This window comes from Salmo salar, chromosome ssa14 (assembly GCF_905237065.1).
Source record: "Salmo salar chromosome ssa14, Ssal_v3.1, whole genome shotgun sequence".
NCBI lineage: Eukaryota > Metazoa > Chordata > Actinopteri > Salmoniformes > Salmonidae > Salmo > Salmo salar.
Window position 1 is genome coordinate 41414368 of NC_059455.1, and position 72089 is coordinate 41486456.

The window sequence follows — 72089 nt, forward strand, 5'->3', positions numbered from 1 at the left end:
TTTCCCTGTTTGTGGGTGTTTGAAGGATCTACATTTGTAAGTGCCATTGCATTGAGCACAGCCATTACACTTGTAGTTTCCATCCAGTAGGGGCGCAAATAGACGTTGTTCAGGGATATCTTGGGGTGGTAAATCAGAGTTTACCAGTTGATCTCTGAGGTTTCTGCCCCGCGAGAATACGACCAATTACGACAAAACACATTACCGAGACTATCATCGTATTTTAGAATGTGCCAATGTTTGTGAACGATTCCCTTAATTTGTTCAGAGCACTTTGAATAGCGGGTAGTTAGAACGCAAGAAAGCTTATTTTTGCGAGACTGACCTTGAAAAAGGTCATGTCTCGTTTTGTTTTGGATTTTCTCAATGGCAATATTAATCTGACCATTTTTGTACCACCTCTCCTTGAATTTTCTTTGCGTCTCAGCCATATTTCTGTCGAAATCTGATTGTTTTTTGCAAATTCTTTTGATTGGACAGAATTGGCTGTAGGGCAAACTGTTTTTCAAGGGAAGTGGGTGACAACTATCAGCCCTCAACAAACTGTTACGATCAGTAGGTTTCCTGTAAAGATCAGTGTATAGAACATTATTTTCACACAAGATCAGAAGATCAAGAAAACTGATTTGACGTGTATCAGATTGCATAGTAAATCTCAAATGTTCAGAACATCTCAAACATCTCAAATCTCAAATGTTCAGAAAATCTTTACAAAAGATCATACTGCTGGTGTCCTTTACAAAGCAGGGGAGCTGTTCTGAGATCATACTGCTGGTGTCCTTTACAAAGCAGGGGAGCTGTTCTGAGACCATAGTGCTGGTGTCCTTTACAAAGGAGGGGAGCTGTTCTGAGATTATACTGCTGGTGTCCTTTACAAAGGAGGGGAGCTGTTCTGAGATCATACTGCTGGTGTCCTTTACAAAGGAGGGGAGCTGTTCTGAGACCATACTGCTGGTGTCCTTTACAAAGGAGGGGAGCTGTTCTGAGATCATACTGCTGGAGTCCTTTACAAAGGAGGGGAGCTGTTCTGAGATCATACTGCTGGAGTCCTTTACAAAGGAGGGGAGCTGTTCTGAGATCATACTGCTGGTGTCCTTTACAAAGGAGGGGAGCTGTTCTGAGATCATACTGCTGGTGTCCTTTACAAAGGAGGGGAGCTGTTCTGAGACCATACTGCTGGAGTCCTTTACAAAGGAGGGGAGCTGTTCTGAGACCATACTGCTGGTGTCCTTTACAAAGGAGGGGAGCTGTTCTGAGATCATACTGCTGGAGTCCTTTACAAAGGAGGGGAGCTGTTCTGAGATCATACTGCTGGTGTCCTTTACAAAGGAGGGGAGCTGTTCTGAGATCATACTGCTGGTGTCCTTTACAAAGGAGGGGAGCTGTTCTGAGATCATACTGCTGGAGTCCTTTACAAAGGAGGGGAGCTGTTCTGAGATCATACTGCTGGAGTCCTTTACAAAGGAGGGGAGCTGTTCTGAGATCATACTGCTGGAGTCTTTTATAAAGGAGGGGAGCTGTTCTGAGATCATACTGCTGGTGTCCTTTACAAAGGAGGGGAGCTGTTCTGAGATCATACTGCTGGTGTCCTTTACAAAGGAGGGGAGCTGTTCTGAGATCATACTGCTGGAGTCCTTTATAAAGGAGGGGAGCTGTTCTGAGATCATACTGCTGGAGTCCTTTACAAAGGAGGGGAGCTGTTCTGAGATCATACTGCTGGAGTCCTTTACAAAGGAGGGGAGCTGTTCTGAGATCATACTGCTGGAGTCCTTTATAAAGGAGGGGAGCTGTTCTGAGATCATACTGCTGGTGTCCTTTACAAAGGAGGGGAGCTGTTCTGAGATCATACTGCTGGTGTCCTTTACAAAGGAGGGGAGCTGTTCTGAGAGTGTTCTAATAAAAAAGTCAACAAAAGTAGATATAGGGGCCGTTACTGCATCAATGCCCACTACAATAAGGACCGTTACTGCATCAATGCCCGCTACAATAAGGACTGTTACTGCATCAATGCCCTCTACAATAAGGACCGTTACTGCATCAATGCCCTCTACAATAGTGGCCGTTACTGCATCAACGCCCGCTACAATAAGGACCGTTACTGCATCAATGCCCACTACAATAGGGGCCGTTACTGCATCAATGCCCGCTACAATAAGGACCGTTACTGCATCAATGCCAAATACAATAGGGGCCGTTACTGCATCAATGCCCTCTACAATAAGGACCGTTACTGCATCAATGCCCTCTACAATAGTGGCCGTTACTGCATCAATGCCCACTACAATAGGGGCCGTTACTGCATCAATGCCCGCTACAATAAGGACCGTTACTGCATCAATGCCCGCTACAATAGGGGCCGTTACTTCATCAATGCCCACTACAATAGGGGCCGTTACTGCATCAATGCCCGCTACAATAGGGGCCGTTACTGCATCAATGCCCGCTACAATAAGGACCATTACTGCATCAATGCCCACTACAATAGGGGCCGTTACTGCATCAATGCCCGCTACAATAGGGGCCGTTACTGCATCAATGCCCACTACAATAAGGACCGTTACTGCATCAATGCTCGCTACAATAAGGACCGTTACTGCATCAATGCCCGCTACAATAGGGGCCGTTACTGCATCAATGCCCGATACAATAAGGACCGTTACTGCATCAATGCCCGCTACAATAGGGGCCGTTACTGCATCAATGCCCGCTACAATAAGGACCGTTACTGCATCAATGCCCGCTACAATAGGGGCCGTTACTGCATCAATGCCCGCTACAATAAGGACCGTTACTGCATCAATGCCCGCTACAATAAGGGCCGTTACTGCATCAATGCCCGCTACAATAGGGGCCGTTACTGCATCAATGCCCGCTACAATAAGGACCGTTACTGCATCAATGCCCGCTACAATAAGGGCCGTTACTGCATCAATGCCCGCTACAATAGGGGCCGTTACTGCATCAATGCCCACTACAATAAGGACCGTTACTGCATCAATGCCCTCTACAATAAGGAACGTTACTGCATCAATGCCCTCTACAATAAGGGCCGTTACTGCATCAATGCTCGCTACAATAAGGACCGTTACTGCATCAATGCCCGCTACAATAGGGGCCGTTACTGCATCAATGCCCGCTACAATAAGGACCGTTACTGCATCAATGCCCACTACAATAAGGGCCGTTACTGCATCAATGCCCACTACAAAAGGGGCCGTTACTGCATCAATGCCCGCTACAATAGGGGCCGTTACTGCATCAATGCCCTCTACAATAGGGGCCGGTTATCTGACCAGAACTTAAATACCCATCTAGGACAGTAAAGATAGTATTCTGAAATTGGGAAGTGGGGTCATTTCTGAGTTTCTTGTAAAAGGTGTTGTCAAGTCGTTGTCTATGACACTCATTTACATAAGCTGTCCTGTCCATGAGTACAACCGACCCACCCTTATCAGCAGGGCGGGTAAGGACTGACGTATCAGATTGTAAATCAAGCAAATCCTGTTTTTCCTCCTGAGGTAAATTATGAAAAGATTTGGGCTCCTGTTTGTTCTTAAGGAGATGAGCAACATCTTTTTCAACAAGTCTGCAATATGTTTCCATAGAGTGATTGCGATTGGCTGGAGGTATAAAATAACTCTTGCTTCTAAAAGGAGTCGGAGTTTGTGCAGGTGAGTAACCTACTGGTTCAATAGAAACATCAGGATTAGAGGAGATAAACTATTCCCTTAAACGGATGCTTCTAAAAAACTTAAACATGTTTACCTTAACATCAAAATCGTTACACTGTGTTGTAGGCACAAAAGATAACCCTTTATTAAGCAAAGAGACATGGGCAGGGCTCAGTATCTTGCTTGATAAATTAAAGAGACTCAGTCCCGTGGGTTCTGGGACCGTGTGAACGGTCTCCTCTGCCTCTGATAGTTGTTTCTTCTTACCCCGTCGGGTGCGGCATCTCGTCGATGTGCGTGACTGCGGCCACCTCCGCCCTTCCGTCGGCCCAGTCTCTCGTTGAGTAAAAAACTGCCACTGGAAGCCGATGAGGCGCTGGTTGTAAAGTGTTGGTCAGACGGCGGTGGATGGAAGTAAGCGTCATTCCTCCTGCGTCTGTCATGGAGAGGAGGAGCAGGACCTCCTCTGTCAGGGTTTCTCCAGAAGTAGACTTTATCCTCGTCATTTCCCCAAATTTGAAACCCTTACTCAAGATTTCAAAGACCTCTCTGATGAGGATAGGCTACCCGTCCTGTTGGGGGAGGACACAGAGAGCTGTGGGTTGGCAGCGCACTACATTGCTGCCTGCCATAAGATGCGGGACAGTGTCTGACAGACCAATCAACCTGGAAGAAAAAGAAACGCACACCTATTAAGGCGAGGTGCTGGCTAGCGGAGTAGAAAACTTGAAAATATAGGAGAGCCACACACTCTAGGAGCTCAGATGCAAAAATGTAATATCCAACGTTTCGACAGCCAAGCTGTCTTCATCAGGGTATGATCACAAACACTGCGAGATGACTCGTTTATATAGTGTCAAAAGACACACAGGTGTCTGTAATCATGGCTGGGTGTGGCCTGATATCATTGGTTAATTCTCAAATATTAAAATGACATACAAAGAACAGCATACAAAAAACGAATGGATAGCATACGATCATAGATTCATTTTAGACTACACAAGCTTACAAACAATTACAATAGCAAAGTCACAATAATCACAAGAACAGCTTCAGATCAAAGTCTATGTTGAGACCGAAGGGTGCAAGGGTCTTTAAGTTAAAGATCCAGGCAGCCTCTTGTTTTAACAATAAATTATCAAGGTCACCCCCTCTCCTAGGGAGAGTGACATGTTCGATGCCAATATAACGTAGAGATGAAATCGAGTGGTTTTCTTCCAGAAAGTGGGCCCCAACTGGGTAAGTCAGGTTTTATCACCTAATGGTGCTACGATGCTCTGAGATACGTACTTTTAATTCACGCTTTGTTTTACCCACATCGTTTTTACCACAAGGACAAGTTATAAGATAAATAACTGCCTTAGTGGAACACGTAATAACACCTTTGATTGGGATCTGTTTCCCTGTTTGTGGGTGTTTGAAGGATCTACATTTGTAAGTGCCATTGCATTGAGCACAGCCATTACACTTGTAGTTTCCATCCAGTAGGGGCGCAAATAGACGTTGTTCAGGGATATCTTGGGGTGGTAAATCAGAGTTTACCAGTTGATCTCTGAGGTTTCTGCCCCGCGAGAATACGACCAATTACGACAAAACACATTACCGAGACTATCATCGTATTTTAGAATGTGCCAATGTTTGTGAACGATTCCCTTAATTTGTTCAGAGCACTTTGAATAGCGGGTAGTTAGAACGCAAGAAAGCTTATTTTTGCGAGACTGACCTTGAAAAAGGTCATGTCTCGTTTTGTTTTGGATTTTCTCAATGGCAATATTAATCTGACCATTTTTGTACCACCTCTCCTTGAATTTTCTTTGCGTCTCAGCCATATTTCTGTCGAAATCTGATTGTTTTTTGCAAATTCTTTTGATTGGACAGAATTGGCTGTAGGGCAAACTGTTTTTCAAGGGAAGTGGGTGACAACTATCAGCCCTCAACAAACTGTTACGATCAGTAGGTTTCCTGTAAAGATCAGTGTATAGAACATTATTTTCACACAAGATCAGAAGATCAAGAAAACTGATTTGACGTGTATCAGATTGCATAGTAAATCTCAAATGTTCAGAACATCTCAAACATCTCAAATCTCAAATGTTCAGAACATCTTTACAAAAGATCATACTGCTGGTGTCCTTTACAAAGCAGGGGAGCTGTTCTGAGATCATACTGCTGGAGTCCTTTACAAAGGAGGGGAGCTGTTCTGAGACCATAGTGCTGGTGTCCTTTACAAAGGAGGGGAGCTGTTCTGAGACCATACTGCTGGTGTCCTTTACAAAGGAGGGGAGCTGTTCTGAGATTATACTGCTGGTGTCCTTTACAAAGGAGGGGAGCTGTTCTGAGATCATACTGCTGGAGTCCTTTACAAAGGAGGGGAGCTGTTCTGAGACCATACTGCTGGTGTCCTTTACAAAGGAGGGGAGCTGTTCTGAGATTATACTGCTGGTGTCCTTTACAAAGGAGGGGAGCTGTTCTGAGACCATACTGCTGGTGTCCTTTACAAAGGAGGGGAGCTGTTCTGAGATCATACTGCTGGAGTCCTTTACAAAGGAGGGGAGCTGTTCTGAGATCATACTGCTGGAGTCCTTTACAAAGGAGGGGAGCTGTTCTGAGATTATACTGCTGGTGTCCTTTACAAAGGAGGGGAGCTGTTCTGAGACCATACTGCTGGTGTCCTTTACAAAGGAGGGGAGCTGTTCTGAGATCATACTGCTGGAGTCCTTTACAAAGGAGGGGAGCTGTTCTGAGATCATACTGCTGGTGCCCTTTACAAAGGAGGGGAGCTGTTCTGAGATCATACTGCTGGTGTCCTTTACAAAGGAGGGGAGCTGTTCTGAGATTATACTGCTGGTGTCCTTTACAAAGGAGGGGAGCTGTTCTGAGACCATACTGCTGGTGTCCTTTACAAAGTAGGGGAGCTGTTCTGAGATCATACTGCTGGAGTCCTTTACAAAGGAGGGGAGCTGTTCTGAGATCATACTGCTGGAGTCCTTTACAAAGGAGGGGAGCTGTTCTGAGATCATACTGCTGGAGTCCTTTACAAAGGAGGGGAGCTGTTCTGAGATCATACTGCTGGTGTCCTTTACAAAGGAGGGGAGCTGTTCTGAGATCATACTGCTGGTGTCCTTTACAAAGGAGGGGAACTGTTCTGAGACCATACTGCTGGAGTCCTTTACAAAGGAGGGGAGCTGTTCTGAGACCATACTGCTGGTGTCCTTTACAAAGGAGGGGAGCTGTTCTGAGATCATACTGCTGGAGTCCTTTACAAAGGAGGGGAGCTGTTCTGAGATCATACTGCTGGTGTCCTTTACAAAGGAGGGGAGCTGTTCTGAGATCATACTGCTGGTGTCCTTTACAAAGGAGGGGAGCTGTTCTGAGATCATACTGCTGGAGTCCTTTACAAAGGAGGGGAGCTGTTCTGAGATCATACTGCTGGAGTCCTTTACAAAGGAGGGGAGCTGTTCTGAGATCATACTGCTGGAGTCCTTTATAAAGGAGGGGAGCTGTTCTGAGATCATACTGCTGGTGTCCTTTACAAAGGAGGGGAGCTGTTCTGAGATCATACTGCTGGTGTCCTTTACAAAGTAGGGGAGCTGTTCTGAGAGTGTTCTAATAAAAAAGTCAACAAAAGTAGATATAGGGGCCGTTACTGCATCAATGCCCACTACAATAAGGACCGTTACTGCATCAATGCCCGCTACAATAAGGACTGTTACTGCATCAATGCCCTCTACAATAAGGACCGTTACTGCATCAATGCCCTCTACAATAGTGGCCGTTACTGCATCAATGCCCGCTACAATAAGGACCGTTACTGCATCAATGCCCACTACAATAGGGGCCGTTACTGCATCAATGCCCGCTACAATAAGGACCGTTACTGCATCAATGCCAAATACAATAGGGGCCGTTACTGCATCAATGCCCTCTACAATAAGGACCGTTACTGCATCAATGCCCTCTACAATAGTGGCCGTTACTGCATCAATGCCCACTACAATAGGGGCCGTTACTGCATCAATGCCCGCTACAATAAGGACCGTTACTGCATCAATGCCCGCTACAATAGGGGCCGTTACTTCATCAATGCCCACTACAATAGGGGCCGTTACCGCATCAATGCCCGCTACAATAGGGGCCGTTACTGCATCAATGCCCGCTACAATAAGGACCATTACTGCATCAATGCCCACTACAATAGGGGCCGTTACTGCATCAATGCCCGCTACAATAGGGGCCGTTACTGCATCAATGCCCACTACAATAAGGACCGTTACTGCATCAATGCTCGCTACAATAAGGACCGTTACTGCATCAATGCCCGCTACAATAGGGGCCGTTACTGCATCAATGCCCGATACAATAAGGACCGTTACTGCATCAATGCCCGCTACAATAGGGGCCGTTACTGCATCAATGCCCGCTACAATAAGGACCGTTACTGCATCAATGCCCGCTACAATAGGGGCCGTTACTGCATCAATGCCCGCTACAATAAGGACCGTTACTGCATCAATGCCCGCTACAATAAGGGCCGTTACTGCATCAATGCCCGCTACAATAGGGGCCGTTACTGCATCAATGCCCGCTACAATAAGGACCGTTACTCCGTCAATGCCCGCTACAATAGGGGCCGTTACTGCATCAATGCCCACTACAATAAGGACCGTTACTGCATCAATGCCCTCTACAATAAGGAACGTTACTGCATCAATGCCCTCTACAAAAGGGGCCGTTACTGCATCAATGCCCGCTACAATAGGGGCCGTTACTGCATCAATGCCCTCTACAATAGGGGCCGGTTATCTGACCAGAACTTAAATACCCATCTAGGACAGTAAAGATAGTATTCTGAAATTGGGAAGTGGGGTCATTTCTGAGTTTCTTGTAAAAGGTGTTGTCAAGTCGTTGTCTATGACACTCATTTACATAAGCTGTCCTGTCCATGAGTACAACCGACCCACCCTTATCAGCAGGGCGGGTAAGGACTGACGTATCAGATTGTAAATCAAGCAAATCCTGTTTTTCCTCCTGAGGTAAATTATGAAAAGATTTGGGCTCCTGTTTGTTCTTAAGGAGATGAGCAACATCTTTTTCAACAAGTCTGCAATATGTTTCCATAGAGTGATTGCGATTGGCTGGAGGTATAAAATAACTCTTGCTTCTAAAAGGAGTCGGAGTTTGTGCAGGTGAGTAACCTACTGGTTCAATAGAAACATCAGGATTAGAGGAGATAAACTATTCCCTTAAACGGATGCTTCTAAAAAACTTAAACATGTTTACCTTAACATCAAAATCGTTACACTGTGTTGTAGGCACAAAAGATAACCCTTTATTAAGCAAAGAGACATGGGCAGGGCTCAGTATCTTGCTTGATAAATTAAAGAGACTCAGTCCCGTGGGTTCTGGGACCGTGTGAACGGTCTCCTCTGCCTCTGATAGTTGTTTCTTCTTACCCCGTCGGGTGCGGCATCTCGTCGATGTGCGTGACTGCGGCCACCTCCGCCCTTCCGTCGGCCCAGTCTCTCGTTGAGTAAAAAACTGCCACTGGAAGCCGATGAGGCGCTGGTTGTAAAGTGTTGGTCAGACGGCGGTGGATGGAAGTAAGCGTCATTCCTCCTGCGTCTGTCATGGAGAGGAGGAGCAGGACCTCCTCTGTCAGGGTTTCTCCAGAAGTAGACTTTATCCTCGTCATTTCCCCAAATTTGAAACCCTTACTCAAGGTTTCAAAGACCTCTCTGATGAGGATAGGCTACCCGTCCTGTTGGGGGAGGACACAGAGAGCTGTGGGTTGGCAGCGCACTACATTGCTGCCTGCCATAAGATGCGGGACAGTGTCTGACAGACCAATCAACCTGGAAGAAAAAGAAACGCACACCTATTAAGGCGAGGTGCTGGCTAGCGGAGTAGAAAACTTGAAAATATAGGAGAGCCACACACTCTAGGAGCTCAGATGCAAAAATGTAATATCCAACGTTTCGACAGCCAAGCTGTCTTCATCAGGGTATGATCACAAACACTGCGAGATGACTCGTTTATATAGTGTCAAAAGACACACAGGTGTCTGTAATCATGGCTGGGTGTGGCCTGATATCATTGGTTAATTCTCAAATATTAAAATGACATACAAAGAACAGCATACAAAAAACGAATGGATAGCATACGATCATAGATTCATTTTAGACTACACAAGCTTACAAACAATTACAATAGCAAAGTCACAATAATCACAAGAACAGCTTCAGATCAAAGTCTATGTTGAGACCGAAGGGTGCAAGGGTCTTTAAGTTAAAGATCCAGGCAGCCTCTTGTTTTAACAATAAATTATCAAGGTCACCCCCTCTCCTAGGGAGAGTGACATGTTCGATGCCAATATAACGTAGAGATGAAATCGAGTGGTTTTCTTCCAGAAAGTGGGCCCCAACTGGGTAAGTCAGGTTTTATCACCTAATGGTGCTACGATGCTCTGAGATACGTACTTTTAATTCACGCTTTGTTTTACCCACATCGTTTTTACCACAAGGACAAGTTATAAGATAAATAACTGCCTTAGTGGAACACGTAATAACACCTTTGATTGGGATCTGTTTCCCTGTTTGTGGGTGTTTGAAGGATCTACATTTGTAAGTGCCATTGCATTGAGCACAGCCATTACACTTGTAGTTTCCATCCAGTAGGGGCGCAAATAGACGTTGTTCAGGGATATCTTGGGGTGGTAAATCAGAGTTTACCAGTTGATCTCTGAGGTTTCTGCCCCGCGAGAATACGACCAATTACGACAAAACACATTACCGAGACTATCATCGTATTTTAGAATGTGCCAATGTTTGTGAACGATTCCCTTAATTTGTTCAGAGCACTTTGAATAGCGGGTAGTTAGAACGCAAGAAAGCTTATTTTTGCGAGACTGACCTTGAAAAAGGTCATGTCTCGTTTTGTTTTGGATTTTCTCAATGGCAATATTAATCTGACCATTTTTGTACCACCTCTCCTTGAATTTTCTTTGCGTCTCAGCCATATTTCTGTCGAAATCTGATTGTTTTTTGCAAATTCTTTTGATTGGACAGAATTGGCTGTAGGGCAAACTGTTTTTCAAGGGAAGTGGGTGACAACTATCAGCCCTCAACAAACTGTTACGATCAGTAGGTTTCCTGTAAAGATCAGTGTATAGAACATTATTTTCACACAAGATCAGAAGATCAAGAAAACTGATTTGACGTGTATCAGATTGCATAGTAAATCTCAAATGTTCAGAACATCTCAAACATCTCAAATCTCAAATGTTCAGAAAATCTTTACAAAAGATCATACTGCTGGTGTCCTTTACAAAGCAGGGGAGCTGTTCTGAGATCATACTGCTGGTGTCCTTTACAAAGCAGGGGAGCTGTTCTGAGACCATAGTGCTGGTGTCCTTTACAAAGGAGGGGAGCTGTTCTGAGATCATACTGCTGGTGTCCTTTACAAAGGAGGGGAGCTGTTCTGAGATTATACTGCTGGTGTCCTTTACAAAGGAGGGGAGCTGTTCTGAGATCATACTGCTGGATCATACTGAGTTAAGAAAAGATTAAAACGCCTGGAGCTGTTTTGCATCACCCCTCCATAGAACAAAAATATCATCAATATACCATTTCCAAATAATGATGTTAGGCAAGAAAACATTTTTGAGAGGATTGAAAATAGACTGTTTCTCCATGTAACCTACATACAAATGAGCATAGTTAGGAGCCATGGGGGATCCCATAGCAGTACCCTTCGTCTGAATAAAGAAATCATTTAGAAACATGAAGTAGTTGGGTGTGAGTACTATTTCAGCCAAAGTTATAATGCAGGCACTGGAAGGTAGTTCATAAGGGTTACGTTGCAGAAGAAAATGTTCCATAGCTTCAATACTGCCCTCATGTGGAATATTTGTGTATAACGACTCAACATCAAAAGTAACTAACAAAGTATTCTCAGGGAGACTATCAAGAGATTCAATGATAGAGATCATACTGCTGGTGTCCTTTACAAAGGAGGGCAGCTGTTCTGAGATCATACTGCTGGAGTCCTTTACAAAGGAGGGGAGCTGTTCTGAGACCATACTGCTGGTGTCCTTTACAAAGGAGGGGAGCTGTTCTGAGATTATACTGCTGGTGTCCTTTACAAAGGAGGGGAGCTGTTCTGAGACCATACTGCTGGTGTCCTTTACAAAAGAGGGGAGCTGTTCTGAGATCATACTGCTGGAGTCCTTTACAAAGGAGGGGAGCTGTTCTGAGATCATACTGCTGGTGTCCTTTACAAAGGAGGGGAGCTGTTCTGAGATTATACTGCTGGTGTCCTTTACAAAGGAGGGGAGCTGTTCTGAGACCATACTGCTGGTGTCCTTTACAAAGGAGGGGAGCTGTTCTGAGATCATACTGCTGGTGTCCTTTACAAAGGAGGGGAGCTGTTCTGAGATTATACTGCTGGTGTCCTTTACAAAGGAGGGGAGCTGTTCTGAGACCATACTGCTGGTGTCCTTTACAAAGGAGGGGAGCTGTTCTGAGATCATACTGCTGGAGTCCTTTACAAAGGAGGGGAGCTGTTCTGAGATCATACTGCTGGAGTCCTTTACAAAGGAGGGGAGCTGTTCTGAGATCATACTGCTGGTGTCCTTTACAAAGGAGGGGAGCTGTTCTGAGATCATACTGCTGGTGTCCTTTACAAAGGAGGGGAGCTGTTCTGAGATCATACTGCTGGAGTCCTTTACAAAGGAGGGGAGCTGTTCTGAGATCATACTGCTGGAGTCCTTTATAAAGGAGGGGAGCTGTTCTGAGATCATACTGCTGGTGTCCTTTACAAAGGAGGGGAGCTGTTCTGAGATCATACTGCTGGTGTCCTTTACAAAGGAGGGGAGCTGTTCTGAGATCATACTGCTGGAGTCCTTTATAAAGGAGGGGAGCTGTTCTGAGATCATACTGCTGGTGTCCTTTACAAAGGAGGGGAGCTGTTCTGAGATCATACTGCTGGTGTCCTTTACAAAGGAGGGGAGCTGTTCTGAGATCATACTGCTGGTGTCCTTTACAAAGGAGGGGAGCTGTTCTGAGAGTGTTCTAATAAAAAAGTCAACAAAAGTAGATATAGGGGCCGTTACTGCATCAATGCCCACTACAATAAGGACCGTTACTGCATCAATGCCCGCTACAATAAGGACTGTTACTGCATCAATGCCCTCTACAATAAGGACCGTTACTGCATCAATGCCCTCTACAATAGTGGCCGTTACTGCATCAATGCCCGCTACAATAAGGACCGTTACTGCATCAATGCCCACTACAATAGGGGCCGTTACTGCATCAATGCCCACTACAATAAGGACCGTTACTGCATCAATGCCCGCTACAATAGGGGCCGTTACTGCATCAATGCCCTCTACAATAAGGACCGTTACTGCATCAATGCCCTCTACAATAGTGGCCGTTACTGCATCAATGCCCACTACAATAGGGGCCGTTACTGCATCAATGCCCGCTACAATAAGGACCGTTACTGCATCAATGCCCGCTACAATAGGGGCCGTTACTTCATCAATGCCCACTACAATAGGGGCCGTTACTGCATCAATGCCCGCTACAATAGGGGCCGTTACTGCATCAATGCCCGCTACAATAAGGACCATTACTGCATCAATGCCCACTACAATAGGGGCCGTTACTGCATCAATGCCCGCTACAATAGGGGCCGTTACTGCATCAATGCCCACTACAATAAGGACCGTTACTGCATCAATGCTCGCTACAATAAGGACCGTTACTGCATCAATGCCCGCTACAATAGGGGCCGTTACTGCATCAATGCCCGATACAATAAGGACCGTTACTGCATCAATGCCCGCTACAATAGGGGCCGTTACTGCATCAATGCCCGCTACAATAAGGACCGTTACTGCATCAATGCCCGCTACAATAAGGGCCGTTACTGCATCAATGCCCGCTACAATAGGGGCCGTTACTGCATCAATGCCCGCTACAATAAGGACCGTTACTGCATCAATGCCCGCTACAATAGGGGCCGTTACTGCATCAATGCCCGCTACAATAAGGACCGTTACTGCATCAATGCCCGCTACAATAAGGGCCGTTACTGCATCAATGCCCGCTACAATAGGGGCCGTTACTGCATCAATGCCCGCTACAATAAGGACCGTTACTGCATCAATGCCCGCTACAATAGGGGCCGTTACTGCATCAATGCCCGCTACAATAAGGACCGTTACTGCATCAATGCCCGCTACAATAGGGGCCGTTACTGCATCAATGCCCACTACAATAAGGACCGTTACTGCATCAATGCCCACTACAATAAGGACCGTTACTGCATCAATGCCCTCTACAATAAGGACCGTTACTGCATCAATGCCCTCTACAATAAGGGCCGTTACTGCATCAATGCCCGCTACAATAAGGACCATTACTGCATCAATGCCCACTACAATAAGGGCCGTTACTGCATCAATGCCCACTACAAAAGGGGCCGTTACTGCATCAATGCCCGCTACAATAGGGGCCGTTACTGCATCAATGCCCACTACAATAAGGACCGTTACTGCATCAATGCCCACTACAATAAGGACCGTTACTGCATCAATGCCCTCTACAATAAGGACCGTTACTGCATCAATGCCCTCTACAATAAGGGCCGTTACTGCATCAATGCTCGCTACAATAAGGACCGTTACTGCATCAATGCCCGCTACAATAGGGGCCGTTACTGCATCAATGCCCGCTACAATAAGGACCGTAACTGCATCAATGCCCACTACAAAAGGGGCCGTTACTGCATCAATGCCCGCTACAATAGGGGCCGTTACTGCATCAATGCCCGCTACAATAAGGACCGTTACTCCGTCAATGCCCGCTACAATAGGGGCCGTTACTGCATCAATGCCCACTACAATAAGGACCGTTACTGCATCAATGCCCTCTACAATAAGGAACGTTACTGCATCAATGCCCTCTACAAAAGGGGCCGTTACTGCATCAATGCCCGCTACAATAGGGGCCGTTACTGCATCAATGCCCTCTACAATAGGGGCCGGTTATCTGACCAGAACTTAAATACCCATCTAGGACAGTAAAGATAGTATTCTGAAATTGGGAAGTGGGGTCATTTCTGAGTTTCTTGTAAAAGGTGTTGTCAAGTCGTTGTCTATGACACTCATTTACATAAGCTGTCCTGTCCATGAGTACAACCGACCCACCCTTATCAGCAGGGCGGGTAAGGACTGACGTATCAGATTGTAAATCAAGCAAATCCTGTTTTTCCTCCTGAGGTAAATTATGAAAAGATTTGGGCTCCTGTTTGTTCTTAAGGAGATGAGCAACATCTTTTTCAACAAGTCTGCAATATGTTTCCATAGAGTGATTGCGATTGGCTGGAGGTATAAAATAACTCTTGCTTCTAAAAGGAGTCGGAGTTTGTGCAGGTGAGTAACCTACTGGTTCAATAGAAACATCAGGATTAGAGGAGATAAACTATTCCCTTAAACGGATGCTTCTAAAAAACTTAAACATGTTTACCTTAACATCAAAATCGTTACACTGTGTTGTAGGCACAAAAGATAACCCTTTATTAAGCAAAGTGACATGGGCAGGGCTCAGTATCTTGCTTGATAAATTAAAGAGACTCAGTCCCGTGGGTTCTGGGACCATGTGAACGGTCTCCTCTGCCTCTGATAGTTGTTTCTTCTTACCCCGTCGGGTGCGGCATCTCGTCGATGTGCGTGCCTGCGGCCACCTCCGCCCTTCCGTCGGCCCAGTCTCTCGTTGAGTAAAAAACTGCCACTGGAAGCCGATGAGGCGCTGGTTGTAAAGTGTTGGTCAGACGGCGGTGGATGGAAGTAAGCGTCATTCCTCCTGCGTCTGTCATGGAGAGGAGGAGCAGGACCTCCTCTGTCAGGGTTTCTCCAGAAGTAGACTTTATCCTCGTCATTTCCCCAAATTTGAAACCCTTACTCAAGATTTCAAAGACCTCTCTGATGAGGATAGGCTACCCGTCCTGTTGGGGGAGGACACAGAGAGCTGTGGGTTGGCAGCGCACTACATTGCTGCCTGCCATAAGATGCGGGACAGTGTCTGACAGACCAATCAACCTGCCCATGTCCTCTACTGTATGCTTATTGTTATTATTCAATGCATGGTTATTTTGACCCTTGGTTATTGTTGTTACTGTTGTCCCAGTGACAATTTTGATTCTTATTATTTTCATATTGTAAATATCCCAAGTCAGCTTTGGCAATAGGTATATTGTTACGTCATGCCAATAAAGCAAATTGAATTGAATTGAAAATTGAATTGAATTGAATTGAGAGAGTGAAAGAGAGAGAGTGAAAGAGAGAGAGTGAAAGAGAGAGAGTGAAAATGAGAGAGAGAGAGAAAGAGGGAGAGAGGGAGAAAGAGAGAGCGGGAGAAATAATGAAAGAGAGAGAGAGTGAAAGAGAGATAGTGTGTGTGTGTGTGTGTGTGTGTGTGTGTGTGTGTGTGTGTGTGTGTGTGTGTGTGTGTGTGTGTGTGTGAGTGAGTGGGTTATGGCATATGGGTACCCTTCTCTCTCAGTCTGCTTTAGCTATTTTCTGAAAGGTATACCCAACATAATCAAAGTCAACACCCTCCATGTAGTTGTGATACTAATTTGTTACTGTTACGTGTTGATGCACTGAGGACTTCCTTCCTGCCTTATGTGCTAGGATTGTTTAGCCTGTTTCCCGGTCTGTTGAGGTTTCTTGTCACTGTCAAGCCCCAAAAAATTCCATGAAGAGTTGTCAAGAGAGCAGAAACAGTCTGGCTCTCAGGCTATAGGACAATGAGCTGATAAACAGAAGACATACAGTAATTGAGGTGTCACGAATCCCACCGAAGGTTGCTCCCCTGCCTGCTCGAGCGGCGCTCGGCGGTCGTCGTCGCCGGCCTACTAGCCACCGCTGATCCCTTTTTCCTTTTCTGTTTGTTTAGTCTTGTTGGTTGCACCTATTCCCTATTGTGTTTCTTGATTTGTGTTTATTTAAGCCTGTTTAGCCCGCCCAGGTTTGTGCGGGATTACTTTTGCTGTTGTGTATTTTTGGATGTGCTGGCTTACGCCTTGTTATCTCTCTCCGGACTGTTTGCCCGTTGTTCTGGGTTGGTCGTTTGTTTTACGCGCCTGTCTGTTTTGGCGTGACCGGTTTGTGCCAGGAGGAAATAAACGAACTCATTGACATGTCCATTCGTCTCGACAATCTGCCGGCTGCCCGCAGGCGTCCAGAACGGGCCCTGTTGGTTCCACCTCCAGGCCCTCCAGCTCCCATCCCCATGGAGCTAGGGGGGGCCACATCAAGGGGGACCAGAGGAGGAGGCTCCTCCTGTACCCGGTGTGGTCGGAGAGGACACACTGCCGACCGGTGCTGGAGGAGCTCCTCTGGGAATCGGGATGGCAGGCAGAGCACTCCTCGTTCACCCCAGGTGAGTAAGCACCAGCCTCACCCAGAGCTCCCTGTTGGCCATATGTTTGTGCTAATAACTTTTCCTGAGTTTTCTCCCTCTTTTCAGCATAAGGCGCTAGTCGATTCAGGCGCAGCTGGAAACTTTATGGATCGTGGGCTAGCATTAAGGCTAGGGATTCCCCTGGTGTCGTTGGACCAACCTTTCCCCGTGCACTCCTTAGATAGCCGACCATTAGGGTCAGGGCTGGTCAGGGAGGCCACGGTTCCACTGGACATGGTAACGCAGGGGGATCATGGGGAACGGATTAGTCTCTTCCTCATTGATTCGCCTGCGTTTCCGGTGGTGCTAGGGATTCCCTGGCTGGCCAATCACAATACTGATATTTCATGGAGACAGGGGGCTCTCAGAGGGTGGTCAGAGGAGCGTTCAGGCAGGTGTAAAGGAGTTTCCATCGGTGCGACGACGGTGGAGAGTCCAGACCAGGTTTCCACTGTGCGCATTCCCTCTGAATATGCCGATTTGGCTATCGCCTTCTGTAAGAAGAGGGCGACCCGATTACCACCTCATCGACGAGGGGATTGCGCGATAAACCTCCTGGTAAATGATGCACTTCCCAGGAGTAACGTGTACCCATTGTCACAAGAGAAAACGCTGGCTATGGAGACATATGTCATGGAATCTCTGAGACAGGGGTACATCCGGCCCTCCATGTCACCCGTCTCCTCGAGTTTCTTTTTCGTGAAGAAAAAGGAGGGAGGTCTGCGTCCGTGCATTGATTATCGAGGTCTAAATTCCATCACAGTGGGGTTTAGTTACCCGCTACCTCTCATCGCTACGGCGGTGGAATCATTTCACGGAGCGCGTTTTTTCACGAAACTGGACCTCAGGAGCGCGTACAATCTGGTGCGTATTCGGGGAGGAGACGAGTGGAAAACCGCGTTTAGTACCACATCGGGCCACTATGAGTACCTCGTCATGCCGTATGGGTTAAAGAATGCTCCAGACGTTTTTCAATCCTTTGTAGACGAGATTCTCAGGGACCTGCACGGGCAGGGTGTGGTGGTGTATATTGATGACATCCTGATCTATTCTGCCACACGCGCCGCGCATGTATCCCTGGTGCGCAAGGTGCTTGGGCGACTGCTGGAGCATGACCTGTACGTTAAGGCTGAGAAATGTGTGTTTTCCAAACGAGCCATTTCCTTCCTGGGTTATCGCATTTCCACCTCGGGGATGGTGATGGAGTGTGACTGCGTTAAGGCCGTGTGTAATTGGCCGACTCCGACCACGATAAAGGAGGTGTCGCAGTTCTTAGGGTTTGCCAATTACTACCGGAGGTTTATCTGGGGCTTTGGTCAGGTGGCTCCCATTACCTCACTGCTGAAGGGGAGGCCGGTGCGCTTGCGCTGGTCAGCAGAGGTGAACAGAGCTTTCAGTCGTCTGAAGGAGCTGTTTACCGACGCTCCCGTGCTGGCTCATCTGGACCCCTCTTTGGCATTCATAGTGGAGGTGGACATGTCCGAGACTGGGGTGGGGGCCGTGCTATCACAGCGCTCGGGAATGCCACCAAAACTCCGCCCTTGCGCTGTCTTTTCAAGGAAGCTCGGTCCGGCGGAGCAGAACTATGACGTGGGGGACTGGGAGTTGTTAGCTGTAGTCAAAGCTCTGAAAGTGTGGAGACACTGGCTTGAGGGGGCTAAGCACCCTTTCCTCATCTGGACTGACCACCGTAATCTCGAGTACATCCGGGCAGCTAGGAGACTGAATCCGCGTCAGGCCAGGTGGGCCATGTTCTTTACCCGATTTCGTTTCACAATCTCCTATCGGCCAGGCTCCCTAAACACGAAGGCCGACGCGCTGTCCTGCCTATATGACAGGGCCATCGATCCAACTCCCATCCTCCCAGCGTCATGCTTGGTAGCACCGGTGGTATGGGAGGTGGACGCGGAGATCGAGCGGGCGTTACGGTTGGAACCTGCACCATCTCAGTGTCCAGCTGGTGCTCAGTACGTGTCGCTTGGTGTCCGTGATCGATTGATTCGATGGGCCCATAATCTTCCCTCTTCGGGTCACCCTGGGATCGAGAGGACAGTGCGGAGTCTTAGGGGAAAGTACTGGTGGCCCACATTGGCTAAGGACGTGAGGTTTTATGTCTCCTCCTGCTCGGTGTGCGCTCAGAGCAAGGCTCCTCGACACCTGCCTAGAGGGAAATTACAGCCCCTCCCCGTTCCACAGCGGCCGTGGTCGCACTTGTCTGTGGACTTTCTCACCGACCTTCCCACATCTCAGGGGAACACCACAATCCTGGTCGTTGTGGATCGGTTCTCGAAGTCCTGCCGTCTCATCCCATTGCCCGGTCTCCCTACGGCTCTGCAGACTGCGGAGGCCCTGTTTACCCAGGTCTTCCGGCACTACGGGGTGCCCGAGGACATCGTTTCTGATCGATGTCCAGAGTTTGGAGGGCGTTCATGGAACGGTTGGGGGTCTCGGTCAGCCTGACCTCGGGTTTCCACCCCGAGAGTAATGGGCAGGTGGAGAGAGTGAACCAAGATGTGGGTAGGTTTCTATGGACGTATTGCCGGGACCGGCCCAGGGAATGGGCGAGGTACGTCACATGGGCAGAGGTAGCCCAAAACTCCCTCTGTCACTCATTGGCTAACATGTCACCATTCCAGTGCGTGTTGGGCTACCAGCCGGTCCTGGCTCCATAGCACCAGAGCCAGACCGAGGCTCCTGCGGTGGAGGATTGGGCACAGCGCTCGAAGGACACTTGGAGAGCCGTCCAGGATGCATTAACAAAAGCGAGTGGACGGCAGAAGAAGAGCGCTGACCAGCACCTCAGTGAGACCCCTGTGTTTGCACCAGGGGATCGGGTCTGGCTCTCGGCCCGAAACCTGCCCCTCCGCCTGCCCTGCCGGAAACTGGGGCCCGCAGTGTGTAGGGCCGTTTAAAGTCCTGAGGAGGATAAACGAGGTGTGTTACCGGTTACAACTTCCATCTTACTACCATATTAAACCCTCGTTTCACGTGTCTCTCCTCAGACCGGAGGTGGCTGGTCCCCTGCAGGAAGGTAAGGTGGCCCGAGGTCCCTCCACCCCCTCTGGACATTGGGGGATCCCCGGCGTATAATATACGCGCCATACTGGACTCCAGATGTCGGGTGGGGGGCCTACAGTACCTCGTGGACTGGGAGGGGTACGGCCCGGAGGAGAGGTGCTGGGTACCGGTGAAGGACATTTTGGACCCCTCACTTCTGAGGGACTTCCACCGCCTTCATAGGGATCGCCCTGCGCCTCGTCCTCCGGGTCGCCCTCGAGGCCGGTGGCGGCGCGCTGCAGGAGCCGCGCGTCGGGGGGGGGGTACTGTCACAAATCCCACCGAAGGTGGCTCCCCTGCCTGCTCGAGCGGTGCTCGGCGGTCGTCGTCGCCGGCCTACTAGCCACCGCTGATCCCTTTTTCCTTTTCTGTTTGTTTAGTCTTGTTGGTTGCACCTGTTCCCTATTGTGTTTCTTGATGTGTGTTTATTTAAGCCTGTTTAGCCCGCCCAGGTTTGTGCGGGATTACTTTTGCTGTTGTGTATTTTTGGATGTGCTGGCTTACGCCTTGTTATCTCTCTCCGGACTGTTTGCCCGTTGTTCTGGGTTGGTCGTTTGTTTTACGTGCCTGTCTGTTTTGGCGTGACCGGTTTGTGCCAGGAGGAAATAAAGGACGTTATACTTTACCTCTGCATCTCTGCGCCTGACTCCTACCACCACTCCTAGTATCCCGTGACATGAGGTGATAAGAGCACTCACTATACAAGACACTGAAATCTAACATACTTGTTATGAGAATTATGTTCTCAATGTTAACTTCAATTGAAATACTCAGTCTGCAACCCGGAATTCGTAAGATTCTGGTTAAATAACACAGACAGAGTCCCAGGTTACAAGAGTCAGAACTGTTTATTCACGAGAACGTTCTGCAGTTCATACACAAAACATCTATTATATACCAGGCTCCTCATTTACGCACACACATTACACACTAACATTAAGGAGAGTTAATTATCGTCTTTCCCAGAACTCTCAACACTGTAAATCCTTACCCAGCCGACAGTTTCATTCTTCTGAGATTAGGGAAACCTTGAGGGGTACTCCCTCTCATATCATAAACTCTCAGAGTTCTAGCTAGGTCAGGTCAACCACAGTTTAACAGTTCTTGGTGTTTACTTAAACACACAGACACCCATTCCTCTCTTATCCTAGTCCAACCTCGTTAGACTTATGCTTAACCCTTTAGTTACTCATTCTACATATAGACCATATCCCTAATAGTTAAGTTTCAGGATAGAATTATTTAATCATTACATTCAAACATTTAAATCCCTTAACAATACTGTATGCCCAAGTGTATGAAGTCATTTGGAGCCATAAGGCTATTCATTTCACTATCAATATAACTGTCTATATTTGACCTTCTACTGTCAGCTATAAATTTTACCGTCCTGCATATTTGCTATCATTTTTCAGTTGGGTTTACAGCCACCAATCTACTGAAACCGTTTGTCACCCTTGACTGACCATTCATACTTCTGGAGAATTTCTCATCTGAATGTTTATACATAGTTAGATTTTATGTTATATTAGTTTTAAGAGTTTTCAAATGGAATAGTAAAATTACACTATCACGTCTTCTCTCCTCTGTGGCAGTTTTCTGTTGAATTTGAATGTTTAACAATATGCATGTACTCATGACCCATGGTCTACATTACATCTATAAGAGTTACTATGTCAGGTTTCTAGCTCAATGTAATGATGTGACGTTAATTACTGAATGATAAAGAAGAAAATAAAATATACAAAAGAGGCAGAAAAGCACGTTGAATAACCAATTTAATAAATACGAGTATAAAAACAAAAATCGAATCAATGAAGACTAGATATGATGCAACCAACTATCGGGAATCTCATGAGAGAACCTAAAGCAGTTTCATCTATAGAGGCGTCCATTTTTATCCCAACTGACTGTAGTGAGATAAAACATGGAATTCTAAAAGCAAAATATAATTATAAAATATTGTTTAGTGCACCAGCCATAATAGTATAGGGATGGCACATACTGTATAAAACAATATCTGATCATGTAAGAATTGCAGCCTCAGAAAAAGTGATTTTTCTGCCGCATGGGTAAGAGTGGAGTAGGTCGATGACAAGAAAATATAAATAAATAAAATGTTTCCACATTTCAGACTCTAAAACAACAAAATTAAGGGAAAACTGTGCAGTGGTTCACATACTTTTTCACCTCACTAGAAATGTTGGTTTTATGAGTGGCAAACAATTTTAAATGTGAGTATATACAGTTGAAGTCAGAAGTTTACATACACCTTAGCCAAATACATTTAAACTCAGTTTTTCACAATTCCTGACATTTAATCCTAGTAAAAATTCCCTGTCTTAGGCCAGTTAGGATCACCACTTTATTTTAAGAATGTGAAATGTCAGAATAATAGTAGAGAGAATTATTTATTTCAGCTTGTACTTCTTTCATAACATTCCCAGTGGGACAGAAGTTTACATACACTCAGTTAGTGTTTGGTAGCATTGCCTTTAAATTGTTTAACTTGGGTCAAATGTTTCAGGTAGCCTTCCACAAGCTTCCCACAATAAGTTAAGTGAATTTTGTCCCATTCCTCCTGACAGAGCTGGTGTAACTGAGTCAGGTTTGTAGGCCTCCTTGCTCGCATGCGCTTTTTCAGTTCTGCCCACACATTTTCTATAGAATTGAGGTTAGGGCTTGTGATGGCCATTCCAATATCTTGACTTTGTTCTCCTTAAGCCATTTTACCACAACTTTGGAAGTATGCTTGGGGTCAATATCCATTTGGAAGACCCATTTGCAACCAAGCTTTAACTTCCTGACTGATGTCTTGAAATGTTGCTTCAATATATCCACGTAATTTTCCTCCTCATGATGCCATCTATTCTGTGACGTGCACCAGTCCCTCCTGCAGCAAAGCACCCCCACAACATGATACTACCACCCCCGTGCTTCACGGTTGGGATGGTGTTCTTCGGCTTGCAAGCTTCCCCCTTTTTCCTCCAAACATAACGATGGTCATTATGGCCAAACAGTTCTATTTTTGTTTCATCAGACCAGAGGACATTTCTCCAAAAAGTACGATCTTTGTCCCCATGTGCAGTTGCAAACCGTAGTCTGGCTTTTTTTAATGGCGGTATTGGAGCAGTGGCTTCTTCCTTGCAGAGCGGCCTTTCAGGTTATGTTGATATAGGACTCGTTTTACTGTGGATATAGATACTTTTGTACCTGTTTCCTCCAGCATCTTCACAAGGTCCTTTGCTGTTGTTCTGGGATTGATTTGCACTTTTCGCACCAAAGTACGTTCATCTCTAGGAGACAGAACGCGTCTCCTTCTTGAGCGGTATGATGGCTGCGTGGTCCCATGGTGTTTATACTTGCGTGCTATTGTTTGTACAAATGAACATGGTACCTTCAGGCATTTGGAAATTGCTCCCAAGGATGAACCAGACATGTGGAGCTCTACAATTTTTTTCTGAGATCTTGGCTGATTTCTTTTGATTTTCCCATGATGTCAAGCAAAGAAGCACTGAGTTTGAAGGTAGGCCTTGAAATACATCCACAGGTACACCTCCAATTGACAAAAATTATGTCAATTAGCCTATCAGAAGCTTCTAAAGCCATGACATAATTTTCTGGAATTTTCCAAGCTGTTTAAAGGCACAGTCAACTTCTGACCCACTGGAATTGTGATACAGTGAATTATAAGTGAAATAATCTGTCTGTAAACAATTGTTGGAAAAATGACTTGTGTCATGCACAAAGTAGATGTCCTAACCGACTTGCCAAAACTATAGTTTGTTAACAAGAAATGTGTGGAGTGGTTGAAAAACGAGTTTTAATGACTTACATACACCTAAGTGTATGTAAATGTCAGACTTTAACTGTATCTAAATATACAGTACCATTCTTTGTGTTTTGCCCTTCTCTAAAAAAAAGTATGAAAATAATGTAGTTGATTTGTTAAACACCAAGCGTTGTGAGATCTGTCATGCGTCTGCAATGTAGTCAGCCTGGAACTCTGACATTTACAGTACTGTAATGTTTCTCATTTGCATACATATGCACACTGTGGGTATCAACCCCCATCTAATTTGTCATGTCTCATGGGTATTAAGACAATCAGCTGTGACTTCTGGGGAGGAGTCAGGTAATCTCATCAGTTCCTCTGTGTTCTTGACCCTGGAGTGAAATGTGTAACAAGTTAATCTGGACAGTATGTGCAGATCAATATCACTACACCAGTGTCCAATAGAGTTAGTAAGTGGTGATGAACAGAACACAAAGTAACATATCATGTTATTGTTCTGTATACTGACAACCTGTGTATGATGGTGTATATAGAGTCTGATTCTGTTTCAGCTCTTCACCTGGACTATGAAGGTTAACACAAGGAACTGATACACTAAACAGCCCACACTTGACCATAAACATATTAACTCATGTATGTAAATAAGACCTCAAACTAAAAGGTTTTTCCAAATATGTCATGGCTTCCTCTTCAGTCCACAGTAGAATGTACTGGTGTATCTCCAAATACGGCATGGAAGGTTCTGTGTTCGTTATGTCAACGAGTCTGATCTTAATAAATATTATTAAAATGTCTATACAAGCTCTTTGTTCATTAATTTAACACCTTGCTAGTATTGTGTCTTATGTCTTTTGAGTTTTACTACTACAAGTGTTTAATAATGTTATCTTGACATTTTCCATTCTACATTCAGATGTTTAGTAACTCTCATTTGGATATGCACACTGTGGATATCATATCTCATCTCATTGGTCCGCTCAAATTGGCATTAGACCAATCAGCTGTGACCTCTTAGAATGAGCAAAGTATGTTTATTATCTACCCTGTCTTCTCCCCTCCTTGATTTCATGACAAACCTGTCTACTACAGTATATTACTGTATTAATATGCCCTAACATCTATCAACCAGAAATACAACAATACATCCCTGTCTATTAGTAAATATGTATATATGCCGTGTCTTGATGAAAATGTGTTCATTAGGCAGAATGTTGAACAATGAGTCAAACCTGCATTTCTGTCTGTACTGTAAAGACACTATTCTAACTTGAGGTCAGCACGCTTAACTTGAATATTTTCACAAATCTCTTGCCCACACGACACCGTCTTCCATCTGCCAGGTACAGTTGAAACTGGGATTCATCTGTGAAGAGCACACTTCTCCAGCATGCCAGTGGCCATTGAAGGTGAGCATTTTCCCACTGAAGTCGGTTATGACGCCGAACTACAGTCAGGTCAAGACCCAGGTGGGGATGATGCGCAGGCAGATGAGTTTCCCTGAGACGGTTTCTGAACGTTTGTGCTGAAATTCTTCGGGTTGTGCAAACCCACAGTTTCCTCAGCTGTAGGGGTGGCTGGTCTCAGACAATCTCGCAGGTGAAGAAGCCAGATGTGGAGGTTCTGGGCTGGCGTGGTTACACGTGGTCTGCGGTTGTGAGGTCGGTTGGATGTACTGCCAAATTCTCTAAAACGACATTGGAGGTGGCTTATGGTACTGAAATTAACATTCAGTTCTCTGGCAACAGCTCTGGTGGACATTGCTGCAGTCAGCATGCCAATTGCACGCTCCTGCAACACTTGAGACATCTGTGGCATTGTAACGGTCATCGTATGGAGTAGACCAAGGCGCAGCGGGTTGAGTGCTCATATTTACTTTTATTGAGACACTTAATAACAAAACAAGAAAACAAACAAACGACAAACAGTCTTGCAGGCTAAACACACAGCTATGCAAAAACAACTTCCCACAAAAGACAGGTGGAAAACGGGCTACCAAAGTGTGGCTCCTAATCAGCAACAACGATGTACAGCTGTTCCTGATTGAGAGCCATACCAGGCCAACAAAGAAATATGCAACATAGAAAAACCATAGAAATACAAAACATAGAACAATACCCAAAAACCCCGGAACACATAAAACAAACACCCCTCTTACATAATACATATCCCAACAAACCCCGAACCACATAAAACAAACACCCCCTGCCATGTCCTGACCAAACTACAATAACAAATAACCCCTTTACTGGTCAGGACGTGACAGGCATTGTGTTATGTGACAAAACTGTACATTTTAGAGTGGCCTTTTATTGTCCCCAGCACAAGGTGCACCTGTGGTATGATCATGCTGTGTAATCAGCTTCTTGATATGCCGCACCTGTCAGGTGATGGATTTTCATGGCAAAGGATAATTGCTCACTAACAGGGATGTAAACAAATGTGTGAAAACAGTTTGAGAGAAATAAGCTTTTTGTGCGTATGGAACATTTCTGGGATCTTTTATTTCAGCTCATAAAACATGGGAGCAACACTTTTCATGTTGCATTGATATTTTTGTTCAGTGTACATACCAGAAAAATTACTTCCATTTAGAAAATATTTGTGTTTTTTTTCAAAATAATTTATCACAATTTGTTTATTTAATCCCAAGAATGAAACTTGAAACATGTTCAGTTATATAGAATGTGAAAGACTAATGTCAACATAATAATGACAAGAAATATCATTCCTAAAGAGATGCATTATTACATGTTCTTTTGTGATTGCAGTTCAAGACTTTGACAACATATATTCTTTATTAGACTGCACCATTATGTCTCTCTCCCTCTGTACCTCCACCATCATGTCTCTCTCCACTTGGGCCTCCACCTGCACCATCATCTCTCTCTCCACCCGGGCCTCCACCTGCACCATCATCTCTCTCTCCACCTGGGCCTCCACCTGCACCATCATGTCTCTCTCCACCTGGGCCTCCACCTGCATCCTCCTCTCTCTCTCCACCTGGGCCTCCACCTGCACCATCATGTCTCTCTCCACCTGGGCCTCCACCTGCACCATCATCTCTCTCTCCACCTGGGCCTCCACCTGCACCATCATGTCTCTCTCCACCTGGGCCTCCACCTGCACCATCATGTCTCTCTCCACCTGGGCCTCCACCTGCACCATCATCTCTCTCTCCACCTGGGCCTCCACCTGCACCATCATCTCTCTCTCCACCTGGGCCTCCACCTGCACCATCATGTATCTCTCCACCTGGGCCTAATATCAGAACATATTCAAAGCAGCTGATAACTAGTTCACGTGTTACAGTTGTTAGGGTCAGAGCAGGTGAAGCGAGACTGAGGCTCTATTGTCACGGGTCTGGTCAGAACAGTATTTAAAGGGTCACCTCTCCCAGCTTCAGTAGGCTCTGACCATCACAGAGAAGATCCTTCACTCTCACCTCTCAACTCAAGGTCCACTTGTCTTTCTCTCCGGAGGAAAGTCAAACTTCACGACTTATCAGAGGACGCAAAGGTCTCTTCATCAGCCTGTCTTAACTGCTGACCAGGTAACAAATACCTGCGTATTTAAGTATTTGCATTTTAAATCATAATTTTTTGTGTGTTTGAGTTTTTTCATATAATGTGTCTGAATTCAACTACTTCAATTTGAAGATAATTGAAAGTGTTTTCAAATAATTCACTATAAATATTAGGCTATTTGAAACTTACATTACATATATCCCCTTGGGGTCTCCCGAGTGGCGCAGCTGTCTAAGGCAAAGCATCGCAGTGCTAGAGGAGTCACTACAGACCCGGGTTCGAACCCAGGCTGTGTCACAGCTGGCCACGACCGGGAGACCTGGCACAATTGGGTTAGCAGAGGGTTTGGCTGGCTGGGACTTCTTGTGGCAGACCGGGTGCATGCACGTTGACTTCGGTCACCAGCTGTACATTTTAGAGTGGCCTTTTATTGTCCCCAGCACAAGGTGCACCTGCGTAATGATCATGCTGTTTAATCAGCTTCTTAATATGCCACACCTGTCAGGTGGATGGGTTATCTTGGCAAAGGAGAAATGCTCACTGTTTTCCTTTCAGTTAAGCCCTGGACAACCATGTGAGGGGAGTGACTTACTAATTAGTGACCTTAATTTATCAATCAAGTACAAGGGAGGAACGAAAACCTGCAGACACTCGGCTCTCCGTGGAATGAGTTTGACACGTGCTTAACACCATTAAATGTCAACCTGAGAAGAGGACAGAGAGTTGACCGACTTGACAAAAGTGATCCGCTCAAATGCGCCCAGTTTGTCCCTTTTTGGAACTTCGAAAGCAAGCCGCCCTTTTGGTGGTGAAAAGTTGACCCCATTTTGGACATACTGCATGCAATTTGTATTTGGCTGATTGGGTTGTGGAATGAAGAGGAAGAAGGATAAGAGGCGGAGTAGCAGGATTGGAGAAGGTTCGTTCAAGTGTAGAGCCACGTTTCGTCTGAGGGATCTGAGGAGAGTGAGGAAGAGGGAGTCTGTGACAAAGGGAATGTCACAATGGGTGGCTTGAGGAAGCAGGAGAGGTGGAGTCAGGCGCAGGAGACAGATGATTCCGGGAACAATACTTTTTAATAAATTTTGGCACGGAAAATACAAGCACGGAGTGCAGGGTGTGCAAAATCGAAGGTACAACCATCTACGAAAGAAAACTAGGGACGCAGCCCAACAATAGTTCCGTGGAAAAACACAGACCCTCACAAGCAACATAAGCCCAGACAATAAACAATCCCGCACCACCCACAAACCTAACTAGCTAGCCTAAATACCCCTCCCCACTAACAACTAATACAAAACAGGTGCGTAACTAACCTAGACCTAACTAACAGAACGTGAAACAGAGATCAGTGGCAGCTAGTAGGCCGGCGACGACGACCGCCGAGCGCCGCCTGGCCGAGGAGGGGCGCCACCTTCCGTAGGTGTCGTGACAGGGAAAGTAAAAAGAGCCCGAGCCTTGCACTGATGGGCATGATAAAGATGAGTCTGGTCCGGTAGGAGTGAGATTTCTGGAGAGGGTGAACCCCTGCCTTTTGGCGCATCCATATGTTTTTTCAGAGTGGGTGGAAACAGAGTTTGGTGCAGTTGAATCAGTGAAGATAACCCGAGGTGGTCTTGTGATGTTTGTTTGTGTTTTCTTCTGCCCAGAGGGAGCTTCTTGGGTCAAAAGCGATGTCTTGCTTTGCCCTTAGGAGCAGGACACCATTGAAAGGAGTGATTTCTGGGGTAGCGTTAAGTGTGGAGGTAGAGCAATTGAAGTGGAAGATTCCTGGTGTTTGTGACGCCCGCCTTTGATGCGACACAGACCTGGTGGGGAGCGTGGTGAAACAGGAGTTCTTTTGAGTTAGACGCTTTACCTGGTAGTTCATATATCCTAACATGACTTTATCCTGTTAGAGCTTTTGTGCCGAATCCACTGAGGTTTTTCCGGTGTCACATTTATTGTCATGTCGCAGCTGTTTATAGGAGGGAGATTCCAAGATGTGGGAAGTGTGCAGGAGGCTTGGGACAGAGGAACGTCTAGTTTTGGTGGAAAAAGTTGTGTGTGAAATGTAGGAGTACCCATGTTGCTGGGCATCAAAGAGTCTGGTGCAAGAGAGGCAGGTTGAGGTGGCCAGGGTCAGAGTAGTGCAGAGGGTTTGTAAGCTGACACAGTGAAGATAGTAAAGGAGGATGGGTCAAGGGTGAGGGATCCTGAGAGGATCCCTGTGAGTAGTAGATCTGTGGGATAGGCCAATGAGTGATATATGCTTCAGTAAGGTTGGTTTCTTAGCATTCATAAAAATGGTTATCTACTCTACTGCAAAAATGGAATGTAAATCACAGAAAATAGATGTTGTGGTGGCAGTAGCAGAGAAGAACTTAGGGGTACAACATTTGACTTCAGAAGAGTTACAGCATGTGTTGAGTGGTACTGTCCCGTCCTGTCAGGTCGTTGGCCTGGGGTAGGATCAGACAGGGTTAAAGTAGTGGAATGTGGTGTGGGGTTTTAATGAGTGTAGGGTTAGAGTATAATGGATTTACACTCCAGTCCAGTTGGTGGCGGTAGTGCACCTTGTGATTGCCAACCGCCATTTAAAAACCAAAGGAGAAGAAGACGAAGAAGATTGAGCATTTGGAGATAGACTGAGGGTTCATGGTCACACAGGAGTGGGGTCATGGCTAATGCCTTGTTAGTCACCCTGTCTAAAGCCACATTTATGGTAGAAAAGACAAGTTGCATACAAAAAGACAGGAGCCTTGGCTGCAGTACGTTGACCTCACTGGAGGGTCACAGACGTTGTCGTGCATCACTCGATTTCTAGAAACTAAGCAGATGAGTGTTTACAACCCACCTGGATGACAATTGTCTTTTTTACCAAAAAATTGGACTTAAATATGTGTGTTTATTTGGTGGGTTAGTAGGAAAGATAGAAACCACATTAAAGATGTTTATTTGGTGGGTTAGTAGGAAAGATAGAAACCACATTAAAGATGTGTTTATTTGGTGGGTTAGTAAGAAAGATAGAAACCACTGTAAAGATGTGTTTATTTGGTGGGTTAGTAAGAAAGATAGAAACCACATTAAAGATGTGTTTATTTGGTGGGTTAGTACGAAAGATAGAAACCACATTAAAGATGTGTTTATTTCGTGGGTTAGTAGGAAAGATAGAAACCACATTAAAGATGTGTTTATTTGGTGGGTTAGTAGGAAAGATAGAAACCACATTAAAGATGTGTTTATTTGGTGGGTTAGTAGGAAAGATAGAAACCACATTAAAGATGTGCTGTTGGAAATGTCTGGGATTATACCAATACAACCATTTATCAGGTGTGGATTTTGCTGCAAGAACTATTCTCTGAACATCAGTGTAGACCCCCAGATGGACGACAGAGTGGGGGGGGGGGGGATCACCTTCTACTCCCCACATACAGGCTATGTGTTGGTATCAACTCTCATCTCATTGGTCATGTCTCATGGTTTTATAAAGATTCTGCTGTAACAGCAGGGGAGGAGCTCTGTGTTTTTGACCTTAGAGTGATGTAGGACAGCCCCGCCCCCTAAGTGACTTGTCTTATCAACTGTATGCAATAATGTCCTCTGTGTTGTCTTAGGAATTCAGCATTCTCTGTGTTGATCTTGCCAACCCTCATTGTCACACCTCTGAGAAGAAGAGGCTCTGTAGGTCTGACATCTGACTGAAAGTTAACTTTACATTAATACTATTGGTTAACAATTAAGATGCTTATAAAAGGGTCTTAGATTCATTGCTCTTTCGCTTGTGTTCCTGACTTGATGTGGTGAGATACCTACAGTCTCTCTCTTCCTCTCCCATGAGCTATGGGCCATGACACAATATATGGTTTCTTTCTCTCTCAATTCAATTCAATTTAAGGACCTTATTGGAATGGGAAACATATGTTAACATTGCCAAAGCAAGTGAAGTAGATAATAAACAACATTTAAATAAACAATACAAATTTACAATAAACATTACACTCACAGAAGTTACAAAATAATAAAATACATTTCAAATTTCATATTATGTCTATATACAGTGTTGTAACGATGTGCAAATAGTAAGTACAAAAATAGTAAGTACAAAAGGGAAAATAAATAAACATGGCTTGTATACAGCTGGTGCACAATATCTAAGGAAGTCTCAAGCTATTGCTCGCTTGAGGTAGAGTTTCTCATGATATGCTCATCTGTATTCTTTGTAGCTGTTTACATACCACCACAGCCAGAGGCTGGCACTAAGATAGCATTGAAGCTGTATTCTGCCATAAGCAAACAAGAAAACGCTCATCCAGAGGTGGCGCTACTAGTAGCTGGGGACTTTAATGCAGGGAAACTTAAATCAGTTTTACCAAAATTCTATCAGTATATTAAATGTGCATCCAGAGGGAAAATAACTCTGGACCACCTATGCTCCACACACAGAGACGCATACAAAGCTCTCCCTCGCTCTCCATTTGGCAAATCTGACCATAATTCCATCCTCCAATCATGAGATTGACGCAAGATAAAAATAAGTCATTAAATCAGAAGACTCATAGGTCAGATATTATGATATCTGGAAAGTTATATTAGGAAAATTATAACTTTGTAATCTGAATATTTTCCTTGGTGCCCCGCCCTTCGAGTTAATTACAGTTACACGATTAACCAGTTTAATCGCGTAATAATAATTATAGAGAGTTATTTGATAAACATGTCTTCAGTTTTAATGATGGCCAAAGACACGACAACGCCCCCATTCTCATCAACTGGGCTGTATTGGAGCATGTTGAGAGCTTCAAGTTCCTTGGTGTCCACATCACCAACAAACTAACATGGTCCAAGCACAACAAGACAGTCGTGAAGAGGGCACGACAAAAGCTATTCCCCCTCAGGAGACAGAAAAGATTTGGCATGGGCCCTCAGATCCTCAAAAGGTTCTACAGCTGCACCATTGAGAGTGTCCTGACTGGTTGCATCACTGCCTGGTATGGCAACTGCTCGGCCTCCGACCACAATGCACTACAGAGGGTAGTGCGTACGGCCCAGTACATCACTGGGGGCAAGCTTCCTGCCATCCAGGACCTCTATACCAGGCAGTGTCAGAAGAAGGCCCTAAAAATTGTCTATGACTCCAGCCACCCTAGTCATAGACTGTTCTTTCTGCTACCGCACGGCAAGCGGTACCGGAGCGCCAAGTCTAGGTCCAAAAGGCTTCTAAACAGCTTCTACCCCAAGCCATAAGACTCCTGAACATCTAGTCAAATGGCTACCAATACTATTTGCATCCATTCACTTTTTTTCTGCATTTTAGGAAACATCTCCTTTCGACTCCAAATTCCGTTGAACGTTCCGTTGAACTTTTCTAGACTATCTTTAGAAAGGAGCTGTGGTCTTTGTGTCATTGTGCGACGCCATGCTGGTTGCTGTGTAAACCACAGACTTTTTTGTGCATTCACGACAACTGGGGGTAAAAATACGAGGTCAAGGTGTGACATCAGTGATCTTCAGGTCAGAAAGTCGGAGCTCTAGAAAGATGCTGGAGTTTCCGACTTTGAATTCCGAGTTGGATGACCGTTCAAAACAATTTTCCCAGTCGGAGCTCATTTATTTTTTATATTTCCCAATTTTCCTGAATGCACTGAAGTCGGAAGTGGAGATTTCCGAGTTCCCAGTTGTTTTGAACGGGGCACTAGCTGCTCATCTCATCACTACAAGAGCTGTTTGATTCACCAGATACTCTAAATGCCCACGTTCTGATACGCCAAGCACAAAGAGGAACTGATCAAACAGCCATTGGAAAGGTAGCAGCGAAATGCCCACCCAGGCGGGTTCAGCGAGGAGAATGATGGAGAGAGGGAGATCAGGGTTGTACACGAAACTTACACACAGTAGAATTCACTAAGTAAAAAATAAAATGCTGACAAATACTGACATTTAATCAATTACAAACTACGTGACCCTCCCTTGGACTAAGTAAAACAATACCATCCCCCTGACTGAAATGTAAAAAACATGACCCTCCCCCATTTAAAATCTAAATCAAATGTCAATTCTCTCCATCCAGGACAAGGTGCACTTCTATAAAGGCAGTGCGGAAAAATTCATTATCTGCAACAAAAAACTCCTGCCATAAGTCTTCCACTGCTGTCCCTTCTTCACTGCTGTCCCTTCTTCCCCGCTGTCCCTTCTTCCCTGCTATCCCTTCTTCACTGCTGTAACCATGAACTGCATACTTTACTTTCCAGCATTTCCCCAGGACTGACCTGATTATGAGAATGAAGCAGACGTTCATTTTTGTCATTTTGTTGACAATTTACATTCAACTGGGCACCTCTAATGAGACGGATGTAAGTGTGTTTTAAATGATACAGAAAAAGTTGTGCAAATATGTCAATCAGTTAGCCTACATTAGCCTGTTGTGTTAAACATAGTCTCACATTCCTCTGAATAATTTCCTGCCTTACTGACTAAATAGACAGTTTTCATTTAAATTCAATATGTTGATATGAAATATGTTGATTGTGCAACTAAGCTTTTGCCTAAATCACATGGGGTGAGATTGTAATTTTATTAAAACTGATCACAGAATAACTCTGTTTTACTTACAGCAGGAGATTAGGATAAGAAAGCCTCCACCACAGGTAAAACAAAACTAACAACAGAAATGACATGATAATAGAATTCAGCCATTATTACACAAGAGGAATCCCAGAGTTAATTGGATCCTGAGCTAAAAGTCTAACTAGCCTAGGACCTGGTGTGTGTATATATATATATATACACTGCTCAAAAAAATAAAGGGAACACTTAAACAACACAATGTAACTCCAAGACAATCACACTTCTGTGAAATCAAACTGTCCACTTAGGAAGCAACACTGATTGACAATAAATTTCACATGCTGTTGTGCAAATGGAATAGACAACAGGTGGAAATTATAGGCAATTAGCAAGACACCCCCAATAAAGGAGTGGTTCAGCAGGTGGAGACCACAGACCACTTCTCAGTTCCTATGCTTCCTGGCTGATGTTTTGGTCACTTTTGAATGCTTGCGGTGCTTTCACTCTAGTGGTAGCATGAGACGGAGTCTACAACCTACACAAGTGGCTCAGGTAGTGCAGCTCATCCAGGATGGCACATCAATGCGAGCTGTGGCAAGAAGGTTTGCTGTGTCTGTCAGCGTAGTGTCCAGAGCATGGAGGCGCTACCAGGAGACAGGCCAGTACATCAGGAGACGTGGAGGAGGCTGTAGGAGGGCAACAACCCAGCAGCAGGACCGCTACCTCCGCCTTTGTGCAAGGAGGAGCAGGAGAAGCACTGCCAGAGCCCTGCAAAATGACCTCCAGCAGGCCACAAATGTGCATGTGTCTGCTCAAACGGTCAGAAACAGACTCCATGAGGGTGGTATGAGGGCCCGACGTCCACAGGTGGGGGTTGTGTTTACAGCCCAACACCGTGGAGGATGTTTGGCATTTGCCAGAGAACACCAAGATTGGCAAATTCGCCACTGGCGCCCTGTGCTCTTCACAGATGAAAGCAGGTTCACACTGAGCACATGTGACAGACGTGACAGAGTCTGGAGACGCCGTGGAGAATGTTCTGCTGCCTGCAACATCCTCCAGCATGACCGGTTTGGCGGTGGGTCAGTCATGGTGTGGGGTGGCATTTCTTTGGGGGGCCGCACAGCCCTCCATGTGCTCGCCAGAGGTAGCCTGACTGCCATTAGGTACCGAGATGAGATCCTCAGATCCCTTGTGAGACCATATGCTGGTGCGGTTGGCCCTGGGTTCCTCCTAATGCAAGACAATGCTAGACCTCATGTGGCTGGAGTGTGTCAGCAGTTCCTGCAAGAGGAAGGCATTGATGCTATGGACTGGCCCGCCCGTTCCCCAGACCTGAATCCAATTGAGCACATCTAGGACATCATGTCTCGCTCCATCCAACAACGCCACGTTGCACCACAGACTGTCCAGGAGTTGGCGGATGCTTTAGTTCAGGTCTGGGAGGAGATCCCTCAGGAGACCATCCGCCACCTCGTCAGGAGCATGCCCAGGCGTTGTAGGGAGGTCATACAGGCATGTGGAGGCCACACACACTACTGAGCCTCATTTTGACTTGTTTTAAGGACATTACATCAAAGTTGGATATGCCTGTAGTGTGGTTTTCCACTTTAATTTTGAGTGTGACTCCAAATCCAGACCTCCATGGGTTGATAAATTGGATTTCCATTGATTATTTTTGTGTGATTTTGTTGTCAGCACATTCAACTATGTAAAGAAAAAAGTATTTAATAAGATTATTTATTTCATTCAGATCTAGGATGTGTTGTTTAAGTGTTCCCTTTATTTTTTTGAGCAGTATATATATATATATATATATATATATATATATATATATATATATATATATATAATGCACAGGGCCACAGAAATGTCTGTCTCTATCTCACTTGTGTAATAACATACCATTATACTCTAGTTACCATGTAATTGCATAGCAGTTCCTATGTAACTACAACATGTTATTACTATGTAGTTACATTGTATGAAGTGTAAGCTACAGTACATTAATAATGCTTAATGGTGTGTGTTTTTACTGTAACATTTGCCTACTGTGTTATACATTCTCTCAAATTCTGTGAAATCATTGCCTACCTTAACTTTACTGACAGTTAACAGTCTTCATTTCAATGAAATATGTTGATATTATCTGGTGTGGAGTTTCCATTTAATTAAAGCTGACCACATTATCTTTCTATTGTCCTTACAGGGGGCTCAGGCCGCACAAGGAAATGCTGCAGGAACGGTAAATAGAACACACCAATAACATCAGAGTATTTGTTTCCTGAATAACGACACATGAAAGCACAATTCGGTTCAGCTGATTTAAAACCTAATTGTACTGTCCTTATGGTAGTTAGTCTTCTGTCAATTCACTTTAGGAGACATCTACAGAACATGACTACCAGTAATTCAGCATAGATTCACTTTAGGAGACATCTACAGGATATGACTACCAGTAATTCAGCATAGATTCACTTTAGGAGACATCTACAGGATATGACTACCAGTAATTCAGCATAGATTCACTTTAGGAGACATCTACAGAACATGACTACCAGTAATTCAGCATAGATTCACTTTAGGAGACATCTACAGGACATGACTACCAGTAATTCAGCATAGATTCACTTTAGGAGACATCTACAGGACATGACTACCAGTAATTCAGCATAGATTCACTTTAGGAGACATCTACAGGACATGACTACAAGTAATTCAGCATAGATTCACTTTAGGAGACATCTGCAGGACATGACTACCAGTAATTTAGCATTGATTTTTACTGAAAGTCATTGAGAAGTTACTTTTTTATTATGAATATAAAACATACTTGATAAACCAATATGTCAATTACTTTCAGTAGGTTACCGTTGTCTACCAGTGAAATAATTTCCTGTCCTAATTTTACGTCTTTATCCATATTGTATCCATATTTTCATCAATAAGTCAAATGTATTTATAAAGCCCTTCTTACATCAGCTGATGTCACAAAATGCTGTACAGAAACCCAGCCTAAAACCCCAAACAGCAAGCAATGCAGGTGTAGAAGCACAGTCGCTATGAAAAACTCCCTAGAAAGGCCAAAATCTAGGAAGAAACCTATACAGAAACCAGGTTATGAGGGGTGGCCAGTCCTCTTCTGGCTGTGCTGGGTGGAGATTATAACAGTACATGGCCAAGATGTTCAAATGTTCATAGATGACCAGCAGGGTCAGATAATAATAATCACAGTGGTTGTAAAGGGTGTAACCGGTCAGCACTTCAGGAGTAAATGTCAGTTGGCTTTTCATAGCCAATCATTCAGAGCTCCTGCTGTCTCTAGAGAGTTGAAAACAGCAGGTCTGGGACAAGGTAGCACGTCCGGTGAACAGGTCAGGGTTCCATAGCCGCAGGCAGAACAGTTGAAACTGGAGCAGCAGCATGACCAGGTGGACTGGGGACAGCAAGGAGTCATCAGGCAAGGTAGTCCTGAGGCATGGTCCTAGGGCTCAGGTCCTCCGAGAGAAAGACAGAAAGAGAGAAAGAGAGAATTAGAGAGCATACTTAAATTTACACAGGACACCGGATAAGACAGGAGAAATACTCCAGATATAGCAGACTGACCCTAGCCCCTCGACACATAAACTATTGCGGCATAAATACTGGAGGCTGAGACAGGAGGGGTTGGGAGACACTGTGGCCCCGTCCGACGATACCCCCGGACAGGGCCAAACAGGCAGGATATAACCCCACCCACTTTGCCAAAGCACAGCCCCCACACCACTAGAGGGATATCTTGAACCACCAACTTACTACACTGATACAAGGCTGAGTATAGCCCACGAAGATCTTCTCCACAGCACGAACCCGAGGGGGGGCACCAACCCGGACAGGAAGATCACGTCAGTGACTCAACCCACTCAAGTGACAGACCCATCCTAGGGATGGCATGGAAGAGCACCAGTTAGCCAGTGACTCAGCCCCCGTAATAGGGTCAGAGCCAGAGAATCCCAGTGGAGAGAGGGGAACCGGCCAGGCAGAGACAGCAAGGGCGGTTCGTTGCTCCAGTGCCTTTCCGTTCACCTTCACACTCCTGGGCCAGACTACACTCAATCATAGGACCTACTGAAGAGATGAGTCTTCAATAAAGACTTAAAGGTTGAGACCAAGTCTGAGTTTCTCACATGGATAGGCAGACCATTCCATAAAAATGGAGCTCTATAGGAGAAAGCCCTGCCTCCAGCTGTTTGCTTATAAATTCTAGGCACAATAAGGAGACCTGCGTCTTGTGACCGTATCGTACGTGTAGGTATGTATGGCAGGACCAAATCGGAAAGATAGGTAGGAGCAAGCCCATGTAATGCTTTGTAGGTTAGCAGTAAAACCTTGAAATCAGCCCTAAATGCTCTGTGTTGTGTGACGTTACATAAATTAATAGAGATTTGATTAGCAATTACCATTTGACTATGTTGGAATGCTCATAATTACTAATGATGTGTCACCTATTGAACTGTTTTTATTTAAGTTTACATTTGGGGATATCATCACATTTCCAAGGACGACTTTGGGCATTTCAAGCTATAACCACTATGCTATTTACGTGGGCGATAAAAATATCAGAGGTAAAGTTTCTGGACAGGACATTTTTCACTTCTCAGGTAAGTTTACAAAAGTTCAATAATACATAAGCCTTTTAAATCCTTTATGTTAAACATTTCTACTCCCTTACTCATGTCAAAGAACTTTCTTTTTACTTTATCAGGTGAAATCACTGATCTAGGAAATGCAAATTGTGTGTTTGCCAAACTGGAGGATGTTACAGAAAACAGTACTCCTGAGGTACAAAATAGAGATACTGCAGATTTGAAAATGAGAAAAGTCGAAGACATGATTCAGGATATTACAACTCTGCACAACAGATGTAAAGGATTATACGGTCCTATTTCTGATAATTGTGAGCATCTTGCTACAGTTATTCGCTATGGTTCTGCAACCTGCAAACAGGTACGTTTATTTCTTTAATCCAACATTGAGACTTAACAACAACGTAAATTTTGAAATCCATATTATAATCCACCAAAAGTATTTGGCTTTGATAATTGTTTTAACATCAACTGGAATTTAAAAACATACAAACAGGCTATGTGATATGAATTGTTACAAGATGGTTAGTGGATGTAGGTAACCCCATAGCAACCATGAATCAGTCAATTCCATAGAAATAGAATGAATAGAACAGGCTTGGAAGATCTACTGTAACCCTGGCAATTGTACTGGTAAACCCATGGGTACTCGCAATAGATGCGGTAAAGGAGTCATTGGAATGCAGACATTCCATTGACCAGATTGGCACCTAATCAACATCTGATCTAACAAAGTGGATATTTGTCAAATCCGTCATGATTTATGTGTTGTAACAGGCCCACAATGTGGTTACTTAAATCCGACTTGGATATATTTGTCTATTTTCGCTGTAGAATAGAAGTTGCCCCTTTTCAGGTTTAGAAGAAGTGACTGCTAAATGCTATCTCTCGTTTGTATAAGCTGGTTAGTATAGCTAGCATACAGAAATAGGTGGTGGTGGTCAAAGTTGTTTTTAGTTGATAGGTAACAATGACATGAACATGTGTTAAGGTTGATGCCCATACAAGCATTATACTCCGATTTGTACCTCAACATAGTGTGAAATACACATATAAACAATAGCCTAAATGTAGGCAAATTTTGCTGGGGGGCAATGAGGAGATTCGGAATGTTTCCCCCACGAGTTTCCATTGCAATTCCATTGTTTTGGTCGAGTTCAATTGACTCCTTTACCTTATCCATAGATAAAGAGATCAATCGAACTTAAGAGTTATACATTGGAAAGAAACCAAGAGACAATAAAAATACTATTTACACACTCTTCATATTTTATATGTATTTTTTTACCTTTGCCAATTGTGCGCTTATGGGACTCCCAATCACAGCCTGTTGTGATACAGTCTGGAATCGAACCAGGGTCTGTAGTGATGCCTCTAGCACTGAGATGCAGTGCCTTAGACCGTATTATTATATAAAGTTAAATTAGATCTTTAGAATAATGAGAGGCGTTGTGATACAAAATGGTTTTCTATTTGTTTTTTAAGCCAAACGTATTTGTGGTAATGTCAGTTTAGTTGACTCAATTAATCACAGCACAGATTGAAGGGTACACTTCCTGCTTTTTCTTCCTGGAATGGGTACACTCAAAATTGCTGGTCAATTCCAATTGAAAATCTCTGTTTCCTCATTAAAGGAGGATACATTGTAATTGTGATTGGAATTTTCTGGAGACACTGTGTATCACCTGATTTTGTCTCTTTATCAACCGTCCATAGGAAGGTGCCAATAAATTCATCCAATTTTTGGCTGTAAACTACTGCAGTAAGGAACCGACCCCTTTATCACTTAAGAAGAATAACAAGAGGGGGCGTGGCAGAAGAGGTCTTCTTCTCCTACATGATGAAACACGTGCCAACCAGGGTGCACCAGCTGCTTGAGTTCTAAACCTCTCAGATGTTCTCTCTCTCTTCCATCCTCTCTGTCTCTGTATGAAGTGAGGTCTAAACCTCTCAGATGTTCTCTCTCTCTTCCATCCTCTCTGTCTCTGTATGAAGTGAGGTCTAAACCTCTCAGATGTTCTCTCTCTCTTCCATCCTCTCTGTCTCTGTATGAAGTGAGGTCTAAACCTCTCAGATGTTCTCTCTCTCTTCCATCCTCTCTGTCTCTGTATGAAGTGAGTTCTAAACCTCTCAGATGTTCTCTCTCTCTTCCATCCTCTCTGTCTCTGTATGAAGTGAGTTCTAAACCTCTCAGATGTTCTCTCTCTCTTCCATCCTCTCTGTCTCTGTATGAAGTGAGTTCTAAACCTCTCAGATGTTCTCTCTCTCTTCCATCCTCTCTGTATGACATGAGGTCTAAACCTCTCAGATGTTCTCTCTCTCTTCCATCCTCTCTGTCTCTGTATGAAGTGAGGTCTAAACCTTTCAGATGTTCTCTCTCTCTTCCATCCTCTCTGTCTCTGTATGAAGTGAGTTCTAAACCTCTCAGATATTCTCTCTCTCTTCCATCCTCTCTGTCTCTGTATGAAGTGAGGTCTAAACCTCTCAGATGTTCTCTCTCTCTTCCATCCTCTCTGTCTCTGTATGAAGTGAGGTCTAAACCTCTCAGATGCTCTCTCTCTCTTCCATCCTCTCTGTCTCTGTATGAAGTGAGGTCTTCATAATAATAAAAAATGAGCAAGAATTCTGTTTCCTGTCTGTTTTATTGGCTGTTTCCTGTCTGTTTCCTGTCTGTTTTATTGTCTGTTGACTGCATCCACATCCATGTTTTAGAGTGAGACGGTACACTGCTGAGAGAAGCAGAATATATTAAGACTTTACTTTAGGGTAGAATCTACACATAGTCTATAAAGGGTTTGTCAATTAACTGTTAACATTTTAGAAATAAGGGATTATCCAGTGTTACTAAGTTTATGGTCACACAATTTCTGTTGTGACTTTAGAAAGGTTTACAAAGTACTATATTGGTAATATGGTGTTTTATAGAAATAGAATCAACTAAAACTGACTGGATAATATTTCTATGGGTGTTTTACTGTAAGATGAGGAAATGTTGGAGACTTTACTGTCAGCAGCATGTGGACATGATTATCACTGATGTAATAGTTGAATCCCAACACTAGATGGCAGACAATGTACAACATAAAGACCTTTGGTCTACTCTAGTGTGTTACAGTAGCCTACTCATCTTTAAAGACCTATTCTCTAGAGTAGACTCTAGTATCCCCCTAGAGTCTATTGACACACTGGTGGGTCAATCTGCGTAACATAATAAAAAATCTGTCATTTTAAACTAGTAATATCAGTAGTTTTGCGTGGGCTGAGTCTCAATCCACCACATCCGCCTTGTGGCGGCCTTCCACATATACATACATTACCAGTCAATAGTTTTAGAACACCTACTCATTCAAGGGTTTTTCTTTATTTTGACTATTTTCTACATTGTAGATTAATAGTAAAGACATCAAAACTATGAATTAACACATATGGAATCATGTAGTAACCAAAAAAAGTGTAAAACAAATCAAAATATATTTTATATTCTTCAAAGTAGCCTTGATGACGCTGGGCCAATTGTGCACCGCCCTATGGGACTCCAAATCATGGCTGGTTGTGATATAACCCAGGATCGAACCAGACTCTGTAGTGACACCTCTAGCACTGAGATGCAGTGCCTTAGACCGCTTCACCACTCGGGAGCCCCAGATCAGATTGTGATGTCATGGAATAATCAGATCAGCTTGTGATGTCATGCTGTGGGCCAAAAACCACATCTCACCTGAACAGGCTGAAATTCCAGAAGTTTTTATTTGTATTTTTTATAGCTCACACTAAAATGGCATTATCATAATTTTCAAAATTTCTGAGTGTTATTTTTACCATAATGGTGTGGAAATATAATTTTGGAAAAAAAATAAGGAAAATCATGTTTTTTGACTGCACTGCCCCCTTTAAACTATCATATAATTTCAGATCTTTTCAGGTGAAATGCATGGGCGTATGTACTAGTGGTTGATTTCGAATGCCTCTTATAAAGGGCTAGTTCAGCAATTTTACATGTATAGATATTTTCTTTCCTCATATTTATCCGATCTATGGATTAGGAAGAATATACATAACTGTCTTATGATTTATATTATCTTGATTGATATTGTAAATTTAATTACCTTAAACAAGCCACTACCAACATTAGAATTTTGGGACCAATTCCGAATGTAAATCTCCCCCATTTAGCATTTATTTAATTTCATGCCCAAATCATCTCTTAAATGGATTGTGTTACTCAATGAGCAGGCTAAAATATTTTGAGATACTACTCGTCAATAGAGGTAATGACAACTTAAGAGCAGACAGGGTGTCATTCATTTATATTCTTCATGAATATCACTCATGTAGTTTCCATTCTTCATTGCTACTTAAGAGCAGACAGGGTGTCATTCATTTATATTCTTCATGAATATCACTCATGTAGTTTCCATTCTTCATTGCTAGATGGTAGCAAATTCATCAACTTTGGTCACAGTGATGGGTAGTAACAGGGTACACTAAACCAGGGTTGTGTTCAGTACAGAGAAAACGTTTTGAAACAGAGTGTGGACCGTAGAGAGAAGGGAACCCTCCACCTTCCTCTCTCCACATACAGGGTCTGACAGTACAGGGAACTTAGCCTTCCTCTCTCCACATACAGGGTCTGACAGTACAGGGAAGACAGCCTTCCTCTCTCTACATACAGGGTCTGACAGTAAAGGGAAGACAGCCTTCCTCTCTCTACATACGGAGTCTGACGGTTCAGGGAACATAGCCTTCCTCTCTCTACATACAGGGTCTGACAGTACAGGGAAGACAGCCTTCCTCTCTCTACATACAGGGTCTGACAGTAGAGGGAAGACAGCCTTCCTCTCTCTACATACAGGGTCTGACAGTAGAGGGAAGACAGTCGTCCTCTCTCTACATACAGGGTCTGACAGTACAGGGAAGACAGCCTTCCTCTCTCTACATACAGGGTCTGACAGTACAGGGAAGACAGCCGTCCTCTCTCTACATCCAGGGTCTGACAGTTCCGGGAACATAGCCTTCCTCTCTTCACATACAGGGTCTGACAGTTCAGGGAACATAGCCTTCCTCTCTCTACATACAGGGTCTGACAGTACAGGGAAGACAGCCTTCCTCTCTCCACATACAGGGTCTGACAGTACAGGGAAGATAGCCTTCCTCTCTCCACATACAGGGTCTGACAGTACAGGGAAGACAGCCTTCCTCTCTCCACATACAGGGTCTGACAGTACAGGGAAGACAGCCATCCTCTCTCTACATACAGGGTCTGACAGTTCAGGGAACATAGCCTTCCTCTCTCTACATACAGGGTCTGACAGTACAGGGAAGACAGCCTTCCTCTCTCCACATACAGGGTCTGACAGTACAGGGAAGACAGTCTTCCTCTCTCCACATACAGGGTCTGACAGTACAGGGAAGACAGCCTTCCTCTCCCCTCATACAGGGTCTGACAGTACAGGGAAGACAGTCTTCCTCTCTCCACATACAGAGTCTGACAGTACAGGGAAGACAGCCTTCCTCTCTCCACATACAGGGTCTGACAGTACAGGGAAGACAGCCTTCCTCTCTTCACATACAGGGTCTGACAGTACAGGGAACATAGCCTTCCTCTCTTCACACACAGGGTCTGACAGTACAGGGAACATAGCCTTCCTCTCTCCACATACAGGGTTTGACAGTACAGGGAAGACAGCCTTCCTCTCTCCACATACAGGGTCTGAAAGTACAGGGAAGACAGCCTTCCTCTCTCTACATACAGGGTCTGACAGTACAGGGAAGATAGCCTTCCTCTCCCCAGATACAGGGTCTGACAGTACAGGGAACACAGCCTTCCTCTCTCCACATACAGGGTCTGACAGTACAGGGAAGACAGCCTTCCTCTCTCTACATACAGGGTCTGTCAGTACAGGGAACATAGCCTTCCTCTCCCCACATACAGGGTCTGACAGTACAGGGAACATAGCCTTCCTCCATCCACATACAGGGTCTGACAGTACAGGAAGACAGCCTTCCTCTCCCCACATACAGGGTCTGACAGTACAGGAAGACAGCCTTCCTCTCTCTACATACAGGGTCTGACAGTACAGGAAGACAGCCTTCCTCTCTCCAGATACAGGGTCTGTCAGTACAGGGAAGACAGCCTTCCTCTCTCCACATACAGGGTCTGACAGTACAGGGAAGACAGTCTTCCTCTCTCTACATACAGGGTCTGACAGTACAGGGAACATAGCCTTCCTCTCTCTACATACAGGGTCTGTCAGTACAGGGAAGACAGCCTTCCTCTCTCCAGATACAGGGTCTGACAGTACAGGGAAGACAGAGACATGAGTATCTCATATCACTACTGTAGTGGCTGTACTCCAACACTAGATGGTAGTTCTTCCATTATGAAACCCGTGGTCTCATCCATCCTCAAAAATTCACTGTAATGTTTCTCATTTGCATATGTACACTCTCATCTCATTGGTCGTGTTTCGTGGCTAGCGGGCATTAGACCAACCATGGGAGGAGTCAGGGATTCTCACCAGTTCCTCTGTTCTTAACCCTAGAGTAAAACGTGCAAGATTCTGATTGGATGTTCCATTTCAAGAACACTCCCCCCACTTGCCCATTGGTGCTACATGTTGTGTTAGTCATTGTTTTCAGACCGGGAAGGACACATTTTAAAGTTGTTCCGTTTGCTAGTTTGGAACATTGCAGAAAATGGAAGACAACCTGAAAGAAAAACTGAATTCTATTTTGTCAGAAGTGTGCTCTATACACAACATAGACATCAACATATTTTGATGTGGTTCTAATCTGAGATTTCCTGGCTTCATCACTCACTCTTACATCTACGGCACTCATTTAGTGAGCACTATTGGCGCTCCACCCAATCAAGGCATTTCATTGGTTTTACGTGTTGCAAGGCGTCAATGATCTTCCCCAGGCATTCCCGTTTTAAGGAAGCCTGACTTGCGATGAGGCTGTAGATTGTGCAATAGAAATGTTGAGATAATTTCCAATTGAGCCGATTTATGCAGCGTTTACCGTGCAGGCAGTCTCCACCAACGCGGGAATATGTCCTTTTAAATATCTTTCGTGCTTCAGCGATACGGATTTAATAGAGCCCTAATCTGATTTTACTCCAATGGTTGTAAACAATGCAATTGTAAACAAACACTGTATAGCCTCAAAACAAGGCTAAAAATAGAGTTTTGATATCATGGATGGTCATTCTTTGCAGCCATAGCTCTGTCTATGGATTTTATGGATTTGATAGTTGTCATAGCCCGACATAAAATAACTACCATGGTACGTTTTGTGGGTTTTGACACTCTTATGTAAGTGTCATAACTAGCCATAAAATAACGCAATATACAGATTGTCACAACAAGTCTAAATATATGTGTCACGATAGTGTTATGACCATATTGTGGCAAGTGATGTCAAGTTATGTCAGCTGTTATGATATATTATGACATAGTTATGACTGTCAATGTGTTATGACACTGGGTGTCAAGTAAAGTGTTACCTAATATTACATCCTATAGTGATGTCATAGATGAACTAGAGTCCAACAAGTAAAGTGTTACCTAATATTACATCATATAGTGATGTCATAGATGAACTAGAGTCCAACAAGTAAAGTGTTACCTAATATTACATCCTATAGTGATGTCATAGATGAACTAGAGTCCAACAAAAAAAGTGTTAACTAATATTACATCCTATAGGGATGTCATAGATGAACTAGAGTCCAACAAGTAAAGTGTTACCTAATATTACATTCTATAGTGATGTCATAGATGAACTTGAGTCCAACAAGTAAAGTGTTACCTAATATTACATCCTATAGTGATGTCATAGATGAACTAGAGTCCAACAAGTAAAGTGTTACCTAATATTACATCCTATAGTGATGTCATAGATGAACTAGAGTCCAACAAGTAAAGTGTTACCTAATATTACATCCTATAGTGATGTCATAGATGAACTAGAGTCTAATAAGTAAAGTTAGCCTTTTAAAATGATAAACTTGGATTATCTAACACAACGTGCCATTGGAACACAGGAGTGATGGTTGTTGATTATGGGCCTTTGTACGCCTATGTTACGAGCCTCCTAGTAGGAGGGAGGTGCAGGAATCAGGAGCAGGAGAGCAAGGAAGTCCCAGTGGCACAACACATTTATTAAAGGAGTCCCAACTCAACAACAGCATGGGGGGAAACACGCTCAAACAAAGTCGCCACACACAGGGAAAGTAACGCAACACACGGAGGAGAAACCTCTACTCCTAAACAAATATCAAAATGGTACAACTACTGTGTGAAAAGAAAACCCTGTGGTGCAGACATGCACCCCTAACAAAGTAACACCTACAAACAATCCCGCACAAAGACTAGCAGGCAGCGGAGGTAATAAACCCACCGATATCAACTAATGGAACACAGGTGTGACAAAACAAACAGACACAAACGAAATGGAAAAATGGATCGGTGGCAGCTAGTAGGCCGGCGACGACGACTGCCGAGCACCGCCCGAACAGGGAGAGGAGCCACCTTCGGTGGAAGTCGTGACAGCCTATGTAGATATTCCATTAAAAATCTGCCGTTTCCAGCTACAATAGTCATTTACAACATTAACAGTGTCTACACTGTATTTCTGATCAATTTGATGTTATTTTAATGGACAAAATATGTGCTTTTCTTTCAAAAAAATAGTGTACATATGAGATGAGTAATGTAAGATATGTTAACATTATTAAAGTGACTAGTGATCCATTTATTAAAGTGGCCAGTGATTTGAGTCTCTATGTAGGCAGCAGCCTCTCTGTGTTAGTGATTGCTGTTTAGCAGTCTGATGGCCTTGAGATATAAGCTGTTTTTCAATCTCTCAGTCCCAGCTTTGATTCACCTGTTCTGACCTTGCATTTTGGATGGCAGGGGGTTGAACAGGCAATGGCTCGGGTGGTTGTTGTCCTTGATGATCTTTTTGGCCTTCCTGTGACATCGGGTGCTGTAGGTGTCCTGGAGGGCAGCTACCCTCTGGAGAGCCTTGCGGTTGAGGGCCGTGCAGTTTCCGTACCAGGCGGTGATAAGCAATACAGGATGCTCTCGACTGTGCATCTGTAAAGGTTTGTCAGGGTTTTAGGTGACAAGACATATTTCTTCAGCCTCCTGAGGTTGAAGAGGCGCTGCTGCACCTTCTTCACAACACTGTCTGTGTGGGTGGACCATTTCAGTTTGTCCGTGATGTGTATGCCGAGGAACTTACAACTTTCCACCTACTCCACTACTGTCCCTTCGATGTGGATAGGGCGGTGCTCCCTCTGCTGTTTCCTGAAGTCCACGATCATCTCCTTTGTTTTGTTGATGTTGAGTGAGCGGTTGTTTTGCTGACACCACACTCCGAGTGCCCTCACCGCCGCCCTGTAGGCTGTCTCGTGGTTGTTGTTAATCAAGCTCACTACTGTTGTGTCGTCTGCAAACGTGATGATTGAGTTGGAGGCTTTTCATTGCCACGCAGTCATGGGTGTACAGGGAGTACAGGAAGGGGCTGAGCACGCACCCTTGTGGTGCCCCAGTGTTGAGTGTCAGTGAAGTGGAGATTTTGTTTCCTGGGGGTCTTCACTGAGGTGGAGGGTCCCCCTCTCTCTGTCGTCCATCTGGTGGTCTTCACTGAGGTGGAGGGTCCCCCTCTCTCTGTCGTCCATTGTGCTTCCGGGTTTGGTGCGAGTGGTCGTGCTGCATTCCGCTCCGCAGGTAATATTACATCTCACTACATTACACTACACTACATTACAACGGTTTGATTTGTTTGATCTGAGCAATTTTTTAGCTAGCTACTTAGCTGTCTTTGTATCAAAGATAATTGTGTAGTTTAGAGTAATTATCGAGGTTAGCTGGCTAGCTATCTTCGTCCGCCGCGCCACCGTTCTCCTACTTAGTCAACAACTGCTAGCGAGCTAGCCAACTTCTACCGACTAGCAGCACTGGAGAAACTAATACATTACAACGGAACGATTTGATTAGTGTAGTGTTACCTAGCTACATGGTTGTCTTTGCTGTCTTTGTATCTAAGATAATTGTGTAGTTTAGAGTAATTATCGAGGTTAGCTAGCCAGGTTAGCTAGTGTTAGCTAGCTACATAGTTGCCTTGTAAGGTGTAGCACTGAAGCTATTGAGGTTACCTGGCCAGCTACACTTTCAAACAAAGTCAACAACGCGGCCACTGCTAGCTAGCCTACTTTACCAGCCAGCAGTACTGTATCATTTTAGTCATTTTAGTCAATAAGTTGTCTTTGTCATAGTTTGTCATAGTTTGATAATTGTGTAGTTTAGAGTAATTATCGAGGTTAGCTAGCCAGCTATCTTCGTCCGCCACGCCACCGTTCTCCTACTTAGTCAACAACTGCTAGCGAGCTAGCCAACTTCTACCGACTAGCAGCACTGTAGAAACTAATACATTACAACGGAACGATCTGATTAGTGTAGTGTTAGCTAGCTACATAGTTGTCTTTGCTGTCTTTGTATCTAAGATAATTGTGTAGTTTAGAGTAATTATCGAGGTTAGCTGGCCAGCTATTTTCGTCCCCCGTGACGCCATTTCCAAACCTAGCCAACTATTACCGACGAGCAGCATTGTAGAAACTAAATACATTACAAAGGAACGTCTTGATTAGTGTTGTGCTAGCTAGCTACATAGCTGCCTTTGTATCATGATAAGGTGTAGCACTGAAACTATCGAGGTTACCTAGCCAGCTACACTTTCAAACAAAGTCAAAAACGCAGCCACTGCTAGCTAGCCTACTTCACCAGCCAGCAGTACTGTATCATTTTAATCATTTTAGTCAAAAGATTTTTGCAACGTAAGCTAACGTTCTGAACATCTCCTTTGCATTAACGTAGCCTCTTCAGTAGCCTGTCAACTATGTGTCTGTCTATCCCTGTTCTCTCCCCTCTGCACAGGCCATACAAACGCTTCACACCGCGTGGCCGCTGCCACTCTAACCTGGTGGTCCCAGCGCGCACGAAGGTGGTGATTGACTCCGCTGTCCTGGCGTCGTGAGGGAGCTTGTTCCACCATTGGGGTCCCAGAGCAGCGAACAGTTTTGACTGGGCTGAGCGGGAAGTGTGCTTCCGCAGAGGTAGGGAGGCGAGCAGGCCAGAGGTGGATGAACGCAGTGCCCTTCTTTGGGTGTAGGGACTGATCAGAGCCTGAAGGTACGGAGGTGCCGTTCCCCTCACAGCTCCGTAGACAAACACCATAGTCTTGTAGCAGATGCGAGCTTCAACTGGAAGCCAGTGGAGTGTGCGAAGGAGCGGGGCGACGTGAGAGAACTTGGGAAGTTTGAACACCAGACGGGCTGCGACGTTCTGGATGAGTTGTAGGGGTTTAATGGCACAGGCAGGGAGCCCCGCCAACAGCGAGTTGCAGTAATCCAGACGGGAGATGACAAGTGCCTGGATTAGGACCTGCGCCACTTCCTGTGTGAGGCAGGGTCGTACTCTGCGAATGTTGTAGAGCATGAACCTACAGGATCGTGTCACCGCCTTGATGTTAGCGGAGAACGACAGGGTGTTGTCCAGGGTCACGCCAAGGCTCTTAGCACTCTGGGAGGAGGACACAATGGAGTTGTCAACCGTGATGGCAAGATCATGGAACGGGCAGTCCTTCCCCGGGAGGAAGAGCAGCTCCGTCTTGCCGAGGTTCAGCTTGAGGTGGTGATCCGTCATCCACACTGATATGTCTGCCAGACATGCAGAGATGCGATTCGCCACCTGGTTATCAGAAGGGGGAAAGGAGAAGATTAATTGTGTGTCGTCTGCGTAGCAATGATAGGAGAGACCATGTGAGGATATGACAGAGCCAAGTGACTTGGTGTATAGCGAGAATAGGAGAGGGCCTAGAACTGAGCCCTGGGGGACACCAGTGGTGAGAGCACGTGGTGCGGAGACGGATTCTCGCCACACCACCTGGTAGGAGCGACCTGTCAGGTAGGACACAATCCAAGAGTGAGCCGCGCCAGAGATGCCCAACTCGGAGAGGGTGGAGAGGAGGATCTGATGGTTCACAGTATCAAAGGAAGCAGATAGGTCTAGAAGGATGAGAGCAGAGGAGAGAGAGTTAGCTTTAGCAGTGCGGAGAGCCTCCGTGACACAGAGAAGAGCAGTCTCAGTTGAATGACCAGTCTTGAAACCTGACTGATTTGGATCAAGAAGGTAATTCTGAGAGAGATAGCAAGAGAGCTGGCCAAGGACGGCACGCTCAAGAGTTTTGGAGAGAAAAGAAAGAAGGGATACTGGTCTGTATTTGTTGACATCGGAGGGACCGAGTGTAGGTTTTTTGAGAAGGGGTGCAACTCTCGCTCTCTTGAAGACAGAAGGGACGTAGCCAGCGGTCAAGGATGAGTTAATGAGCGAGGTGAGGTAAGGGAGAAGGTCTCCGGAAATGGTCTGGAGAAGAGAGGAGGGGATAGGGTCAAGCGGGCAGGTTGTTGGGCGGCCGGCCGTCACAAGTCGCAAGATTTCATCTGGAGAGAGAGGGGAGAAAGAGGTCAAAGCATAGGGTAGGGCAATGTGAGCAGGACCAGTGGTGTCGTTTGACTTAACAAATGAGGATCGGAAGTTGTCAACCTTCTTTTCAAAATGGTTGACAAAGTCATCCGCAGAGAGGGAGGAGGGGGCAGAGGGGGGAGGAGGATTCAGGAGGGAGGAGAAGGTGGCAAAGAGCTTCCTAAGGTTAGAGGCAGATGCTTGGAATTTAGAGTGGTAGAAAGTGGCTTTAGCAGCAGAAACAGAGGAAGAAAATGTGGATAGGAGGGAGTGAAAAGATGCCAGGTCCGCAGGGAGGCTAGTTTTCCTCCATTTCCGCTCGGCTGCCCGGAGGCCTGTTCTGTGAGCTCGCAATGAGTCGTCAAGCCACGGATCAGGAGGGGAGGACCGAGCCGGCCGGGAGGATAGGGGACATAGAGAGTCAAAGGATGCAGAAAGGGAGGAGAGGAGGGTTGAGGAGGCAGAATCAGGAGATTGGTTGGAGAAGGTTTGAGCAGAGGGAAAAGATGATAGGATGGAAGAGGAGAGAGCAGCAGGAGAGAGAGAGCAAAGGTTGCGACGGCACAATACCATCTGAGTAGGGGCAGAGTGAGTAGTGTTGGATGAGAGCGAGAGGGAAAAGGATACAAGGTAGTGGTCGGAGACTTTGAGGGGAGTTGCAGTGAGATTAGTAGAAGAACAGCATCTAGTAAAGATGAGGTCAAGCGTATTGCCTGCCTTGTGAGTAGGGGGGGAAGGTGAGAGGGTGAGGTCAAAAGAGGAGAGGAGTGGAAATAAGGAGGCAGAGAGAAATGAGTCAAAGGTAGATGTGGGGAGGTTAAAGTCACCCAGAATTGTGAGGGGTGAGCCATCCTCAGGAAAGGAACTTATCAAGGCGTCAAGCTCATTGATGAACTCTCCAAGGGAACCTGGAGAGCGATACATGATAAGGATGTTAAGCTTGAATGGGCTCGTGACTGTGACACCATGGAATTCAAAGGAGGAGATAGACAGATGGGTCAGGGGAGAAAGAGAGAATGTCCACTTGGGAGAGATGAGGATTCCAGTGCCACCACCCCGCTGACCAGATGCTCTCGGGGTATGCGAGAACACGTGGTCAGATGAGGAGAGAGCAGTATGAGTAGCAGTGTTTTCTGTGGTAATCCATGTTTCCGTCAGCGCCAAGAAGTCGAGGGACTGGAGGGTAGCATAGGCTGAGATGAACTCTGCCTTGTTGGCCGCAGACCGGCAGTTCCAGAGGCTGCCGGAGACCTGGAATTCCACGTGGGTCCTGCGCGCTGGGACCACCAGGTTAGAGTGGCAGCGGCCATGCGGTGTGAAGCGTTTGTGTGGCCTGTGCAGAGAGGAGAGAACAGGGATAGACAGACACATAGTTGACAGGCTACAGGAGAGGCTATGCTAACGCAAAGGAGATTGGAATGAAAATTAACTAAACAACTGGTGAAGCGAGAGAGCAGGGCCTCCCTCACTAACCATTCACTGAAACACTCAAATATAACTTTTCCAACTTCCACTTTAGAAATTATAATTGATGTAAACTACAGTGGTTCAATGTTTCCAGGAATAGGCTCAAACTTAGTTTATTCAGCTAGGTAACTTGGTACAGTATTCTTCCGTGAAACCCACCCAGTGCACCGTGTCCTATGACACCGTAGCTAACTAGCATGCTAGCATCCAATAACACACGGTTAGCACCAATACTTGGTTACAACAAACTAACAATGGACCATTTGTGTCTGTGTCTAGTTCCTTTCATAACGCAGAAGTAATTAAACGTTGGCTAGCTAACACAAAGTCAGTCCTGCTAGCTACACAAGTGGACTACACAACTCGAAAGTTCAGAAAGTTAAGCTTACATTGCAGAAATCTTATTGACTAAAAATGATACAGTACTGCTAGCTGTAGAGTTGGCTAGCTAGCAGTGGCTGCGGTAACCTTTACCTTTTATCTTTGATACAGAGACAACTATGTAGCTATGTAGCTAGCTAACATTACACTAATCAACCTCACACTAATATCCTCACACTCAACGTCAACAAAACAAAGGAGATGATTGTGGACTTCAGGAAACAGCAGAGGGAGCATCCCCCCATCCACATCGACGGGACAGTAGTGGAGAAGGTGGAAAGTTTTAAGTTCCTCGGCGTACACATCACGGACAAACTGAAATAGTCCACCCACACAGACAGCGTGGTGAAGAAGGCGCAACAAAATTTGGCTTGTCACCTAAAACACTCAAACTTTTACAGATACACAATCAAAAGCATCCTGTTGGGCTGTATCACCGCCTGGTACGGCAATTGCTCCCCCCACAACCGCAAGGCTCTCCTTGTAGTGTGGTCTGCACAACGCATCACCGGGGGCAAACTACTTGCCCTCCAGGACACCTACAGCACCCGATATGTCACAGGAAGGCCAAAAAGATCATCAAGGACATCAACCACCCGAGTCACTGCCTGTTCACCCCGCTATCATCCATAACGCGAGGTCAGTACATGTGCATCAAAGCTGTGACCGAGAGACTGAAAAACAGCTTCTGTCTCAAGGCCATCAGACTGTTAAACAGCCATCACTAGCACATAGAGTGGCTGCTGCCAACATACAGACTCAAATCTCTGCCCACTTTAATATATTTAATAAATGGATTTAATAAAGGTATCACTAATCACTTTAAATAACACCACTTTAATAATGTCTACATATACTATATTACTCATCTCATATGTATATACTGTATTCTATAATTCTATACCATCTACTGCATCTTGCCTATGCCGCACGGCCATCGCTCAACCATATATTTATATGTATATATTCTTATTCATCCCTTTACATTTGTGTGTATAAGGTAGTCATTGTGAATTTGTTAGATTACTTGTTAGATATTACTGCACTGTCGGAACTAGAAGCACAAGCACTTCGCTACACTCACAGTAACATCTGCTAACCCTTCAATTTCAGCCTGTTCAGGTAGGTTGGGGTTTTTGGCCCACAGCATGACATCCCAATCTGATCTGATTATTCCATGACATCACCATCTGATCTGGGGCTCCCAAGTGGCGCAGCAGTCTAAGGCACTGCATCTCAGTGCTAGAGGTGTCACTACAATCCCTGGTTTGATCCCAGGCTGTATCAATCAAATTCAATCAATCAAATGTATTTATAAAGCCCTTCTTACATCAGCTGATGTCACAAAGTGCTGTACAGAAACCCAGCCTAAAACCCCAAACATCAAGCAATGCAGGTGTAGAAGCACAGTGGCTGGAGAAACTCCCTAGAAAACTCCCTACAACCTGCTGTGATTGGGAGTCCCAAAGGGCGGTGCACAATTGGTGGTTTTAACCAATACGGTCATAACTCCATCTTTTCCACTGCTAGGTGGTATTTTCATTGAATAGGATAAAGGAAGGTAGGGGTCAGCGTTTTGATTTAGAATCAGAAAGCACCTAGATCATAGAAATAGTTATCATGTGGTTTTCCATGGATCATTTAGCTATTTAACTTTGAAATTTAGGACCCTTTTAGGCATAAATATATACAGTACCAGTTAAAAGTTTGGACACATCTACAGTACTCATTCCAGGGTTTTTCTTTATTTTGACTATTTTATACATTGTAGAACAATAGTGAAGACATCAAAACTATGAAATAACACATATGGAATCATGTAGTAACCAAAAAAGTGTTACCAGATGGGATGATGTATCACTGCAGAATCCTGTGGTAGCCATGCTGGTTAAGTGTGCCTTGAATTCGAAATAAATCACTGACAGTGTAACCAGCAAAGCACCCCCACACAATCACACATCCTCCTCCATGCTTCATGGTGGGAACCACACAAATGCAGAGATCATCTGTTCACCTACTCTGCGTCTCACAAAGACACGGAGGTTGGAATCAAAAATCTCAAATTTGAATAATCAGATAAAAGGACAGATTTCCACCAGTCTAATGTTCATAACTCATGTTTCTTGGCCCAAACAAGTCTCTTCTTCTCATTGGTTGTCACGAATCCCACCGAAGGTGGCTCCCCTGCCTGCTCGGGCGGCGCTCGGCAGTCGTCGTCACCGGCCTACTAGCCACCGCTGATCCCTTTTTCCTTTTCGTTTGGTATGTCTTATTGTTTGCACCTGTTCCTCATTTGGGTCTTTTGATTTTGGTTATGTAAGCCTGGTTAGCCCGCCCAGGTTTGTGCGGGATTCTGTCAATAGTTGCTAGGAGTGGTGGTAGGAGTCAGGCGCAGAGAGCAGAGGTAAAGAACTGTGTGTTTATTAAATAAAACACAACACGATCGAACGCCAACACAACCGGCGTGGAAAAATGCAAAGTGCCCAGAACAGGTGCACAGCATGCATAAAATATAACAATAGTAGATCGCCAGCACATCCAAATACAAAACACAACCTGACGCTAAATAATCCCGCACAAACCTGGGCGGTCTAACCAGGCTTAAATAACCAAAATCAAAAGACCCAAATGAGGAACAGGTGCAAACAATAAGACATACCAAACGAAAAGGAAAAAGGGATCAGCGGTGGCTAGTAGGCCGGTGACGACGACCGCCGAGCGCCGCCCGAGCAGGCAGGGGAGCAACCTTCGGTGGGATTCGTGACATTGGTGTCCTTTAGTAATAGTTTCTTTGCACCGGTTTGATTTGATGAAGGCCTGATTTAGCAGTATCCTCTAAACAGTTGATGTTGAGATTTATCTGTTACTTGAACTCTGTGAAGCATATATTTGGGCTGCAATTTCTGAGGCTGGTAACTCGAATGAACTTATCTGCAGCAGAGGTAACTCTGGGTCTTCCTTTCCTGTGGCGGTCCTCATGAGAGACAGTTTCATCATAGCGCTTCATGGTTTTTGCCACTGCACTTTAAAAGTTCTTGAAATTTTCCGTATTGACGGACATTCGTGTCATAAAGTAATGATGGACTGTCGTTTCTCTTTGCTTATTTGAGCTGTTCTTGCCATAATATGGACTTGGTATTTTACAAAATAGGGATATCTTCTGTATACCACCCCTACCTTGTCACAACACAACTGATTGGCTCAAACGCATTAAGAGGAAAGAAATTCCACAAATTAACTTTTAACAAGGCACACCTGTTAATTGAAATGCATTCCAGGTGACTACCTCATGAAGCTGTTTGAGAGAATGCCAAGAGTGTGCAAAGCTGTCATTAAGGCAAAGGGTGGCTACTAGGGGTGACTACTAAAATATATTTATTTGTATAACACTTTTTTGGTTACTACATGATTCCATATGTGTTACTTCATAGTTGATGTCTTCACTATTATTCTACAATGTAGAATATAATAACAATAAAAAAAATCCTTGAATGAGTAGGTGTTCTAAACTTTTGACTGGTACACATATGTGGAAGGCCGCCATAGGCGGATGCAGTAGATTGAGGCGCAGCCCATGCAAAACTACTGATATTTCTAGTTTAAAACTGACATTTTTTATTATGTTACTTAGATTGATGCACTGACTCTAGACAATAGGTTTTTAAAACCTCTCTAGGATACGTGGGACGGTAGCGTCCCACCTGGCCAACATCCGGTGAAATTGCAGAGCGCCAAATTCAAAATACAGTATTAAAAATATTTAACTTTCATAAAATCACAAGTGCAATACATCAAAATAAAGCTTAACTTCTTGTTAATCCAGCCAAGGCTTTACGGCGAAAGCAAACCATGCGATTATCTGAGGACAGCGCACCACATACAAATGCATGACAAATCATTTTCAACCAGGCAGTTGTGACACGAAAGTCAGAAATAGCGATATAATATATGCCTTACCTTTGAAGATCTTCTTCTGTTGGCACTCCAAAAGGTCTGTTACATTACAAATGGTCCTTTTGTTCGATAAAGTCCTTCTTTATATCCATAAAAACTCAGTTTAGCTGGAGCGCTTCAGTCAATAATCCACCGATTTCCCTTCTTCAAAATGCATATATAATAAATCCCAAACGTTACCAATAAACGTATCCAAACAAGGCAATCAATGTTTATAATTACATTTATTATTATTACATTTTAGTCATTTAGCAGACGCTCTTATCCAGAGCGACTTACAGTAGTGAATGCATACATTTCATATACAATTTCATACATTTTTTTTTTTTTTTTTTTTTCTGTGCTGGCCCCCCCGTGGGAAACGAACCCACAACCCTGGCGTTGCAAACACCATGCTCTACCAACTGAGCTTAGGTACCTTAATACGCAAATAATACGCAAATAATACGCAAATAAATGATACAATTTAAGACAGAGAATAGTATGTTCATTACCGGAGATAAATAACAAAGAATGTGCTTTCCTCCACGCGCTTGGAAACACTACAGCCAAAATGGGAGCCACTTAGAAAAACTACAACTTCTCCCTCATTTAAAAAAAACCCCAGCCTGAAACTCTTTCTCAAGACTGTTGACATCTAGTGGAAGCCCTAGGAACCGCAATCAGGGAGGATTTCGCCCTATAATAAAAGTGTCAGCCATTGAAATCAGTGTTATGCTGAATTTTTTGGGGGGGATGGTTTGTCCTCGGGGTTTCGCCTGCCATTTCAGTTCTGTTATACTAGACATTATTTTAACAGTTTTAGAAACTTAGTGTTTTCTATCCAAATCTACCAATTATATGAATATCCTAGCTTCTGGGCCTGAGTAGCAGGCAGTTTACTTTGGGCATGCTTTTCATCCGGATGTCAAAATACCGCCCCCTACCCCAGAGAGGTTAAAGAGGAGTAGGCTACTGTAATACACTAGACTAGTCCAAAGGTCTTTATGTTGTACATTGTCTGCCATCTAGTGTTGGGATTCAACTATTACATCAGTGATAATCATGTCCACATGCTGCTGACAGTAAAGTCACCAACATTTCCTCATCTTACAGTAAAACACACATAGAAATATTATCCAGTCAGTTTTAGTTGATTATATTTCTATGGAAACACCATATTACCAATATAGTACTTTCTAAACCTTTCTACATTCACAACTGAAATGATGTGACCATAAACTTAGTAACACTGGATAACCCCTTATTTCTAAAAGCTTAACAGTTAATTGACAAACCCTTTATAGACTATGAGTAGATTCTTCCCTAAAGTAAAGCCTTAATATATTCTGCTTCTATCAGCAGTGTACAGTCTCTCTCTAAAACATAGGTGTGGATGCAGTCAACAGACAATAAAACAGACAGAAAACAGAATTCTTGCTCATGTTTTATTATTATGAAGACCTCACTTCATACAGAGACAGAGAGGATGGAAGAGAGAGAGAACATCTGAGAGGTTTAGAACTCACTTCATACAGAGACAGAGAGGATGGAAGAGAGAGAGAATATCTGAGAGGTTTAGACCTCACTTCATACAGAGACAGAGAGGATGGAAGAGAGAGAGAACATCTGAGAGGTTTAGAACTCACTTCATACAGAGACAGAGAGGATGGAAGAGAGAGAGAACATCTGAGAGGTTTAGAACTCACTTCATACAGAGACAGAGAGGATGGAAGAGAGAGAGAACATCTGAGAGGTTTAGACCTCACTTCATACAGAGACAGAGAGGATGGAAGAGAGAGAGAACATCTGAGAGGTTTAGACCTCACTTCATACAGAGACAGAGAGGATGGAAGAGAGAGAGAACATCTGAGAGGTTTAGAACTCACTTCATACAGAGACAGAGAGGATGGAAGAGGGAGAGAACATCTGAGAGGTTTAGAACTCACTTCATACAGAGACAGAGAGGATGGAAGAGAGAGAGAACATCTGAGAGGTTTAGACCTCACTTCATACAGAGACAGAGAGGATGGAAGAGAGAGAGAACATCTGAGAGGTTTAGACCTCACTTCATACAGAGACAGAGAGGATGGAAGAGAGAGAGAACATCTGAGAGGTTTAGACCTCACTTCATACAGAGACAGAGAGGATGGAAGAGAGAGAGAACATCTGAGAGGTTTAGACCTCACTTCATACAGAGACAGAGAGGATGGAAGAGAGAGAGAACATCTGAGAGGTTTAGACCTCACTTCATACAGAGACAGAGAGGATGGAAGAGAGAGAGAACATCTGAGAGGTTTAGAACTCACTTCATACAGAGACAGAGAGGATGGAAGAGAGAGAGAATATCTGAGAGGTTTAGAACTCACTTCATACAGAGACAGAGAGGATGGAAGAGAGAGAGAACATCTGAGAGGTTTGGAGGAAGTGAGTTTCAATGTTTTACATTCGCTCTTTTCAGGTTTTACTATATAATTTATTCTATCCTATCCACATTTTCTCATCTGCTTGCATGCTCCTCCCCTATATCAAGGTGTTATGGTACTTCCCTTATGAACTACGCTTTTCCCGCAGTGCTTACTATTACTATACCACAGGCCAATACTCTTCCAGTCTAACTGTCTATGCTGCCTTATATCCACTATTAATAGTGACAGTAGTGGTAGGTGGATCGTTTGTCTAACAATCAATCAATCATACCACACATCAAATAATTTCAAACTGCACACATTTTCAGTATGAATCCACAAGAACAAATACAGTAGGTATAGCTGATAGGCAGCAGAGAGGCCAGGTGCATCATTGTGCAGAAAATAACAGTGAGACAAGCAATGAGTTGAATGTTTCATTTCATTCATTCCATTTGGATCAGTTGTGGGTCGACTCGAGACAGTTTCTATGGTGGAAAGGGACAGTAGCAGGCCAGTCTGGCTGTATTTTTACTTTCGATTCTGAGATGTGTTTTCTGTTGTGGAGCATCATTCTCCCAAGTCGTCCTATAATAATGTGTCCACATATGATCCCAGCAGGCACAGTTATTCAGCAAAGCGGCTATTCCTCGTGCACCTAGAACCTAACGCTTCAATATAGTCTAAATATTTATCATTTAATGTTAAAAATGTATTAACTTTTGTATGTGACAAACACAACCAGGTAGTCAATGTTTAAATCTGATTATGCTCCTTCAAAGGTCTGTGCACGTTCGTCCAAAATATTATTCCAGAATACAAACTGTGCAGCAGCTATTTGATGAATAGAAAGAGACATCTGTTACAAAACACCAAAAGGTTTAATGACATTCGGAGATTGTCAAGCCAAGCCTTCAATACTTGGGAGGCCTACAAGCTAGGGAGGGATGTATTTTCTGTGTGTTTAGATTGACAGTCTATTGTGGTGTTGCTGAAAATGCAAACCATGATATTGAAGAGCACGAAGTCGGAATGATTTGCTTATTGGCACAGAAACCTGTTGATAGAAAATGTGTTGCATAGGCTATATTTTATAGAATTATAAATATAGTATCAAAATGTTGAAAATCTGATTTCTCCCTTGCTGATGATTGTCTGCAGCCTGCAGATCGTGGTGTAATGAAACCGGCAGGGAGAGTGAGCTCGTCTGTGGTGGTCGGCGAACCCTCAACCTTCTGATCTGTAGCCCTGCGTGGCATCGACTGTGCCACAAAAAGCATGCTGAAGTGGTAAACTCAATATCCACTTTTATAAACACAGGGTAGCCACAGTTATTGTCATTTGTGGTCGTGAATAATATTTTGAGTTCATTCTATGAGGGGGGAGGGTATGCAAAACAATGTGCAGTTCAAGGGGAGGATCATGCTAGAATATTTTTAACGTTGGGGAGGTGGGCACATTTTTTTTGTATGACTCCTCGAATCGTCCCTAATCTCTAGTTTTGGAATACCCCTCTGCCAACTTCAGGTATACACATTTTGTGTCCACCCAACACAGTACTTTTGTCATAATGAAATGATTAATTCCAATAGCAATTACTTATGCTAGGAATTCAATTAGGAATCAAATTACATTACCTGTTCAAAGTGTTTTTCACCATAGTGGAGGTGTGTGGAAATTTGTTCACAATTGTTTTTTGCAGGATCCCATCTTCCACAATTGTTGTAGAGTTTTGAAATATCCCTAATTATTTCAGCGTCATCCCTCTTTGGAACGCCCTCATTATCAAGATAATTCTCTTTGTAATGTTCGGACTTGTCATCACTTAGCTTGCCAAATATGCAATTAGAGAAGCCAAACTCCACAACATTCTGCAAGAAGACAGCTGTCAAAGAAATAGGGTTAAAGGGATATTATAGTCAAACACGATCTTTTAGCATTTTGTTCATTTGTCCACTCTTAATAGAATCCCCAAAATGTTGCATGTCAGCAGTCGAGTTTTCAAGAGCGCTTTCAATACAGAGCAGAAACTGTGATAACGATGCAAATTATATGCAAATGATAAAATAACCCTTTTAAGAATGGAAAAACCTCACACTAGTACTCCAGGAATCAGTTAAATTGAGTTTTTCATATTGACATGGAAACAAAAGATTCAGAAAAAGGTTCTAGACCTAAACCTGTCAGCAAAAAGTATATATATAAATACTTTGTTTGTAAAAATAAACTTTTACCTGTAATATGAAATATATCCTGATCATCTTCTTTACTTATTTCAGGGAATTTCATTTCACCCACGTAAATGGCATAGTGTTTGTATAAATATTTTTTTCCATTGCATGTCTGAACAGGTAGACGTGGGAAGGCAATCATATCGCCAAATTCATACTGTACAAATGAAATGAAGCAATGTTGACAACTTTATTTCTCTTTCCATTGAGTGGCCATTTTTGCCCTGAAAATAATAATAAACATTTAGGATGATTCATTTGGAATTTAAACTGTTTTACCTTCTCTGCAGTATTTCCTTGTTCTGTCTTTGATGGAATCCCCTGTTTATATAACATAAATATACATTATCACCTGAGGAGAGCACTTCATACAGTATCTTACCCCAGGACACTTCACATGTATCCCAGAAAAATAAAGTCCACTCAGATATGTGCAATGTTGTATATTTTAAGCATAAACAGACAGGCGTGTAAGTGACTGCAATGACATTAAAGATCATTAGAATCTGAATGCTCATTTTCTGGGCTGGTCAACATGTGAAGTGTCCTCAGGTAAGACCATGTTTTGGTTTCTTAAGTCCCTCAGTTAAGCACCTTTTCCTTTTTTTAAGTGGATACACTCGTTCTACACTTCATAAAGTATATTAATAGTTTATGTGTTCACTATTATACAATGTAGAAAATAGTAAAAAAAAAAATCTGGAATAGCTCTGTCCAAACTTTTGACTGGTACTATATAATTATACGAACAGTTGATATTCCCTAGTTGTCAGACAAACCTTATGATTTATTTTTTGTTGCCATTTATGAATGTGTTATTCAATGCATTTCTGTGGGCTATAGTAGTAAAGGCGAATTCAATATTTTATATATTTTTTTATGCCTAAAGAGGTCCTAAAATTCTTAATCAAATAGCTAAATTATCCATGGTATGACCATCTTAAAACAATTCCATATGTTAGCTTAACTTATTGCACGCAGAGTGAGTCCATTCAATTTATGTGATTCGTTAAGCACATTTTTTTACTGCTGAACTTATTTAGGCTTGCCATAAAACAAAGGGGTGGAATACTTGACATTTTAGCTTAAAATTGTATTAATTTGTAAACATTTTGAAATACATAATTCCACTTTGACATTTTTTTTTCTTTGTACAGGTCCCCCGTGGGAATCGAACCCACAACCCTGGTGTTGCAAACACCATGCTCTACCAACTGAGCTACACGGGACTACGTGTATAGATCCTATAGATCCTGCAGCTGTTTCAGCACAGTTAACTGAACTTCCTGGTTCATATAAACTTCCAGGTTCAACTTCAATTGGAACATACATTGAAAATAAAATGCTTTATTTATATATAATTACATCACACTTCTTGTCTTTCCTATTACCAGACAGATTGGGATAGGGAATGGCCGTGAGGTACACGGACCATGAGTACACAGAGACAATTATTTCATAACAAAACAGGTAGGTGCCCCGGGCCATAGATGTGGTTACTGGCCCTGGAAGCCATAACCTACCCAATCATATCTTTCATACAGTTTGAAAACAATAGGAAGCCTGTGAGAAGGTCTGAGTGGGTTTTGTGCATGCAGGAACAGTCATGTATCCTTTTTTACATTAATAGGAAGAATAAACCAATATCACGATACGTCTTCCTCATATCAATATAATATTATTATCAATATTGGTGCCCACCAATGTTAGCAATATAGTAGGTGAAATATCATACGGACAATATAACCAGACACAAATCACATAACTAAAGTTTACAATGTGTGTAATGTTTTATTTTTACCTGTTTATCTGCCTGTTGAGCTGGCTTAGAAGCAGATCCCTGTTAGTATAACAGAGATAATTGTTTCAGAACAAAACAAACTATTTCAATGGCTTGCAATAAAACAAGATCACTTTTGTTGACACATACTAACAAGACGGTAAATATCATACTGGTAGATTTGGAGATTAACCCCTGAATTGAGTGTTTTAAAAGCATTTATTTTAAGTCACTTACCCCTCCTTTAACGGAGATGGTCAGTTGAAAAAGTAAGATGGCCAAAATGAAGGTCAGCTTCATTCTCTTCATCATGGCAGTTCAGGGGAAATGCTGGAAAGAAAAATATCAGTTCATGTGACTCTGCTGCACTGTTCCTTCAGAAGTGTGCTTGGTTTTCACCAATTCTTTTACAGATTGTGTGAATTTGTAAGGACCGACGCTGGAGTCGAGAAGCAGTTATGGGGCGTTGACGTTTAATTAAGAACAGACAAAGAGCAAGCCAGAACCAGCATCAGCACATGGATACACAACCACAAACAACAATCAATGCAGCAGTGGGGAACAGAGCTGGGGAACTGACAAATATAGCGGAGGTAATAAACAGGTGATTGAGTCCAATAATTTGCTGATGCGCGTGACGGGGGAAGGCAGGTGTGCGTAATGATGGTGGCAGGAGTGAGTAATGCTGGGGAGCCTGGCGCTTTTGAGCGCATGGGAGGGACAGCGGGAGCAGGCGTGACAGAATTGACATATGATTTAATAATTGGCCTAACTTTCTGTCAGTACTGAACTGGTCACACCACAGGACTGTTTATTTCTAAATCAAGTGTAAACATCCCAGAAACACTGCTTTTCAAATCAAACACACCTCTGAATGTATAGTGCGGAAAAACATATTTTATGATTGAATTCCGACTTCAAAGCCATAACAACATCCCAAAATCCACAGAGGAGTCATGAACATTTTATTCTTGAAAGCCCACTGATGAGGACCAAATGTCCTAGCATTCATTTAGGCTAATGTATATCTCTACAGCTATCTCTTCTATATGACATTCTTATCTCAAGAAGCAATTTCAGTGTTTAAACACTCGTATTCTAACTATCGGGTAGCTTTCACTGGAGTTGGTTAGCTGAGAGATCAACTGTAGCAGATTTGTTAAATGTCAGACAGACAGTGACTAAAACAGGAATAGAATATTTAAGTTCATCACAGTAATACAACACAACCTCCAAAAGCAATACGTGTAAATAGATTGTTTGTAAAAACAGAGAAGAACGTTCTAAACTGTTTTTATAAACTTTCATACAAGTACTTTAATACTCCATGTATTTGGACCCAGGTTTGTTTGGTACTAGAGGTATTTGTAATGTATTTGGACCCTGGTTTGTTTGGTACTAGAGGTATTTGTAATGTATTTGGACCCAGGTTTGTTTGGTACTAGAGGTATTTGTAATGTATTTGGACCCTGGTTTGTTTGGTACTAGAGGTATTTGTAATGTATTTGTACCCTGGTTTGTTTGGTACTAGAGGTATTTGTAATGTATTTGGACCCTGGTTTGTTTGGTACTAGAGGTATTTGTAATGTATTTGGACCCTGGTTTGTTTGGTACTAGAGGTATTTGTAATGTATTTGTACCCTGGTTTGTTTGGTACTAGAGGTATTTGTAATGTATTTGGACCCTGGTTTGTTTGGTACTAGAGGTATTTGTAATGTATTTGGACCCTGGTTTGTTTGGTACTAGAGGTATTTGTAATGTATTTGGACCCAGGTTTGTTTGGTACTAGAGGTATTTGTAATGTATTTGGACCCAGGTTTGTTTGGTACTAGAGGTATTTGTAATGTTACAAATTGCCTAGCATTTATATTATGTTTTTTGAAAATACATTTGAATACCTTCAAATTGAAGTAATTGAATTCAGCCACATTATTTGAAAATACTCAAACAAATACTAAATACTTAAATAAGCAGGTATTTGTTCCCAGGTCTGCAGCTGAGACAGCCAGATGAAGAGACGACTCTCTTCTGATAAGACATGAACTATCACTTACCACCGGAGAGTCAGACAAGTGGACCTTGAGTTGAGAGGTGAGAGTGAAGGGTCTTTGTTGAGAGGTGAGAGTGAAGGGTCTTCCCTGTTGAGAGGTGAGAGTGAAGGGTCTTTCCTGTTGAGAGGTGAAAGTGAAGGGTCTTCCCTGTGATGGTCAGAGCCTACTGAAGCTGGGAGAGGTGACCCTTTAAATACTGTTCTGACCAGACCCGTGACAATGGAGCCTCAGTCTCGCTTCACCTGCTCTGACCCTAACAACTGTAACACGTGAACTAGTTATCAGCTGCTTTGAATATGTTCTGATATTAGGCCCAGGTGGAGAGATACATGATGGTGCAGGTGGAGGTACAGAGGGAGAGAGACATGATGGTGCAGGTGGAGGTACAGAGGGAGAGAGACATGATGGTGCAGGTGGAGGCCAGGTGGAGAGAGACATGATGGTGCAGGTGGAGGTACAGAGGTTGAGAGAGACATGATGGTGCAGGTGGAGGCCCAGGTGGAGAGAGACATGATGGTGCAGGTGGAGGTACAGAGGGAGAGAGACATGATGGTGCAGGTGGAGGCCCAGGTGGAGAGAGACATGATGGTGCAGGTGGAGGTACAGAGGGAGAGAGACATGATGGTGCAGGTGGAGGTACAGAGGGAGAGAGACATGATGGTGCAGGTGGAGGCCAGGTGGAGAGAGACATGATGGTGCAGGTGGAGGTACAGAGGGAGAGAGACATGATGGTGCAGGTGGAGGCCATGTGGAGAGAGACATGATGGTGCAGGTGGAGGTACAGAGGGAGAGAGACATGATGGTGCAGGTGGAGGTACAGAGGGAGAGAGACATGATGGTGCAGGTGGAGGCCCAGGTGGAGAGAGACATGATGGTGCAGGTGGAGGTACAGAGGGAGAGAGACATGATGGTGCAGGTGGAGGTACAGAGGGAGAGAGACATGATGGTGCAGGTGGAGGTACAGAGGGAGAGAGACATGATGGTGCAGGTGGAGGCCCAGGTGGAGAGAGACATGATGGTGCAGATGGAGGTACAGAGGGAGAGAGACATGATGGTGCAGGTGGAGGTACAGAGGGAGAGAGACATGATGGTGCAGGTGGAGGTACAGAGGGAGAGAGACATGATGGTGCAATCTAATAAAGAATATATGTTGTCAAAGTCTTGGACTGCAATCACAATAGAACATGTAATAATGTATCTCTTTAGGATTTATACTTCTTGTCATTAATATGGTGACATTAGTCTTTCACATTCTGTATAATTGGACATGTTTCAAGTTTCATTCAAGGGATTAAATAAAGAAATTGTGATAAATTATTTTGGAAAAAAAAAATGTAAATGAAAGTTGTTTTTGTTACATTGAACAGAAATATAAACACAACATGTAAAGTGTTAGTCCCATGTTTCATGAGCTGAAATTAAAGATCCCAGAAATGTTCCATACGCACAAAAAGCTTATTTCTTTCAAACCTTTTTCACAAGGCCACTGTGCTTCTACACCTGCATAGCTTGCTGTTTGGGGTTTCAGGCTGGGTTTCTGTACAGCATTTTGTGACATCAGCTGATGTAAGAGCTTTATAAATAAATTGTATTGATTGATTAAAATATGGATACAATATGGATAAAGATGTCAAATTAGGCCAGGAAATTATTTCACTGGTAGACAATGTACACCTACTGAAAGTAATTGACATATTGGTTTATCAAGTTTGTTTTATATTCATAATAAAAAAGTAACTTCTCAATGACTTTCAGTAAAAATCTATGCTGAATTACTGGTAGTCATGTCCTGTAGATGTCTCCTAAAGTGAATCTATGCTGAATTACTGGTAGTCATGTCCTGTAGATGTCTCCTAAAGTGAATCTATGCTGAATTACTGGTAGTCATGTTCTGTAGATGTCTCCTAAAGTGAATCTATGCTGAATTACTGGTAGTCATGTTCTGTAGATGTCTCCTAAAGTGAATCTATGCTGAATTACTGGTAGTCATGTCCTGTAGATGTCTCCTAAAGTGAATCTATGCTGAATTACTGGTAGTCATGTTCTGTAGATGTCTCCTAAAGTGAATTGACAGAAGACTAACTACCATAAGGACAGTACAATCAGGTTTTAAATCAGCTGAACCGAATTGTGCTTTCATGTGTCGTTATTCAGGAAACAAATACTCTGATGTTATTGGTGTGTTCTATTTACCGGTTCTAGAGTATTTCCTTGTGCGGCCTGAGCCCCTGTAAGGACGATAGAAAGATAATGTGGTCATCTTTAATGAAATGTGAACGCCACTCCAGATAATATCAACATACTTAATTGAAATTAAGACTGTTAACTGTCAGTAAAGTTAAGGTAGGCAATGATTTCACAGAATTTGTGAAGTCATCAAACAAATATTTTCTAAATTAAAGTTATATTTCTGGAATATAGATATATTTAGACTTTAAAACATATTCTGTGGAACACTGTACTAGACAGGATTTTCATAAGCAGACAGATGTTGAGGAGTGACGAGATAAAGGAACTGATGAACATACTGCCTTCTTTCTAACAGGCCACAGCTGATTGGCCTAATGCCAAGCGTAGTGGACCAATGATATGAGAGTTGATATCCACAGTGGGTGTATCCAAATGAGAACTACTCGACGTCTGAATGATACTTTATTGAACACTTCTAGTAGTAAAAATCGAATGACATAAAATAATGAAAATCCAGCAAGGTGTTAAATGAATGAACAAAGAGCTTCTATAGACATTTGATTAACATTTATTAAAATCAGACTTATTAACATATTTGGAGACACACCAGTACATTCTAATACAGTGTGTGATATGTTGATATCTCTACACACACCATCATACACAGGTTATCAGTATACAGAACAATAACATGATATGTTGCTTTGTGTTCTGTTCATCACCACTTAATAACTCTATTGGACATTGGTGTAGTGATATTGATCTCACATAGTGTCCAGATTAACTTGTTACCAAATGCGATTTTTGCATGTAAATCTTGGTTGGGCAGCAATGCTTTGACTATGTACAGACTCAGTGAGCATAGCCTTGCTATTGTGGAGGCCACCGTAGGCAGACCAGGCTCTCAAGAGAAGACAGGCTATGTGCACACTGCCCACCAAATGAGGTGGAAACTGAGCTGCACTTCATAACCTCCTGCCAAATGTATGACCATATTAGAGACACATATTTCCCTCAGATTACACAGACACACAAAGAATGCGAAAACAAACCTCATTTTGATAAACTCCCATACCTATTGGGTGAAATACAACAGTGTGCCATCACAGCAGCAAGATGTGTGACCTGTTGCCACAAGAAAAGGGCAACCAGTGAAGAACAAACACCTTTGTAAATATAACCCATATTTATATTTAGTTATTTTCCCTTTTCTACTTTAACTATAGAGTAGTATAACACTGTAAATATACATAATATGACATTGGAATGTGTCTATTCCTTTAAAACTTGGGAGTGTAAAGTTTACTATTAATCTTTTGTTGTTTATTATCTATTTCACTTGCTTTGGCAATGTAAACATATGTTTCCCATGCCAATAAAGTATTTTTTTTAACCTTTATTTAACTAGGCAAGATCATATTCTTATTTACAATGACGGCATAACCCGGACAACACTGGGACAATTGTGCACCGCCCTACAGGGCTCCCAATGACAGCCAGATGTGATACTGCCTGGATTCAAACCAGAGACTGTAGTGACACCTATTGCACTGAGATGCTGTGCCTTAGACTGCTGCGCCACTCGGGAGGCCTTTGAATTGAATTGAGACAAAGCAACCATTGCTTGTTCCATGGGCCATAGCTCATGGGAGAGGGAGAGAAAGCGTGTAGGTATCTCACCACAGCAAGTCAGGAACATAAGAGAAAGAATAAGGAATCTAAGACCCTTTTAAAAGCATCTGAGATGTTGACCAATAGTATTACTGTAGAGTTAACCTCCAATCAGACATCAGACCTACATGATGTAGTCACAACAGAGCCTCTGGTTCTCAGAGGTGTGACAATGGGGGTTGGCAAGATCAAAACAGAGAATGCTGAATTCCTAAGACAACACGGAGGACTTTCTTGCATACAGTTCATAAGAAGAGTCCTACATCACTCTAAGGTCAAAAACACGGCGTTCATCCCCAGAGGTCACACCTGATTGTTGTAAAACCCCATGAAACACGACCAAAGAGATGAGAGTTGATACCAACACATAGCCTGTATGTGGGGAGTAGAAGGTGATTTCCCACCCACTCTGTCATTCATCTGGGGGTCTTCACTGAGGTGGAGAGTCCCCCTCTCTCTGTCGTCCATCTGGGGGTTTTCACTTAGGTAGAGGGTCCCCCTCTCTCTGTCGTCCATCTGGGGGTCTTCACTGAGGTGGAGGGTCCCCCTCTCTCTGTCGTCCATCTGGTGGTCTTCACTGAGGTGGAGGGTCCCCCTCTCTCTGTTGTCCATCTGGGGGTATTCACTGAGGTGGAGGGTCCCCCTCTCTCTGTCGTCCATCTGGGGGTCTTCACTGAGGTGGAGGGTCCCCCTCTCTCTGTCATCCATCTGGGGGTCTTCACTGAGGTGGAGGGTCCCCCACTCTCTGTCGTCCATCTGGGGGTCTTCACTGAGGTGGAGGGTCCCCCTCTCTCTGTCGTCCATCTGGGGGTCTTCACTGAGGTGGAGGGTCCCCCTCTCTCTGTCATCCATCTGGTGGTCTTCACTGAGGTGGAGGGTCCCCCTCTCTCTGTCGTCCATCTGGGGGTCTTCACTGAGGTGGAGGGTCCCCCTCTCTCTGTCGTCCATCTGGGGGTCTTCACTGAGGTGGAGGGTCCCTCTCTCTCTGTCGTCCATCTGGGGGTCTTCACTGAGGTGGAGGGTCCCTCTCTCTCTGTCGTCCATCTGGGGGTCTTCACTGAGGTGGAGGGTCCCTCTCTCTCTGTAGTCCATCTGGGGGTCTTCACTGAGGTGGAGGGTTCCCCTCTCTCTGTCGTCCATCTGGGGGTCTACACTGATGTTCAGAGAATAGGAGCAAAATCCACACTTGATAAATGGTTGTTGTGCTGTAATCCCAGACATTTCCAACGGCACATCTTTACAGTGGTTTTTATCTTTCTTACTAACCCACCAAATAAACACATATTTAAGTCAATTTTTTGGTAAAAAAGACAAGTGTCTTCCAGGTGGGTTGTAAACACTCATCTGCTTTGTTTCTAGAAATTGAGTGATGCACGACAACGTCTGTGACCCTCCAGTGAGGTCAACGTACTGCAGCCAAGGCGCCTGTCTTTTGGTCTGCTTTGTTGTCACAACTTGTCTTTTCTACCATACATTTGGCTTCTCCAACTGCTCCCTGTCCTCCTCGCAGGTGGGCATTTATTGTCATGAATCTTGCCATGGAGGCAGCTCTGCAGAGGGGTCACTAGCTGGCACAATGTCATGAAATCTTACGATAATAGCCAATTTTGACTTTGCAGCTGGCCCATCTAGTGGACATCTCTCAGTTCTGCCTCCAGGACAAGATTCATGACAATAAATGTCAACCTGCATCCTCACACTGTCCTCCTCACTAACCTGCATCCTCCTCACTAACAGGTGAAGGTGCTGTTTTGGATATTTTATGATATTAGGTGCAGAAAATGGAGAGAGAAGCTGCAGTACACTCTAATAAAGACTGTTTGTGCAGCTATATCACTACAGCTGAACAGATTATTTTCTCCACTGGCATAGTGACATGGACTTAAGATGTGCTTTTCCATTAATTATTCAATGAGAGATTTGTTAACATATTAAAGTTAAGCATGCTGATCTCAAGTTAGAATAGTGTCTTTACAGTGCAGACAGAAATGCAGGTTTGACTCATAGTTCAACATTAGGCCTAATGAACACATTACAATACATGTTCATCAATACATGGCATATATACATATTTACTAATAGACAGAGATGTATTGTTGTATTTCTGGTTGATAGATGTTAGAGCATATTCATACAGTAATATACTGTAGTAGACATGTTTGTCATGAAATCAAGGAGGTGAGAAGACAGGGTAGATAATAAACATACTTTACTCATTCTAAGAGGTCACAGCTGATTGGTCTAATGCCAATTTGAGCGGTCCAATGAGATGAGATGTGATATCCACAGTGTGCATATCCAAATGAGAGTTACTAGACGTCTGAATGTAGAATGGAACATGTCAAGATAACATTATTAAACACTTCTTTTAGTAAAACTCAACAGACATAAGATCATGAAATACTTGCAAGGTAATAAATGAATGAACAAAGCGCTTGTATAGATATTTTATTAATATTTCTTCAAATCAGACTCGTTGACATAACGAACACAGAACCTTCCATGCCATATTTGGAGATACACCAGTACATTCAACTGTGGACTAAAGAGGAAGCCGTTCATAGTCCCAGGTGAAGAGCTGAAACAGAATCAGACTCTATATACACCATCGTACACAGGTTGTCAGTATACAGAACAATCACATGATATATGTTGCTTTGTGTTCTGTTCATCACCACTCAATAACTCTATTGGACACTGCTGTAGTGATATTGATCCTTCACATACTGTCCAGATTAACTTGTTACACATTTCAC

The 72089-nt window shown here is 43.8% G+C and overlaps 1 protein-coding gene across 1 annotated transcript; it reads left to right on the forward strand.

Annotated features, from left to right (window-relative positions):
* The first annotated feature begins 27403 nt into the window (after positions 1-27403).
* Positions 27404-40726, forward strand: LOC123726706 (phospholipase A and acyltransferase 4). The gene is made up of 7 exons (XM_045694380.1): positions 27404-27546; positions 33751-33852; positions 34117-34146; positions 36276-36311; positions 38574-38706; positions 38811-39052; positions 40408-40726. The coding sequence occupies exons 2-7, from the start codon at positions 33775-33777 to the stop codon at positions 40567-40569; spliced, it is 681 nt and encodes a 226-aa protein (XP_045550336.1). The 5' UTR covers positions 27404-27546; positions 33751-33774; the 3' UTR covers positions 40570-40726.
* Positions 40727-72089: the final 31363 nt, after the last annotated feature.

Excerpts from the sequence above, each read along its gene's own strand:
- LOC123726706 (XM_045694380.1), top strand. The coding sequence starts at position 33,775 with ATGAGAATGAAGCAGACGTTCATTTTTGTCATTTTGTTGACAATTTAC. Across the intron at positions 34,147-36,275 it reads TAAGAAAGCCTCCACCACAG|GGGGCTCAGGCCGCACAAGG; the intron begins GTAAAACAAAAC and ends TTGTCCTTACAG. Across the intron at positions 38,707-38,810 it reads GGACATTTTTCACTTCTCAG|GTGAAATCACTGATCTAGGA; the intron begins GTAAGTTTACAA and ends TTACTTTATCAG.